Below are 72,089 nucleotides of genomic sequence, written 5' to 3'. Positions count from 1 at the left end.
CGATTCTACTCGCGCGGCGGCGGCGAGCGCTGCGCACGACACGCTTTTTCTCCTTGGCGCCCGCCGGCCGGCGGCAGCAGTGAGTGCAGCGCGAGCTTTTGGGCCAGGTCTGCGCTCCAGGAGCACTCAACATTTTTGAAAAATTGCCAGAAAAGCATTGAGAATGCCGAAAGTAACGTTCATGAATTGATTGGTTTCTTCTTAGAACTGTTTGAATGGGGAATACTGACAAGCAAAGTTTTCAGGCGAGTTCTGTGCTGCAGACACTTTTTAAGTCACATGATGAAGTGTTTTACTTTGTGCAACAAATCTAGTCGACGTCTGCGGCTGCCTTTGTGCGCATGTTTTCCATAACACTGCTGGCTGAGACTGGGCAACAAGCGATGTTCTTTCAGCCGTCGTTGCTTATGTCCAAAACAGTTTTTTTGTGTGTGGTGGCTTCACGGCACATCGTTGCAGAAACCTCAGTAATAACATCTTGTGTCATAAATATGCTTTCTGGTTTCTGCAATCGATTCTAAATATTTTTAGCATCATTTGGCTGATTCTGAAACACATTTGCCGAAATTTATGAACTGCCAGCAGCTTTAATATGTTCAACATATAAGCGCCACACTGTATGAAGTCAGTGTCGAACAGTCCAATATGCTATCTTCCGTGCGCTACAATTAGCCATGTATATACAAAAAAAATCATACTTATATTCACAACACACAACTGCATGTCAGTGCCAACTGTAACAGATTTGTTATTTCACTCTGAATAGCACGATAAAAAGAAATGTAATCAATAACACACAAGCCACGCAAAAATGAGTCTCCTATAATCAGTTTTCAACGCATGCTGTAGTTCGCTCTATTTTATATGCAGAAATAAATGCACATATGAGGGAACCAAGAATGAATAGGAGTCTTTCACTTTCAACAGCTGTACGAATTGTGTAATGAGCTCTAGAAAAACAACACATTGCATGCCACGCAAGAATCAAGTGTCTTGTGTAGTTCATTTCATCGTTGCAGTCCCACGCTCCTGCATAATAGGTGTGCAATTCTCTTAATACTACGATGCATTGCAACTGCAACGTACAACAATGCATTGTACACTTTATTGGAGACCAAAAAACACTGAAAAATATAATTCACCCTTCCAAAGCCACAATCATAGCTTTCCTAAACGCCCATGCTCACTTACTGAAAACGCACTTCCCTTAACAAACTCTCCCTCTCCTTTTATGCACCCCATCGCCTCAGCAGTGCTAACGCGGAAACTGTCAACCACGACCCAGCATAGCCAGTCTGTAATCCATGAGCAGCGTAGCATCAATGGGGTCGTTGGGCGTTGTGGTTATGATAATGGTACCACATCGCTGCGGCTGGTTCTGTCGAGCATCTGTGGGCTTATCAAAACTGGAGTGTCCCTGGACACTTCGTTTCAAAATGTCAGTTACCCTTGTCCATTTTCGATCGCGGCTTTCAAGGGACGGGCCCGTGGGCCCTTCAAGCACGCTGGCTGGTGTTTCTGGAGCTTGACTGCGGTCCACGTGGTCATGCAAATCCCTGTGCTTCCCGTTCTAGACGCTCCACCGTGCTTGTCTTGTCCCAAGCAAAGATCGCAAAGGACATGTACACGAGCGCAGCGGGTGTTCTGGTTGTGGTGGTGCTATTTGAAAGCGGTTCGATCACACGAATATATACAGGAAGTGATTCCTTCCTTTTGGCTTCCGTCGCTCACTCACAAGAACGTTGGTCTCGTCGCTCGCATGAGGCTGGCAACTAGCTTTCTTGGGGTAATGAGTTGCTGCATTTTTCGTGTCCCTTGCCTGTGCTTGGATTGGCCGAGCAGCCATGCTCTGGCGGTTAGTGGGGGATTCTACGGTGCTGGGTTGTTTTGATTATGACTTATCGATGGGGACCTGAGAAGAGTCGCCGTCAAGAGCATCACGTTTGGTTGTGAAAGTGCCAAGAGGCTTTCGACGTTCGGGACTGGTTCCAATATGTTCATTGAAGACGTCGGATTGCACAAAATTGCTCGTCGAATGCAAACGCGTCAGTTTTTTCGGATGGCTCCGTCGGCACTTTCACAAGTAGATCGTGAGTCCGGTATGTTTTACTCTTTGGGGAGAATTCAGGGGACAGATCACTATTTCATCCTCCACAGGACTGCCTGTATCTTTCCATCGATTTTGATTGTCCTCAATGTTGAGATGACACATAGAGTGGAATTATCGCGATGACTGCCAACGCCGGCTGGAAGTTGGGTTTTCCGTATTGTTGTCGTGGTTTTCGGGTTTTCGCTCTCACGGATTTGATGTGTGCGGGACCAGCATCAAAATATGTCTCAATTTTTCAGAGGCTTAGATATAAACAGATTTGGTGTCAGGATGAGATATTATTTCTTGCAGGGATACCTGACTGGTAAAACATGCTTTAAATAAGTTATAAGCATTATAATTCTACTTTTTGGGCATTGAATTAAAGAAGTAAGTGAGAGGTCCTGATCTCTTTCGACTCAGGGCAGGCGTTTGTCAATGCCACAGGGGAAATGAAAAAGAGTAATACATCATAACACTGCAGTAGAAAGAATCGATAGATGGCGCCACATGAAAATGTGAACTAGAGTGAGGACGAACATCCTGCTCCACACTGTGACTGTGCGGTCACCTTTTTTATATATGTGTTTCTTAAACTGATATGCAGACTAGGACACATTCAATGTGACCACCCGATACAAAGAGAAGATCATGATCATCAGCGATCGCCAAGTCAAGTGCAACTTTAATGCATAAACAAAAGGTGTAGGTAGGGTAAGAGTTGGTGATGGTGTGAAACATTTATTGTTATATGTACAGAAAAGGATAGACACTAGGTGGCATGCCCAGTCAGGCACTCCTAAAGTCACTTGATCATTTGAAAGTAGCGACACTCTCCTCCGCGCCGCGCTTTCCTCCTCGATTCTCCTCGCGCGGCGGCGGCGAGCGCTGCGCACGACACGCTTTTTCTCCTTGACGCCCGCCGGCCGGCGGCAGCAGTGAGTGAAGCGCGAGCTTTTGGGCCAGGTCTGCGCTCCAGGAGCGCACAAAATTTTTGAAAAATTGCGAGAAAAGCATTGAGAATGCCGAAAGTAACGTTCATGAATTTATTGGTTTCTTCTTAGAACTGTTTGAAGGGGAGTACTGATAAGCAAAGCTTTCGGGCGAGTTCTGTGCGGCAGACCCCTTTAAATCGAATGATAAAGTGTTTTACTTTGTGCACCTAATTTAGTTGACGTCTGCGGCTGCGTTTGTGTGCATGTCTTCCATAACACTGCTGGCTGAGAATGGACAACAAGAGATGTTCTGTCAGCCGTCGTTGCTTATGCCCAAAACAGTTTTTTTGTGTGTGGTGGCTTCACGGCACATCGTTTCAGAAACTGCAGTAATAGCATCTTGTGTCATAAATATGCTTTCTGGTTTCTGGAATCGATTCTAAATATTTTTAGCATCATGTGGCTGATTCTGAAACACATTTGCCGAAATTTACGAACTGCAAGCAGCTTTAATATGTTCAACATATAAGCGCCACACTGTATGAAGCCAGTGTCGAAGAGTCCAATATGCTATCTTCCGTGCGCTACAATTAGCCATGTGTATACAAAAAAATTCATACTTACATTCACAACACACAGCTGCATGTCAGTGCCAATTGTAACAGACTTGTTATTTCACTGAATAGCACGATAAAAAGAAATGTAATCAATAACACACAAGCCACGCAAAAATGAGTCTCCTTTCATCAGTTTTCAACGCATGCTGTAGTTCGCTCTATTGTATATGCAGAAATAAATGCACATATGAGGGAGCCAAGAATGAATAGGAGTCTCACTTTCAAGAGCTGTTCGAATTGTGTAATGAGCTCTAGAAAAACAACACATTGCATGCCACGCAAGAATCAAGTGTATTGTGTAGTTCATTTCATTGTTGCAGTCCCACGCTCCTGCATAATAGGTGTGCAATTCTCTTAACACTACGATGCATTGCAACTACAACGTACAACAATGCATTGTACACTTTATTGGAGATCAAACACTGAAAAATATAATTCACCCTTCCAAAGCCACAATCATAGCTTTCCTAAACGCCCATGCTCACTTACTGAAAAGGCACTTCCCTTGACAAACTTTCCCTCTCCTTTTATGCACCCCGTCGCCTCAGCAGTGCTAACGCGGAAACTGTCAACCACGACCCAGCATAGCCAGTCTGTAATCCATGAGCAGCGTAGCATCAATGGGGTCGTTGGGCGTTGTGGTTATGATAATGGTACCACATCGCTGCGGCTGGTTCTGTCGAGCATCTGTGGGCTTATCAAAACTGGAGTGTCCCTGGACACTTCGTTTCAAAATGTCAGTTACCCTTGTCCATTTTCGATCGCGGCTTTCAAGGGACGGGCCCGTGGGCCCTTCAAGCACGCTGGCTGGTGTTTCTGGAGCTTGACTGCGGTCCACGTGGTCATGCAAATCCCTGTGCTTCCCGTTCTAGACGCTCCACCGTGCTTGTCTTGTCCCAAGCAAATATCGCAAAGGACATGTACACGAGCGCAGCGGGTGTTCTGGTTGTGGTGGTGCTATTTGAAAGCGGTTCGATCACACGAATATATACAGGAAGTGATTCCTTCCTTTTGGCTTCCGTCGCTCACTCACAAGAACGTTGGTCTCGTCGCTCGCATGAGGCTGGCAACTAGCTTTCTTGGGGTAATGAGTTGCTGCATTTTTCGTGTCCCTTGGCTGTGCTTGGATTGGCCGAGCAGCCATGCTCTGGCGGTCAGTGGGGGATTCTACGGTGCTGGGTTGTTTTGATTATGACTTATCGATGGGGACCTGAGAAGAGTCGCCGTCAAGAGCATCACGTTTGGTTGTGAAAGTGCCAAGAGGCTTTCGACGTTCGGGACTGGTTCCAATATGTTCATTGAAGACGTCGGATTGCACAAAATTGCTCGTCGAATGCAAACGCGTCAGTTTTTTCGGATGGCTCCGTCGGCACTTTCACAAGTAGATCGTGAGTCCGGTATGTTTTACTCTTTGGGGAGAATTCAGGGGACAGATCACTATTTCATCCTCCACAGAACTGCCTGTATCTTTCCATCGATTTTCATTGTCCTCAATGTTGAGATGACACATACAGTGGAATTATCGCGATGACTGCCAACGCCGGCTGGAAGTTGTGTTTTCCGTATCGTTGTCGTGGTTTTCGGGTTTTCGCTCTCACGGATTTGATGTGTGCGGGACCAACATCAAAATATGTCTCAATTTTTCAGAGGCTTAGATATAAACAGATTTGGTGTCAGGATGAGATATTATTTCTTGCAGGGATACCTGACTGGTAAAACATGCTTTAAATAAGTTATAAGCATTATAATTCTACTTTTTGGGCATTGAATTAAAGAAGTAAGTGAGAGGTCCTGATCTCTTTCGACTCAGGGCAGGCGTTTGTCAATGCCACAGGGGAAATGAAAAAGAGTAATACATCATAACACTGCAGTAGAAAGAATCGATAGATGGCGCCACATGAAAATGTGAACTAGAGTGAGGACGAACATCCTGCTCCACACTGTGACTGTGCGGTCACCTTTTTTATATATGTGTTTCTTAAACTGATATGCAGACTAGGACACATTCAATGTGACCACCCGATACAAAGAGAAGATCATGATCATCAGCGATCGCCAAGTCAAGTGCAACTTTAATGCATAAACAAAAGGTGTAGGTAGGGTAAGAGTTGGTGATGGTGTGAAACATTTATTGTTATATGTACAGAAAAGGATAGACACGAGGTGGCATGCCCAGTCAGGCACTCCTAAAGTCACTTGATCATTTGAAAGTAGCGACACTCTCCTCCGCGCCGCGCTTTCCTCCTCGATTCTCCTCGCGCGGCGGCGGCGAGCGCTGCGCACGACACGCTTTTTCTCCTTGACGCCCGCCGGCCGGCGGCAGCAGTGAGTGAAGCGCGAGCTTTTGGGCCAGGTCTGCGCTCCAGGAGCGCACAAAATTTTTGAAAAATTGTGAGAAAAGCATTGAGAATGCCGAAAGTAACGTTCATGAATTTATTGGTTTCTTCTTAGAACTGTTTGAAGGGGAGTACTGATAAGCAAAGCTTTCGGGCGAGTTCTGTGCGGCAGACCCCTTTAAATCGAATGATAAAGTGTTTTACTTTGTGCACCTAATTTAGTTGACGTCTGCGGCTGCGTTTGTGTGCACGTCTTCCATAACACTGCTGGCTGAGAATGGACAACAAGAGATGTTCTGTCAGCCGTCGTTGCTTATGCCCAAAACAGTTTTTTTGTGTGTGGTGGCTTCACGGCACATCGTTTCAGAAACTGCAGTAATAGCATCTTGTGTCATAAATATGCTTTCTGGTTTCTGGAATCGATTCTAAATATTTTTAGCATCATGTGGCTGATTCTGAAACACATTTGCCGAAATTTACGAACTGCAAGCAGCTTTAATATGTTCAACATATAAGCGCCACACTGTATGAAGCCAGTGTCGAAGATTCCAATATGCTATCTTCCGTGCGCTACAATTAGCCATGTGTATACAAAAAAATTCATACTTACATTCACAACACACAGCTGCATGTCAGTGCCAATTGTAACAGACTTGTTATTTCACTGAATAGCACGATAAAAAGAAATGTAATCAATAACACACAAGCCACGCAAAAATGAGTCTCCTTTCATCAGTTTTCAACGCATGCTGTAGTTCGCTCTATTTTATATGCAGAAATAAATGCGCATATGAGGGAACCTAGAATGAATAGGAGTCTTTTACCTTCAACAACTGTACGAATTGTGTAATGAGCTCTAGAAAAAGAAGACACTGCATGCCACGCAAGAATCAAGTGTCTTGTGTAGTTCATTTCATTGTTGTAGTCCCACGCTCCTGCATAATAGGTGTGCAATTCTCTTAATACTACGATGCATTGCAACTACAACGTACAACAATGCATTGTACACTTTAATGGAGATCAAACACTGAAAATATATTTCACCCTTCCAAAGCCACAATCATAGCTTTCCTAAACGCCCATGCTCACTCACTGAAAAGGCACTTCCCTTAACAAACTCTCACTTTCCTTTTTTGCACCCCATCGCCTCAGCAGTGCTAACGCGGCAACTGTCAACCACGACCCAGCATAGCCAGTCTGTAATCCATGCGCAGCCTATCATCAATGAGCTCGTTGGGCGTTGTGGTTATGATAACGGTACCACATCGCTGCGGCTGGTTCTGTCGAGCATCTGTGGGCTTATCAAAACTGGAGGGTCCCTGGACCCTTCGTTTCAAAATGTCAGTTACCCTTGACCATTTTCGATCGCGGCTTTCAAGGGACGGGCCCGTGGGCCCTTCAAGGGCGCTGGCTGGTGTCACTGGAGCTTGCCTGCGGTCCGCGTGGTCATGCAAATCCCTGTGCTTCCCGTTCTAGACGCTCCGCCGTGCTTGTCTTGTCCCAACCAATGATAGCAAAGGACGTGTACACGAGCGCAGCGGGTGTTCTGGTTGTGGCGGTGCTATTTGAAAGCGGTTCGATCACACGAATATATACAGGAAGTGAGTCCTCCCTTTTGGCTTTCGTCGCTCACTCTCAAGAACGTTGGTCTTGTCGCTCGCATGAGGCTGGTAGCCAGCTTTCTTGGGGTAAAGGGTTGCTGCATTTTTCGTGTCCCCTGGCTGTGCTTGGATTGGCCGAGCAGCCCTGCTCTGGCGGTTAGTGGGGGATTGTACGGTGCTTGGTTGTTTTGATTATGACTTATCGATGGGGACCTGAGAAGAGTCGCCGTCAAGAGCATCACGTTTGGTTGTGAAAGTGCCAAGAGGCTTTCGACGTTCGGGACTGGTTCCAGTATGTTCATTGAAGACGTCGGACTGCACAAAATTGCTCGCCGAATACAAACGCGGCAGCTTTTTCGGGTGGCTCCGTCGGCACTTTGAAAAGTAGATCGTGAGTCTGGTATGTTTTACTCTTTGGCGAGAATTCAGGGGACAGATCACTATTTCATCCTCCGCAGGAGTGCTTGCATGTTTCCATCGATTTTGATTGTCCTCAATGTTGAGATGACACATACTCACAGTGTATTATCGCGATGACTGCACACGCCGGCTGGAAGTTGGGTATTCCGTATCGTTGTCGTGGTTTTCGGGTTTTCGCTGTCACGGATTTGATGTGTGAGACCAGCATCAAAATATGTCTGAATTTTTCAGAGGCTCAGAAATAAACAGATTTGGTGTCAGGATGAGATATTAATGTCTTGCAGGCATACCTGACTGGTAAAACATGCTTCAAATAAGTTATAACCATTATAGTTCTACTTTTTTGGCATTGAAGTAAAGATGTAAGTGAGAGGTCCTGATCTCTTTTGACTCAGGGCAGGCGTTTGTCAATGCCACAGGGGAAATGAAAAAGAGTAATACATCACAACACTGCAGTAGAAAGAACCGACAGATGGCGCCACATGAAAATGTGAACTAGTGTGAGGACGAACATCCTGCTCCACACTGTGACTGTGCGGTCACCTTTTCATATATATGTTTCTTAAACTGATGTGTAGACTAGGACACATGCAATGGGACCACCCGATACAAAGAGAAGATCCCCATCATCATCATCATCATCATCATCATCATCATCATCATCATCATCATCATCATCATCATCAGCGATCGCCAAGTCAATCAAGTACAACTTTAATGCAGAAACAAAATTTGTACGTAGGGGAAGAGTTGGTGATGGTGTGAAACATTTATTGTTATATGTACAGAAAAGAATAGACGCTAGGTGGCATGTCTAGTCAGGCACTCCTAAAGTCCCTTGATAATTTGAAAGTAGCGACATTCTCCTCCGCGCCGCGCTTTCCTCCTCGATTCTACTCGCGTGGCGGCGGCGAGCGCTGCGCACGACACGCTTTTTCTCCTTGGCGCCCGCCGGCCGGCGGCAGCAGTGAGTGCAGCGCGAGCTTTTGGGCCGGGTCTGCGCTCGAGGAGCACTCAACATTTTTGAAAAATTGCCAGAAAAGCATTGAGAATGCCGAAAGTAACGTTCATGAATTGATTGGTTTCTTCTTAGAACTGTTTGAATGGGGAATACTGACAAGCAAAGTTTTCAGGCGAGTTCTGTGCTGCAGACACTTTTTAAGTCACATGATGAAGTGTTTTACTTTGTGCAACTAATCTAGTCGACGTCTGCGGCTGCCTTTGTGCGCATGTTTTCCATAACACTGCTGGCTGAGACTGGGCAACAAGCGATGTTCTTTCAGCCGTCGTTGCTTATGTCCAAAACAGTTTTTTTTGTGTGTGGTGGCTTCACGGCACATCGTTGCAGAAACCTCAGTAATAACATCTTGTGTCATAAATATGCTTTCTGGTTTCTGCAATCGATTCTAAATATTTTTAGCATCATTTGGCTGATTCTGAAACACATTTGCCGAAATTTATGAACTGCAAGCAGCTTTAATATGTTCAACATATAAGCGCCACACTGTATGAAGTCAGTGTCGAACAGTCCAATATGCTATCTTCCGTGCGCTACAATTAGCCATGTATATACAAAAAAATTCATACTTATATTCACAACACACAACTGCATGTCAGTGCCAACTGTAACAGATTTGTTATTTCACTCTGAATAGCACGATAAAAAGAAATGTAATCAATAACACGCAAGCCACGCAAAAATGAGTCTCCTATAATCAGTTTTCAACGCATGCTGTAGTTCGCTCTATTTTATATGCAGAAATAAATGCACATATGAGGGAACCAAGAATGAATAGGAGTCTTTCACTTTCAACAGCTGTACGAATTGTGTAATGAGCTCTAGAAAAACAACACATTGCATGCCACGCAAGAATCAAGTGTCTTGTGTAGTTCATTTCATTGTTGCAGTCCCACGCTCCTGCATAATAGGTGTGCAATTCTCTTAATACTACGATGCATTGCAACTGCAACGTACAACAATGCATTGTACACTTTATTGGAGACCAAAAACACTGAAAAATATAATTCACTCTTCCAGAGCCACAATCATAGCTTTCCTAAACGCCCATGCTCACTTACTGAAAACGCACTTCCCTTAACAAACTCTCCCTCTCCTTTTATGCACCCCATCGCCTCAGCAGTGCTAACGCGGCAACTGTCAACCACGACCCAGCATAGCCAGTCTGTAATCCATGAGCAGCGTAGCATCAATGGGGTCGTTGGGCGTTGTGGTTATGATAATGGTACCACATCGCTGCGGCTGGTTCTGTCGAGCATCTGTGGGCTTATCAAAACTGGAGTGTCCCTGGACACTTCGTTTCAAAATGTCAGTTACCCTTGTCCATTTTCGATCGCGGCTTTCAAGGGACGGGCCCGTGGGCCCTTCAAGCACGCTGGCTGGTGTTTCTGGAGCTTGACTGCGGTCCACGTGGTCATGCAAATCCCTGTGCTTCCCATTCTAGACGCTCCACCGTGCTTGTCTTGTCCCAAGCAAAGATCGCAAAGGACATGTACACGAGCGCAGCGGGTGTTCTGGTTGTGGTGGTGCTATTTGAAAGCGGTTCGATCACACGAATATATACAGGAAGTGATTCCTTCCTTTTGGCTTCCGTCGCTCACTCTCAAGAACGTTGGTCTCGTCGCTCGCATGAAGCTGGCAACTAGCTTTCTTGGGGTAATGAGTTGCTGCATTTTTCGTGTCCCTTGGCTGTGCTTGGATTGGCCGAGCAGCCATGCTCTGGCGGTTAGTGGGGGATTCTACGGTGCTGGGTTGTTTTGATTATGACTTATCGATGGGGACCTGAGAAGAGTCGCCGTCAAGAGCATCACGTTTGGTTGTGAAAGTGCCAAGAGGCTTTCGACGTTCGGGACTGGTTCCAATATGTTCATTGAAGACGTCGGATTGCACAAAATTGCTCGTCGAATGCAAACGCGTCAGTTTTTTCGGATGGCTCCGTCGGCACTTTCACAAGTAGATCGTGAGTCCGGTATGTTTTACTCTTTGGGGAGAATTCAGGGGACAGATCACTATTTCATCCTCCACAGGACTGCCTGTATCTTTTCATCGATTTTGATTGTCCTCAATGTTGAGATGACACATACAGTGGAATTATCGCGATGACTGCCAACGCCGGCTGGAAGTTGTGTTTTCCGTATCGTTGTCGTGGTTTTCGGGTTTTCGCTCTCACGGATTTGATGTGTGCGAGACCAGCATCAAAATATGTCTGAATTTTTCAGAGGCTCAGAAATAGACAGATTTGGTGTCAATTTGAGATATTAATTTCTTGCAGGCATACCTGACTGGTAAAACATGCTTTAAATAAGTTATAAGCATTATAATTCTACATTTTTGGCATTGAAGTAAAGAAGTAAGTGAGAGGTCCTGATCTCTTTCGACTCAGGGCAGGCGTTTGTCAATGCCACAGCGGAAATGAAAAAGAGTAATACATCACAACACTACAGTAGAAAGAATCGATAGATGGCGCCACATGAAAATGTGAACTAGAGTGAGGACGAACATGCTGCTCCACACTGTGACTGTGCGGTCACCTTTTTTATATATGTGTTTCTTAAACTGATATGCAGACTAGGACACATTCAATGTGACCACCCGATACAAAGAGAAGATCATGATCATCAGCAATCGCCAAGTCAAGTACAACTTTAATGCAGACACAAAAGGTGTAGGTAGGGTAAGAGTTGGTGATGGTGTGAAACATTTATTGTTATATGTACAGAAAAGGATAGATACTAGGTGGCATGCCCAGTCAGGCACTCCTAAAGTCCCTTGATAATTTGAAAGTAGCGACACTCTCCTCCGCGCCGCGCTTTCCTCCTCGATTCTCCTCGCGCGGCGGCGGCGAGCGCTGCGCACGACACGCTTTTTCTCCTTGGCGCTCGCCGGCCGGCGGCAGCAGTGAGTGAAGCGCGAGATTTTGGGCCAGGTCTGCGCTCCAGGAGCGCACAAAATTTTTGAAAAATTGCGAGAAAAGCATTGAGAATGCCTAAAGTAACGTTCATGAATTTATTGGTTTCTTCTTAGAATTGTTTGAAGGGGACTACTGATAAGCAAAGTTTTCGGGCGAGTTCTGTGCTGCAGACACTTTTTAAGTCGCATGATAAAGTGTTTTACTTTGTGCACCTAATCTAGTTGACGTCTGCGGCTGCCTTTGTGTGCATGTCTTCCATAACACTGCTGGCTGAGACTGGGCAACAAGCGATGTTCTTTCAGCCGTCATTGCTTATGTCCAAAACAGTTTTTTTTTGTGTGTGGTGGCTTCACGGCACATCGTTGCAGAAACCTCAGTAATAACATCTTGTGTCATAAATATGCTTTCTGGATTCTGGAATCGATTCTAAATATTTTTAGCATCACGTGGCTGATTCTGAAACACATTTGCCGAATTTTACGAACTGCAAGCAGCTTTAATATGTTCAACATATAAGCGCCACACTGTATGAAGTCAGTGTCGAACAGTCCAATATGCTATCTTCCGTGCGCTACAATTAGCCATGTGTATACAAAAAAATTCATACTTATATTCACAACACACAACTTCATGTCAGTGCCAATTTAACAGATTTGTTATTTCACTCTGAATAGCACGATTAAAAGGAGTGTAAACAATAACACACAAGCCACGCAAAAATGAGTCTCCTATCATCAGTTTTCAACGCATGCTGTAGTTCGCTCTATTTTATATGCAGAAATAAATGCACATATGAGGGAGCCAAGAATGAATAGGAGTTTCATTTTCAAGAGCTGTTCGAATTGTGTAATGAGCTCTAGAAAAACAACACATATCATGCCACGCAAGAATCAAGTGTCTTGTGTAGTTCATTTCATTGTTGCAGTCCCACGCTCCTGCATAATAGGTGTGCAATTCTCTTAACACTACGATGCATTGCAACTACAACGTACAAAAATGCATTGTACACTTTATTGGAGATCAAACACTGAAAAATATAATTCACCCTTCCAAAGCCACAATCATAGCTTTCCTAAACGCCCATGCTCACTTACTGAAAAGGCACTTCCCTTAACAAACTCTCCCTCTCCTTTTATGCACCCCGTCGCCTCAGCAGTGCTAACGCGGCAACTGTCAACCACGACCCAGCATAGCCAGTCTGTAATACATGCGCAGCCTAGCATCAATGGGGTCGTTGGGCGTTGTGGTTATGATAACGGTACCACATCGCTGCGGCTGGTTCTGTCGAGCATCTGTGGGCTTATCAAAACTGGAGTGTCCCTGGACCCTTCGTTTCAAAATGTCAGTTACCCTTGTCCATTTTCGATCGCGGCTTTCAAGGGACGGGCCCGTGGGCCCTTCAAGCACACTGGCTGGTGTTTCTGGAGCTTGACTGCGGTCCACGTGGTCATGCAAATCCCTGTGCTTCCCGTTCTAGACGCTCCACCGTGCTTGTCTTGTCCCAAGCAAAGATCGCAAAGGACATGTACACGAGCGCAGCGGGTGTTCTGGTTGTGGTGGTGCTATTTGAAAGCGGTTCGATCACACGAATATATACAGGAAGTGATTCCTTCCTTTTGGCTTCCGTCGCTCACTCTCAAGAACGTTGGTCTCGTCGCTCGCATGAGGCTGGCAACTAGCTTTCTTGGGGTAATGAGTTGCTGCATTTTTCGTGTCCCTTGGCTGTGCTTGGATTGGCCGAGCAGCCATGCTCTGGCGGTTAGTGGGGGATTCTACGGTGCTGGGTTGTTTTGATTATGACTTATCGATGGGAACCTGAGAAGAGTCGCCGTCAAGAGCATCACGTTTGGTTGTGAAAGTGCCAAGAGGCTTTCGACGTTCGGGACTGGTTCCAATATGTTCATTGAAGACGTCGGATTGCACAAAATTGCTCGCCGAATACAAACGCGTCAGTTTTTTCGGGTGGCTCCGTCGGCACTTTGACAAGTAGATCGTGAGTCTGGTATGTTTTACTCTTTGGCGAGAATTCAGGGGACAGATCACTATTTCATCCTCCACAGGACTGCCTGTATGCTTCCATCGATTTTGATTGTCCTCAATGTTGAGATGACACATACAGTGGAATTATCGCGATGACTGCACACGCCGGCTGGAAGTTGGGTTTTCCGTATCGTTTTCGTGGTTTTCGGGTTTTCGCTCTCACGGATTTGATGTGTGCGGGACCAGCATCAAAATATGTCTCAATTTTTTCAGAGGCTTAGATATAAACAGATTTGGTGTCAGGATGAGATATTATTTCTTGCAGGGATACCTGACTGGTAAAACATGCTTTAAATAAGTTATAAGCATTATAATTCTACTTTTTTGGCATTGAATTAAAGAAGTAAGTGAGAGGTCCTTATCTCTTTCGACTCAGGGCAGGCGTTTGTCAATGCCACAGGGGAAATGAAAAAGAGTAATACATCACAACACTGCAGTAGAAAGAATCGATAGATGGCGCCACATGAAAATGTGAACTAGAGTGAGGACGAACATCCTGCTCCACACTGTGACTGTGCGGTCACCTTTTTTATATATGTGTTTCTTAAACTGATATGCAGACTAGGACACATTCAATGTGACCACCCGATACAAAGAGAAGATCATGATCATCAGCGATCGCCAAGTCAAGTACAACTTTAATGCATAAACAAAAGGTGTAGGTAGGGTAAGAGTTGATGATGGTGTGAAACATTTATTGTTATATGTACAGAAAAGGATAGACACTAGGTGGCATGCCCAGTCAGGCACTCCTAAAGTCCCTTGATCATTTGAAAGTAGCGACACTCTCCTCCGCGCCGCGCTTTCCTCCTCGATTCTCCTCGCGCGGCGGCGGCGAGCGCTGCGCACGACACGCTTTTTCTCCTTGACGCCCGCCGGCCGGCGGCAGCAGTGAGTGAAGCGCGAGCTTTTGGGCCAGGTCTGCGCTCCAGGAGCGCACAAAATTTTTGAAAAATATCGAGAAAAGCATTGAGAATGCCGAAAGTAACGTTCATGAATTTATTGGTTTCTTCTTAGAACTGTTTGAAGGGGAGTACTGATAAGCAAAGCTTTCGGGCGAGTTCTGTGCGGCAGACCCCTTTAAATCGAATGATAAAGTGCTTTACTTTGTGCACCTAATTTAGTTGACGTGTGCGGCTGCGTTTGTGTGCATGTCTTCCATAACACTGCTGGCTGAGACTGGACAACAAGATATGTTCTGTCAGCCGTCGTTGCTTATGCCCAAAACAGTTTTTTGTGTGTGGTGGCTTCACGGCACATCGTTTCAGAAACTGCAGTAATAGCATCTTGTGTCATAAATATGCTTTCTGGTTTCTGGAATCGATTCTAAATATTTTTAGCATCATGTGGCTGATTCTGAAACACATTTGCCGAAATTTACGAACTGCAAGCAGCTTTAATATGTTCAACATATAAGCGCCACACTGTATGAAGTCAGTGTCGAACAGTCCAATATGCTATCTTCCGTGCGCTACAATTAGCCATGTGTATACAAAAAAATTCATACTTATATTCACAACACACAACTGCATGTCAGTGCCAATTTAACAGATTTGTTATTTCACTCTGAATAGCACGATTAAAAGGAATGTAAACAATAACACACAAGCCACGCAAAAATGAGTCTCCTATCATCAGTTTTCAACGCATGCTGTAGTTCGCTCTATTTTATATGCAGAAATAAATGCACATATGAGGGAGCCAAGAATGAATAGGAGTCTCACTTTCAAGTGCAGTTCGAATTGTGTAATGAGCTCTAGAAAAACAACACATTGCATGCCACGCAAGAATCAAGTGTATTGTGTAGTTCATTTCATTGTTGCAGTCCCACGCTCCTGCATAATAGGTGTGCAATTCTCTTAACACTACGATGCATTGCAACTACAACGTACAACAATGCATTGTACACTTTATTGGAGATCAAACACTGAAAAATATAATTCACCCTTCCAAAGCCACAATCATAGCTTTCCTAAACGCCCATGCTCACTTACTGAAAAGGCACTTCCCTTGACAAACTCTCCCTCTCCTTTTATGCACCCCGTCGCCTCAGCAGTGCTAACGCGGCAACTGTCAACCACGACCCAGCATAGCCAGTCTGTAATCCATGCGCAGCCTAGCATCAATGGGGTCGTTGGGCGTTGTGGTTATGATAACGGTACCACATCGCTGCGGCTGGTTCTGTCGAGCATCTGTGGGCTTATCAAAACTGGAGTGTCCCTGGACCCTTCGTTTCAAAATGTCAGTTACCCTTGTCCATTTTCGATCGCGGCTTTCAAGGGACGGGCCCGTGGGCCCTTCAAGCACGCAGGCTGGTGTTTCTGGAGCCTGCCTGCGGTCCGCGTGGTCATGCAAATCCCTGTGCTTCCCGTTCTAGACGCTCCGCCGTGCTTGTCTTGTCCCAACCAAAGATAGCAAAGGACGTGTACACGAGCGCAGCGGGTGTTCTGGTTGTGGTGGTGCTATTTGAAAGCGGTTCGATCACACGAATATATACAGGAAGTGAGTCCTCCCTTTTGGCTTTCGTCGCTCACTCTCAAGAACGTTGGTCTTGTCGCTCGCATGAGGCTGGCAGCCAGCTTTCTTGGGGTAAAGAGTTGCTGCATTTTTCGTGTCCCCTGGCTGTGCTTAGATTGGCCGAGCAGCCATGCTCTGGCGGTTAGTGGGGGATTGTACGGTGCTTGGTTGTTTTGATTATGACTTATCGATGCGGACCTGAGAAGAGTCGCCGTCAAGAGCATCACGTTTGGTTGTGAAAGTGCCAAGAGGCTTTCGACGTTCGGGACTGGTTCCAGTATGTTCATTGAAGACGTCGGACTGCACAAAATTGCTCGCCGAATACAAACGCGGCAGCTTTTTCGGGTGGCTCCGTCGGCACTTTGAAAAGTAGATCGTGAGTCTGGTATGTTTTACTCTTTGGCGAGAATTCAGGGGACAGATCACTATTTCATCCTCCGCAGGAGTGCTTGCATGTTTCCATCGATTTTGATTGTCCTCAATGTTGAGATGACACATACTCACAGTGTAATTATCGCGATGACTGCACACGCCGGCTGGAAGTTGGGTATTCCGTATCGTTGTCGTGGTTTTCGGGTTTTCGCTGTCACGGATTTGATGTGTGTGAGACCAGCATCAAAATATGTCTGAATTTTTCTGAGGCTCAGAAATAAACAGATTTGGTGTCAGGATGAGATATTAATGTCTTGCAGGCATACCTGACTGGTAAAACATGCTTTAAATAAGTTATAACCATTATAGTTCTACTTTTTTGGCATTGAAGTAAAGAAGTAAGTGAGAGGTCCTGATCTCTTTTGACTCAGGGCAGGCGTTTGTCAATGCCACAGGGGAAATGAAAAAGAGTAATACATCACAACACTGCAGTAGAAAGAACCGACAGATGGCGCCACGTGAAAATGTGAACTAGTGTGAGGACGAACATCCTGCTCCACACTGTGACTGTGCGGTCACCTTTTTATATATATGTTTCTTAAACTGATGTGTAGACTAGGACACATGCAATGGGACCACCCGATACAAAGAGAAGATCCCCATCATCATCATCATCATCATAATCATCATCATCATCAGCGATCGCCAAGTCAATCAAGTACAACTTTAATGCAGAAACAAAATTTGTACGTAGGGGAAGAGTTGGTGATGGTGTGAAACATTTATTGTTATATGTACAGAAAAGGATAGACACTAGGTGGCATGTCTAGTCAGGCACTCCTAAAGTCTTTTGATAATTTGAAAGTAGCGACATTCTCCTCCGCGCCGCGCTTTCCTCCTCGATTCTACTCGCGCGGCGGCGGCGAGCGCTGCGCACGACACGCTTTTTCTCCTTGGCGCCCGCCGGCCGGCGGCAGCAGTGAGTGCAGCGCGAGTTTTTGGGCCAGGTCTGCGCTCCAGGAGCACTCAACATTTTTGAAAAATTGCCAGAAAAGCATTGAGAATGCCGAAAGTAACGTTCATGAATTGATTGGTTTCTTCTTAGAACTGTTTGAATGGGGAATACTGACAAGCAAAGTTTTCAGGCGAGTTCTGTGCTGCAGACACTTTTTAAGTCACATGATGAAGTGTTTTACTTTGTGCAACTAATCTAGTCGACGTCTGCGGCTGCCTTTGTGCGCATGTTTTCCATAACACTGCTGGCTGAGACTGGGCAACAAGCGATGTTCTTTCAGCCGTCGTTGCTTATGTCCAAAACAGTTTTTTTTTGTGTGTGGTGGCTTCACGGCACATCGTTGCAGAAACTGCAGTAATACATCTTGTGTCATAAATATGCTTTCTGGTTACTGGAATCGATTCTAAATATTTTTAGCATCATGTGGCTGATTCTGAAACACATTTGCCGAAATTTACGAACTGCAAGCAGCTTTAATATGTTCAACATATAAGCGCCACACTGTATGAAGTCAATGTCGAAGTGTCCAATATGCTATCTTCCGTGCGCTACAATTAGCCATGTGTATACAAAAAAATTCATACTTACATTCACAACACACGACTGCATGTCAGTGCCAATTGTAACAGATTTGTTATTTCACTCTGAATAGCACGATAAAAAGAAATGTAATCAATAACACACAAGCCACGCAAAAATGAGTCTCCTATCATCAGTTTTAAACGCATGCTGTAGTTCGCTCTATTTTATATGCAGAAATAAATGCACATCTGAGGGAACCAAGAACGAATGGGAGTCTTTGACTTTCAATAGCTGTACGATTTGTGTAATGAGCTCTAGAAAAACAACACATTGCATGCCACACAAGAATCAAGTGTCTTGTGTAGTTCATTTCATTGTTGCAGTCCCACGCTCCTGCATAATAGGTGTGCAATTCTCTTAATACTACGATGCATTGCAACTACAACGTACAACAATGCATTGTACACTTTATTGGAGATCAAACACTGAAAAATATAATTCACCCTTCCAAAGCCACAATCATAGCTTTCCTAAACGCTCATGCTCACTCACTGAAAAGGCACCTCCCTTAACAAACTCTCCCTCTCTTTTTATGCACCCCATTGCCTCAGCAGTGCTAACGTGGCAACTGTCAACCACGACCCAGCATAGCCAGTCTGTAATCCATGCGCAGCCTAGCATCAATGGGGTCGTTAGGCGTTGTGGTTATGATAACGGTACCACATCGCTGCGGCTGGTTCTGTCGAGCATCTGTGGGCTTATCAAAACTGGAGGGTCAATAGACCCTTTGTTTCAAAATGTCAGTTACCCTTGTCCATTTTCGATCGCGGTTTTCAAGGGACGGGCCCGTGGGCCCTTCAAGCACGCTGGCTGGTTTCACTGGAGCTTGACTGCAGTCCGCGTGGTCATGGAAATACCTGTGCTTCCCGTTCTAGACGCTCCGCCGCGCTTGTCTTGTCCCAACCAAAGATCGCAAAGGACGTGTACACGAGCGCAGCGGGTGTTCTGGTTGTGGTGGTGCTATTTGAAAGCGGTTCGATCACACGAATATATACAGGAAGTGAGTCCTCCCTTTTGGCTTCCGTCGCTCACTCTCAAGAACGTTGGTCTCGTCGCTCGCATGAGGCTGACAACCAGCTTTCTTGGGGTAATGAGTTGCTGCATTTTTCGTTTCCCTTGGCTGTGCTTGGATTTGCCGAGGAGCCATGCTCTGGCGGTTAGTGGGGGATTTACGGTGCTGTGTTTTTTTTATTATGACTTATCGATGGGGACCTGAGAAGAGTCGCCGTCAAGAGCATCACGTTTGGTTGTGAAAGTGCCAAGAGGCTTTCGACGTTCGGGACTGGTTCCAATATGTTCATTGAAGACGTCGGATTGCAAAAAATTGCTCGCCGAATACAAACGCGTCAGCTTTTTTTTGGTGGCTCCGTCGGCACTTTGACAGTAGATCGTGAGTCTGGTATGTTTTACTCTTTGGCGAGAATTCAGGGGACAGATCACTATTTCATCCTCCTCAGGACTGCCTGTATGTTTCCATAGATTTTGATTGTCCTCAATGTTGAGATGACACATACAGTGGAATTATCGCGATGACTGCACACGCCGGCTGGAAGTTGGGTTTTCCGTATCGTTGCCGTGGTTTTCGTGTTTTCGCTCTCACGGATTTGATGTGTGCGAGACCAGCATCAAAATATGTCTGAATTTTTCAGAGGCTTAGATATAAACATATTTGGTGTCAGGATGAGATATTAATTTCTTGCAGGCATACCTGACTGGTAAAACATGCGTTAAATAAGTTATAACCATTATAATTCTACTTTTTTGGCATTGAAGTAAAGAAGTAAGTGAGAGGTCCTGATCTCTTTTGACTCATGGCAGGCGTTTGTCAATGCCACAGGGGAAATGAAAAAGAGTAATACATCACAACACTGCTGTAGAAAGAACCGATAGATGGCGCCACATGAAAATATGAACTAGTGTGAGGACGAACATCCTCTCCACACTGTGACTGTGCGGTCACCTTTTTTATATATGTGTTTCTTAAACTGATGTGTAGTCTAGGACACATTCAGTGTGACCACCCGATACAAAGAGAAGATCATGATCATCAGCGATCGCCAAGTCAAGTACAACTTTAATGCAGAAACAAAATTTGTACGTAGGGGAAGAGTTGGTGATGGTGTGAAACATTTATTGTTATATGTACAGAAAAGGATAGACACTAGGTGGCATGTCTAGTCAGGCACTCCTAAAGTCCCTGGATAATTTGAAAGTAGCGACATTCTTCTCCGCGCCGCGCTTTCCTCCTCGATTCTACTCGCGCGGCGGCGGCGAGCGCTGCGCACGACACGCTTTTTCTCCTTGGCGCCCGCCGGCCGGCGGCAGCAGTGAGTGCAGCGCGAGCTTTTGGGCCAGGTCTGCGCTCCAGGAGCACACAAAATTTTTGAAAAATTGCGAGAAAAGTAATGAGAATTCCGAAAGTAACGTTCAGAATTGATTGGTTTCTGCTTAGAACTGTTTGAATGGGGAATACTGACAAGCAAAGTTTTCAGGCGAGTTCTGTGCTGCAGACACTTTTTAAGTCACATGATAAAGTGTTTTACTTTGTGCAACAAATCTGGTCGATATCTGCGGCTGCCTTTGTGTGCATGTTTTCCATAACACTGCTGGCTGAGACTGGGCAACAAGCGATGTTCTTTCACTCGTCGTTGCTTATGTCCAAAACAGTTTTTTTGTGTGTGGTGGCTTCACGGCACATCGTTGCAGAAACTGCAGTAATAGCATCTTGTGTCATAAATATGTTTTCTGGTCTCTGGAACCGATTCTAAATATTTTTAGCATCACGTGGCTGATTCTGAAACACATTTGGCGAATTTTACGAACTGCAAGCAGCTTTAATATGTTCAACATATAAGCGCCACACTGTATGAAGTCAGTGTCGAACAGTCCAATATGCTATCTTCCGTGCGCTACAATTAGCCATGTGTATACAAAAAAATTCATACTTATATTCACAACACACAACTGCATGTCAGTGCCAATCGTAACAGATTTGTTATTTCACTCTGAATAGCACGATAAAAAGAAATGTAATTAATAACACAAAAGCCACGCAAAAATGTGTCTCCTATCATCAGTTTTCAACGCATGCTGTAGTTCGCTCTATTTTATATGCAGAAATAAATGCACATATGAGGGAACCAAGAATGAATAGGAGTCTTTCACTTTCAACAGCTGTACGAATTGTGTAATGAGCTCTAGAAAAACAACACATTGCATGCCACGCAAGAATCAAGTGTCTTGTGTAGTTCATTTCATTGTTGCAGTCCCACGCTCCTGCATTATAGGTGTGCAATTCTCTTAATACTACGATGCATTGCAACTACAACGTACAACAATGCATTGTACACTTTATTGGAGATCAAACACTGGAAAATATAATTCACCCTTCCAAAGCCACAATCATAGCTTTCCTAAACGCCCATGCTCACTCACTGAAAAGGCACTTGCCTTAACAAACTCTCCCTCTCCTTTTATGCACCCCATCGCCTCAGCAGTGCTAACGCGGCAACTGTCAACTACGGCCCAGCATAGCCAGTCTAATCCAAGCGCAGCCTAGCATCAATGGGGTCGTTGGGCGTTGTGGTTATGATAACGGGACGACATCGCTGCGGCTGGTTCTGTCGAGCATCTGTGGGCTTATCAAAACTGGAGGGTCCCTGGACGCTTCGTTTCAAAATGTCAGTTACCCTTGTCCATTTTCGATTGCGGCTTTCAAGGGACGGGCCCGTGGGCCCTTCAAGCACGCTGGCTGGTGTCACTGGAGCTTGACTGCGGTCCGCGTGGTCATGCAAATCCCTGTGCTTCCCGTTCTAGACACTTCACCGTACTTGTCTTGTCCCAAGCAAAGATCGCAAAGGACATGTACACGAGCGCAGCGGGTGTTCTGGTTGTGGTGGTGCTATTTGAAAGCGGTTCGATCACACGAATATATACAGAAAGTCAGTCCTCCCTTTTGGCTTCCGTCGCTCACTCTCAAGAACGTTGGTCTCGTCGCTCGCATGAGGCTGGCAACCAGCTTTCTTGGAGTAATGAGTTGCTGCATTTTTCGTGTCCCTTGGCTGTGCTTTGATTGGCCGAGCAGCCATGCTCTGGCGGTTAGTGGGGGATTCTACGGTGCTGGGTTGTTTTGATTATGACTTATCGAATGGAACCTGAGAAGAGTCGTCGTCAAGAGCATCACGTTTGGTTGTGAAAGTGCAATGAGGCTTTCGACGTTCGGGACTGGTTCCAATATGTTCATTGAAGACGTCGGATTGCACAAAATTGCTCGCCGAATACAAACGCGTCAGTTTTTTCGGGTGGCTCCGGCGGCACTTTGACAAGTAGACCGTGAGTCTGGTACGTTTTACTCTTTGGCGAGAAATCAGGGGACAGATCAATTTTTCATTCTCCACAGGACTGCCTGTATGTTTCCATCGATTTTGATTGTCCTCAATGTTGAGATGACACATACAGTGGATATATCGCGATGACTGCACACGCCGGCTGGAAGTTGGATTTTCCGTATCGTTGTCGTGGTTTTCGGGTTTTCGCTCTCACGGATTTGATGTGTGCGAGACCAGCATCAAAATATGTCTGAATTTTTCAGAGGCTTAGATATAAACAGATTTGGTGTCAGGATCAGATATTAATTTCTTGCAGGCATACCTGACCGGTAAAACATGCTTTAAATAAGTTATAAGCATTATAATTCTACTTTTTTGGCATTGAAGTAAAGAAGTAAGTGAGAGGTCCTGATCTCTTTTGACTCAGGGCAGGCGTTTGTCAATGCCAACGGGGAAATGAAAAAGAGTAATACATCACAACACTGCAGTAGAAAGAATCGATTGATGGCGCCACTAAAATGTGAACTAGAGTGAGGAAGAACATCCTGCTGCACACTGTGACTGTGCGGTCACCTTTTTTATATATGTGTTTCTTAAACTGATGTGTAGACTAGGACACATTCAATGTTACCACCCGATACAAAGAGAAGATCCCCATCATCATCATCATCATCATCATCATTATCATCATCATCATCATCATCATCATCATCATCATCGATCGCCAAGTCAATCAAGTACAACTTTAATGCAGAAACAAAATTTGTACGTAGGGGAAGAGTTGGTGATGGTGTGAAACATTTATTGTTATATGTACAGAAAAGGATAGACACTAGGTGGCATGCCTAGTCAGGCACTCCTAAAGTCCCTGGATAATTTGAAAGTAGCGACACTCTCCTCCGCGCCGCGCTTTCCTCCTCGATTCTCCTCGCGCGGCGGCGGCGAGCGCTGCGCACGACACGCTTTTTCTCCTTGGCGCCCGCCGGGCGGCGGCAGCTGTGAGTGCAGCGCGAGCTTTTGGGCCAGGTCTGCGCTCCAGGAGCACACAAAATTTTTGAAAAATTGCGAGAAAAGCATTGAGAATGCCGAATGTAACGTTCATGAATTGATTGGTTTCTGCTTAGAACTGTTTGAATGGGGAATACTGACAAGCAAAGTTTTCAGGCGAGTTCTGTGCTGATGTGATAAAGTGTTTTACTTTGTGCACATAATCTAGTTGACGTCTGCGGCTGCCTTTGTGTGCATGTTTTCCATAACACTGCTGGCTGAGATTGTACAACAATCGATGTTCTGTCAGCCGTCGTTGCTTATGTCCAAAACCGTTTTTTTGTGTGTGGTGGCTTCACGGCAAATTGTTGCAGAAACTGCAGTAATAGCATCTTGTGTCATAAATATGCTTTCTGGTTTCTGGAATCGATTCTAAATATTTTTAGCATCATTTGGCTGATTCTGAAACACATTTGCCGAAATTTACGAACTGCAAGCAGCTTTAATATGTTCAACATATAAGCGCCATACTGTATGAAGTCAGTGTCGATCAGTCCAATATGCTATCTTCCGTGCGCTACAATTAGCCATGTGTATACAAAAAAATTCATACTTATATTCACAACACACAACTGCATATCAGTGGCAATTGTAACAGATTTGTTATTTCACTCTGAATAGCACGATAAAAAGAAATGTAAACAATAACACACAAGCCACGCAAAAATGAGTCTCCTATCATGAGTTTTCAACGCATGCTGTAGTTCGCTCTATTTTATATGCAGAAATAAATGCACATATGAGGGAACCAAGAATGAATAGGAGTCTCACTTCCAACAGCTGTACGAATTGTGTAATGAGCTCTAGAAAAACAACACATTGCATGTCACGCAAGAATCAAGTGTCTTGTGTAGTTTATTTCATTGTTGCAGTCCCACGCTCCTGCATAATATGTGTGCAATTCTCTTAATGATACGATGCATTGCAACTACAACGTACAACAATGCATCGTACACTTTATTGGAGATCGAACACTGAAAAATATAATTCACCCTTCCAAACCCACAATCATAGCTTTCCTAAACGCCCATGCTCACTCACTGAAAAGGCACTTCCCTTAACAAACTCTCCCTTTCCTTTTATGCACCCCATCGCCTCAGCAGTGCTAACGCGGCAACTGTCAACCACGACCCAGCATAGCCAGTCTGTAATCCATGCGCAACCTATCATCAATGGGCTCGTTGGGCGTTGTGGTTATGATAACGGTACCACATCGCTGCGGCTGGTTCTGTCGAGCATCTGTGGGCTTATCAAAACTGGAGGGTCCCTGGACCCTTCGTTTCAAAATGTCAGTTACCCTTGTCCATTTTCGATCGCGGCTTTCAAGGGACGGGCCCGTGGGCCCTTCAAGCACGCTGGCTGGTGTCACTGGAGCTTGACTGCGGTCCGCGTGGTCATGCAAATCCCTGTGCTTCCCGTTCTAGACGCTCCGCCGCGCTTGTCTGTCCCAAACAAAGATCGCAAAGGACGTGTACACAAGCGCAGCGGGTGTTCTGGTAGTGGTGGTGCTATTTGAAAGCGGTTCGATCACACGAATATATACAAAAAGTGAGTCTTCCCTTTTGGCTTCGTCGCTCACTCTCAAGAACGTTGGTCTCGTCGCTCGCATGAGGCTGGCAACCAGCTTTCTTGGGGTAATGAGTTGCTGCATTTTTCGTGTCCCTTGGCTGTGCTTGGATTGGCCGAGCAGCCATGCTCTGGCGGTTAGTGGGGGATTCTACGGTGCTGGGTTGTTTTGATTATGACTTATCGATGGGGACCTGAGAAGAGTCGCCGTCAAGAGCATCACGTTTGGTTGTGAAAGTACCAAGAGGCTTTCGACGTTCGGGACTGGTTCCAGTATGTTCATTGAAGACGGCGGATTGCCCAAAATTGCTCGCCGAATACAAACGCGTCAGTTTTTTCGGGTGGCTCCGTCGGCACTTTGACAAGTAGATCGTGAGTCTGGTATGTTTTACTCTTGCGAGAATTCAGGGGACAGATCACTATTTCATCCTCCGCAGGACTGCTTGTATGTTTCCATCGATTTTGATTGTCCTGAATGTTGAGATGACACATACTCACAGTGGAATTATCGCGATGACTGCACACGCCGGCTGGAAGTTGGGTATTCCGTATCGTTGTCGTGGTTTTCGGGTTTTCGCTTTCACGGATTTGATGTGTGCGAGACCAGCATCAAAATATGTCTGAATTTTTCAGAGGCTCAGAAATAATTAGATTTGGTGTCAGGATGAGATATTAATTTCTTTTAGGCATACCTGACTGGTAAAACATGCTTTAAATAAGTTATAACCATTATAATTTTACTTTTTTGGCATTGAAGTAAAGAAGTAAGTGAGAGGCCCTGATCTCTTTTGACTCAGGGCAGGCGTTTGTCAATGCCATAGGGGGAATGAAAAAGAGTAATACATCACAACACTGCAGTAGAAAGAAACGATAGATGGCGCCACATGAAAATGTGAACTAGTGTGAGGACGAACATCCTGCTCCACACTTTGACTGTGCGGTCACCTTTTTTATATATGTTTCTTAAACTGATGTGTAGACTAGGACACATTCAATGTGACCACCCGATATAAAGAGAAGATCCCCATCATCATCATCATCAGCGATCGGCAAGTCAAGTGCAACTTTAATGCAGAAACAAAAGGTGTAGGTAGGGGAAGAGTTGGTGATGGTGTGAAACATTTATTGTTATATGTACAGAGAAGGATAGACACTAGGTTGCATGCCTAGTCAGGCACTCCTAAAGTCCCTTGATAATTTGAAAGTAGCGACACTCTCCTCCGCGCCGCGCTTTCCTCCGCGATTCTCCTCGCGTGGCGGCGGCCAGCGCTGCGCACGACACGGTTTTTTCCCTTGGCGCCCGCCGGCCGGCGGCAGCAGTGAGTGAAGCGCGAGCTTTTGGGCCAGGTCTGCGCTCCAGGAGCGCACAAAATTTTTGAAAAATTGCGAGAAAAGCATTGAGAATGCCGAAAGTAAAGTTCATGAATTGATTGGTTTCTTCTTAGAACTGTTTGAATGGGGAATACTGATAAGCAAAGCTTTCAGGCGAGTTCTGAGCTGCAGACACTTTTTAAGTCACATGATAAAGTGTTTTACTTTGTGCACCTAATCTAGTACTGCCTCTGACTTTGTGTTTTTTTTTTAGAGCGTGAAATCTGTCACCGCGGTAAAACTTCGGTAAACGATCCAGGCTGGTGCTTTGAACTTGAAGATCAGAGAAGGTCAAAGCAGGACTTAGTCTATTTCGCTACTGTCAAGCTATCTGTCTAAGCATAGTATATGTCACGTGATCAACCATGAGATTGGATTATTGGTTAAATGTACATGTATTTTGATCAATTACTGGGCCAAATTAATTGATATTTAGTAAATTACAATTAAAACCTAAATTTTAGCTGCAACATCGAACCGTATACGGTTGGAAAGCTTAGGCCAAGTGTAATGGCACTGTGCTAGTTAGCGATCCGCAATAATCTGCGTTAATTAGTTAATTTTGTATAAAACCAAACTTCGAGCTGTCCCTTGCCGCTTCGAGGCAAGGAACAGGTTTGCCACGGCTGTCTTGATATGATGCTGATGGAGGAATTAAATAATTTTGTGAGTATGCGGCCACTCACTGACGTCGCGTGTGATTAAAAGACAGCAGGGTACACTGGGAGAAGTGGTGGGCCCTATTGCCGACACACTGCAGTTCTGGGGCTAGCATGCTGTGGCCTCATGCGCTATGTAAAAGAGCGTAATTTCATTGAACGCAACAATCAAATAAAAAAACAGGGGGCGCATAAGTCTTCAACGTGTGGAAATGAGAAAGAATATAACTGCCAATTAATTAACTATCGCTATCCTATCTCTCACTATATCTACTAATGCCGTCAAGTGACCTTTCATAACTGTCACTATTCGTAACGAACACTATCACCTCACTATCCGGGCCTATTACTATCATTTACTATTAATATCCGTAACAGTCACCATCATTAGCTATCACTATTCATAACCATCACTATTTAATCTGATGACGTCCCATGACCCATTGATATACTTCAATTTTCATTGACTTACGTTGTCAGTCATGTCTCTATTACCTCACAATATCTGACGAGACAACTATACATTGACTTTTAATTTTTATACTTTCTTATTTTCTCATAAATGGAGGTGGGAAAAGAGCAAGCCACAGAAATAACTGATTACTATCAGCTCGAGGTTCATGTCTCTGTCGAGGAGGCTTCCTTTGCTTCAGGACAGGTCGGTTAGAGAAAATTGATGGAACTGCGTTGAGCCTCAGTTTTTTTTCGAGTCGTGTAATATTGGCGGCTCAAACCGGTCTTCAGTGAAATGTAGCTAGAACATTGAGCGATGAGTTAATCACTCAGGCTAGGTGAAAAAAAAATCTTGCATACAATTGAAATGAGTAATATGTTACAGTGCTAAGAATTGTTGCTCGCAAAATGTTCCCATATTGTTACATCATAACTATAATCATTATTGATTGTTTAAGTTTTGTAAATACAGAAAATTGATGCAATGATTCCGGCTGATTTGACATCGATGGGAATACGTTTCTCTCAGTAAATGAATACGCGGAATCGCGGTTTTAGAGCTCCAGCTTTCAAAGCGAAGGTAACCTGCCAACGCCTAGTAGTCATGGTCAAAGTGAAGCGTGTGTGATCATATGAACACCTCCTGCACATTGGCCGTATCCCTGATAAAACGTACGCATACTTTTTAACCCACGCGTGCGTCGAAGCATGGCAAGACACATTCAAGGATTGAAAAAAAAAAATGCCGTACGACCTAACTAGTGCAGATTACCCGCAATACCTCGGGTATACTTACCAAAGAGTTTTTCAGGGCCAGCATTCATTGATCCTGAGTAACCGACGCACACTACAAGTACAAGCTAGAAAGACTAGCTCCTCTACAAGCCTCAATTTTGATTTTTAGTGAAGGAGGCCAGGGATCCTAGCATAATCGCGACAAATGCAATCGAGAGGCTGTACTTTTCCAGTTATCACTGACAGCAAAAAGCAGATTATAGTGCCGTATTTCTGACTACAGAAGTCGACAGCGTGTGAAATGATGGAGCCTTGGAGCCTCGCAGAATATTCAGCATGCTGCAGAGGACAACCTTATTTTTATACAATGAACATGTTGCCGCCGCAAAAATATTGAGGAGCAAGCAAGAATAGAAAACGCAGCATCAGGTGACGCGTTATTATTACGGGGAGTGAGAAAGGCGCATTACGTCGCAAACAACCCTGTTCTTTCTAGGAATAAACTTCTTTCGAGTAATCTTGTGAGTCCACTGACTCTTGCGCAAGCCGTCACGCTTTCCTTGAGGTATCATGAATACCGCATAACCATCTTCAGGCCGCTTGCTGCAGTTGTACGCGCAACAGCACGGCATAGAGCTTGCACGCTGCAATAAAAGCACAGCGTGCAATATTCGCTCGCCGAGAATAGGAGAAAAATGGCGCGAAGGAAAAAGAAAACACAAGGAAAACGCCGGACGCGCGTCGGTTTCCAATGGCAACGGCAGGGAGACCAATCGTCGCTCAGGAAATCGGGCGGAGAGCCGGCCTTCAGCGAAGGGGCGCGCAAGGGGCGAGGAGGAGGCGAGGAGGTAGCGTGGCGGCGGCAAAGTTCAATCATTGGCATAATTTCAAAGTATCAAGGGGTTTTAGGCACTCCATTGGCGTTTGCCGCAGCCCGGGCGCGCTGCGTGAAGGCCTTTTGGGCTTCTACGGTGCAGCAGCCAGGCAGGGTCGCCTCCCAGTTCTCTCAGGTGGGGTTGGGGATAGGGGGCAAAGATGGGATTTCTGGCAAGCCCACATCATGTGGTAGGTGTCAGACACCTCCCGTCAGTGGGAGTACTGCCTATCAAATTGTGGATCAAAATGTTTAAGAGTAGCCGGGCACAACATTACATTGGTTAGCAAGCGCAGGAGCACCCGCTCGTTAGCCTTCTTCAGCGCTTTGCACGGGGTGGGAAGAGTTCGGTGCGTGCATCTGTTATATTCACATATTTTTGAAATTTTGTAAGCTGGGCTAAAATCACCATCCTGGTCTGTGTCCGGTCCCGCGGGAAATGCCCGGAGAGAGAGCACGCGGTCAGCGGTGTCGGCTGTCTCATTTCCTTGGAGACCTTGGTGACCTGGAGCCCAACCGAGAGATCGGTACGCAGGATCCGAATCCCGACTACAATTTTGGTAGATGCGGTAAGCTAGGGGAGCAGTCCACGCTTGCTGAGAGAGTACCTGCCTTCGAGACCGTGAACATTCCGGGGGGACAGAGGCTCACACGACGACTCGAAAAGGCGAAGCCACTATGCAGGGCTGATGTTTTTTCTGATGTCATAATTATTTTATATCTTTTAACTTAAATTGGAGTGTCTTTGCCTAGATGATAATCCAACACCCTCAGATTAGAAGGTGTAGTGAGACTGCGTGCCTTCAAAACTATCGATTGTTATATTTTGCAGCCTTCCGGGGAGCATTTCTTTAGCGCCGAGAAGATGTTGTCACGCCCTTAAGCTGAGGGAAGGAAGATGACGAAATCTTGTGGTGATGTTTTATCAACGAAGAGACAGTGATTCGAACACCGGGCCCTCACTGTTTAGCTCCTTGGCTGTCTCTCCCTGTGTATATCTTTAACCCTTATTTGTAACTGTATTTGTTCTGCCCGTTGCATCATATTGGATCCGAGCATTCGTGATTTCCAAACATTTTCTTTCACTTTCTCGTGACGACGTCGAGCGGAAAGAAAAAAGCTTCTGGAGGCGTTCTCAGCTTTTTTTTTTTACTGAAAAAAAAAAAATTCCCGAGGTTTAGCACATCTTTAATGGGAATCCCTCTGCCTCCTCTTCCCCTGCAGCTTGCGGAAAGAGAATGAATGATCCAGATTTTTCAACCAATGCTTTTTAGATGAGCAACACTGTGACAAGTGTCTAATCTATACACTCACTTGGGGCAATCTTATAGAGCCAACAAAAATGTAGATATATTGAATCTCTTTTTTTCTTTGAAAGCTATCTTTTACGCCGGAGTCTTGCCATCATATACCTGACGATGGCAATATATTGTAGCGTGTGCAACAGCAGCCGCTAGGCGGCAGCTCATCGAGAGTCTCGTGCGCGGACTGGAAGAAGTGGTCTCGTGGCGTTTTGAGAAGAAGCTGAAGTCGGCTGCTGTCTCTCAGTGCTCTCTGGACCTACTCTTCTGTGCCTTCTAGGTCAACCCCCCTATTAAAACCAACCTTCTGGTTACGGGCATAAACGGCTACGTGACACCGGTGGAGGTGAGGCCTTGAATTACATGTCTCGGGCCTCTCGCAGCCGCTCATCGAGTCCCAACCGGCTTCCGCTCGTGTCGACACCCGTTCATCGCTGCAGCCGTCGCCTCCGAGGTCTGGCGCCGGAGTTCGCTCCTCTACCTGAACCGACGCCAGCTGATCAGCAGTTCGAGACTTCTGTAATGGCACAGGCAAGTCAGCACCACTTGCTGCTTCAGCAGCCTCGTACGCCCCCCAGTTTCCATGGCGCTACTGGGGAAGATGTCGACGACTGGATCGACCAGTTCGAGCGAGTGGCGCAATTCAATCAGTGGAGCCCTGCTCAGAAGCTGCACAATGTGTATTTCGCCCTTGAGGACTGCGCAAAAACATGGTATGAGAATAGGGAAGCCAGTCTTCAAAGCTGGGATTCCTGTCGCCAGCAGCTGCGGGACACTTTTTCCAGCCATGACCGCCGTGATCGCGCACGCCGCCTCCTAGAAGCTCGTGTGCAACTACCAAACGAGAGCGTGGCCATGTTCGCTGAGGACGTGACGCGTCTTTGCCGACGGGCTGATCCCGACATGACGGAATCAGCGAAGTTGCGCCACCTGATGCAGGGCGTAAAAGAACCCCTCTTCGCTGGTCTGGTTCGGAGTCCACCTCAAACCGTCGCGGACTTCATCAATGAAGCTACCCTCATTGAGCGAGCCCTGCAGCAAAGATACCGGCGCACGGAGTCTGCCTGTGGTCAGCCCTTCAGCAGTGTGGCCACATTCAACGGATCCACTGACGATCACTCTCTGCGTGAGCTGATCCGCGAGGTAGTTCGCGAGGAGCTCCTCAAGTTCAACCTTGGATCACCTAACCCGACTGCCGTGGCTGTCACCGAAGCCGTGCGGGAAGAAATACGTCAGACATTGTCCCCGCCTGAGCCACCGTCGGAGCCACGTTCTATGAACTACGCAGCGGCTCTTCGTCGGCCTGCAGGGCCTCCTGCGCAACAGCTTCGATTCGAAGCACAGCCGCCACCCACTTTGCAGCCACCGTTCTACCAACCGTCCTTCCAGCCGCCATACCAGCAGAGCCTCGTCATACAGCCGTCCGCTCCTCAGCCACTATACTACCAGCCTTCCTACCAGCCACCGCCCCAGCAGAGCCCCGTCATGCAGCCACCGGTTCGGAAGGCAGACGTCTGGCGCACTCCTCGCCAACGGCCGCTGTGCTACCACTGTGGAGAACCCGGCCACTTGTACCGTCGTTGTCCATACCGTGAGCTCGGTCTTCGGGGTTTTTCTCGGGATTCCCCGCGTCCCCGGGTCGGCGAACGCCCTCCAGAAATCGAGGAATACCTCGCAACCCATGCAACCTCTTCAAGCAGCCGTACACAGTCTTCTCCCGCGCGCTACTCGTCACCTAGCCGCCGTGATTTTAATGATGCGCCGAGGCGCCGGTCGCCAAGCCCACACCGGGGAAACTGAAGGCGGCGACCTCAGGGGGGCAGGTTGCTGACGAACGGAACCGATATCCCGAAGACCCCCCCGTGACGACTCAGTCCGATGCTGTGACCAGGATGCCGCCGCCGCCACATGAATCCGAAACTCCCAATCAACCACAAGCCGATCAAGTTGTTAGCGCCGACCTTTCCGTTCTCGTCGACGGACACCCAGTAACAGCTTTGGTAGACACCGGAGCAGACTTCTCAATAATAAGCAAAAATTTCGCAGATCGGCTCTCTAAGGTGAAAACTGAATGGCTGGGGCCGCAAATTCGTACTGCTGGCGGTCACCTTATGACGCCGATCGGACGATGCACTGCCCGAGTAACCATCGCCGATTCAGCCTTTGTAGCCGTTTTTGTTATCCTGCCACACTGCTGCAAGGATCTCATACTCGGCATGGACTTTTTACGTGAGCATGGGGCGATTATTAATGTTCCTCGCCGTACTGTAACGTTTTCGACGCCTGAAACGATGACCGCTGACTCAGAAAGACGCCACGCACCTTTACGCATCGTTGACGCGGACGTATTCATGCCGCCGCGTTCGTCTGCTCTCGTCGCAGTCAGATGCGACGATCAGTCCTGTGCTGCCGGTGTTGCCGAACAGAACATAGAGCTTCTGTTACATCATGGAGTCTGTGTTGCACGCGGTATAGTTCATCTGACTAATGGTCTAGGTCACGTACTGATTACGAACTTCGGGAACGAACGGCAACGCATCGCTAAAGGCACCACGGTAGCTTACTTTGAAGGTGTCGCAGAAGCAGCCCACGGCTGCTTTGTTCTTGAGACCAACACGTCTGCCAGCCAAACGCCCAACTTCAACCCTGATGTGAATCCCGCTCTATCACCGGCAGAGAAGGACAGACTCGTTGGGCTACTCTTTCAGTTTCAAGACTGCTTCTCATTCGCCTCCGCGGTTAAACAGACGCCCTTGACCAAGCACCGCATAATAACCGACGACCGCACCCGACCAGTCAGACAGAACCCCTACCGAGTGTCACCGCGGGAACGCGAAGTCATTGCTCAACAGGTCGACGAGATGTTAAATGACGGTGTCATCCAGCCATCGAGGAGTCCCTGGGCTTCGCCTGTTGTCCTCGTTAAGAAGAAAGACGGAAGTTTAAGGTTCTGTGTGGACTACCGTAAGCTCAATCAGGTCACAAAAAAAGACGTCTACCCGCTGCCACGCATTGATGACTCATTAGACCGGTTGCGCCACGCGCGCTACTTTTCATCGCTTGATCTCAAGAGCGGTTACTGGCAGATCGAAGTCGATGAACGTGATCGCGAGAAGACAGCGTTTGTCACGCCCGATGGACTTTATGAATTCAAAGTCCTACCTTTCGGATTGTGCTCCGCTCCAGCGACATTTCAGCGAATGATGGACGCAGTTCTATCTGGTCTTAAATGGCAGATGTGTCTAGTCTACCTGGACGACGTTGTTGTGTTTTCACCAACGTTCGAGGAACACCTCCAACGTCTCTCCGCTGTGCTACGGGCTATCAGATCTGCCGGCCTCACGTTAAAACCACAAAAGTGTCACTTTGGCTATGAAGAGCTCATGTTCTTGGGCCACGTCGTCAGCCATCGAGGAGTTCGTCCCGATCCCGCTAAAACAGCTGCCGTCACCAAATTCCCTACTCCATGTAACAAGAAGACAGTTCGCCGTTTCTTGGGCCTCTGCGCCTATTACCGCAGATTTATTGAAAACTTTTCACGCATTGCCGCTCCGTTGACACGTCTCACCCGGGATGATGTCACCTTCACCTGGACGGACGAACAGCAAAAGGCATTCGACGAGTTACGGCACCGCTTGCAGACAACACCTGTACTTGCCCATTTCGATGCGAATGCCGAGACTCTGGTCCACACAGATGCCAGCAACGTGGGTCTAGGCGCTGTACTCGTCCAGTGGCAAGACGGTGCCGAGCGAGTTATCGCATACGCAAGCCGGACTTTGTCCCGTGCCGAATCAAACTATTCAACCACCGAAAAAGAATGTCTGGCCGTTGTATGGGCGGTGATGAAATTTCGACCCTATCTTTATGGCCGGCACTTTCGGGTTGTGAGTGACCACCACTCTCTGTGCTGGTTAACGAACTTGCGAGACCCCTCCGGACGCCTTGCACGATGGAGCTTACGGCTACAGGAGTTCGACATGACCATCGTGTATAAGTCTGGACGTCAGCACAACGACGCTGACTGCTTGTCCCGTTCACCTGTCGAGGCTGCGCGGGAAGACGAAGAACCAGACTTTCCCCTTATCGCAGCCGTCGACGCGCTCACTGTTTCGCAGCAGCAACGTAATGATCCGGCTCTCGCACCACTTATTGATTTTCTAGAAGAGCGCACTACAGAAATTCCCCGTCTCTTCGCCAGAACGCATTCGTCGTTTTGCATGCGAAACAATGTTTTATACAAGATCAACTTCGCTCCGACGGGAAGAGATTATCTCCTCGTCGTACCAGAGTCTCTTCGCGAAGAAATCTTACAGGCATGTCATGACGAGCCCACCGCGGGTCACCTGGGGTATGCTCGAACTCTGGCCCGAATTAAGAAGAGTTATTATTGGCCAAACCTTGCGGCCGCAGTACGCCATTACGTGAGAACATGCCATGATTGCCAGCGACGAAAAACACCGCCTGTGAAACCGGCCGGTTTACTACATCCTGTTCAAGTGCCAAGATACCCATTCGAACAAGTTGGCATGGATTTGTTGGGTCCTTTTCCAATTTCTGATTCCGGCAACAGGTGGATAATTGTCGCTACAGATTACCTTACGCGTTACGCTGAAACGAAGGCCCTCCAGCGTGGTACGGCAATCGAGGCAGCGAAATTTTTCATCGAACGCATAGTCCTCAGGCACGGCGCCCCGAGAGTTATAATAACGGACCGAGGCACTGCTTTCACTGCCAAGCTACTGGAATCTGTCATGCAGCTAAGCGGCACTACCCATCGCAGGTCAACAGCCTACCATCCACAAACTAATGGCTTGACAGAACGTCTGAACAAAACTCTCGCCGACATGATGTCCATGTACGTGGATGTTGAACATCGGTCTTGGGATGACGTCCTCCCGTACGTCACGTTCGCGTACAACACGGCGCAGCAGGAAACAACGCAAATGACGCCTTTCTCCTTATTGTATGGCCGTGAAGTTTCGACAATGCTCGAAGCCATGTTGCCCCACGACGGCCGTGACCTCGAAGTTGGCGCCGAGGAGTTCACTCAACGCGCAGAACAAGCGCGACAGCTGGCGAGGGCACGCATCCGGAACCAGCAAGGTCGAGACGCCCAGCGGTACGATCACCGCCACCGTGTAGTGACTTTCGAACCGGGCGACAGGGTGTGGCTCTGGACTCCGATTCGACGTCGGGGACTATCCGAAAAACTTCTGAAACAGTACTTTGGCCCATACAAAGTGCTCCGTCAGCTGAGCGACGTGACTTACGAAGTGCTTCCGGACGGCTTTTCTTCTACTCGTCGTCAGCAGAAATCCGAGGTTGCTCATGTCGTGCGCATGAAACCGTACTTTTCGCGAGAAAATTAGCGCACCGCCTACCGCATGTTTCTTGCTTTATTTTTTTTTCTTTCTGCTTTTGAATTCATCAAACTCGCATTTATTTTTTTTAGAGAGGGGGGTAATGTAGCGTGTGCAACAGCAGCCGCTAGGCGGCAGCTCATCGAGAGTCTCGTGCGCGGACTGGAAGAAGTGGTCTCGTGGCGTTTTGAGAAGAAGCTGAAGTCGGCTGCTGTCTCTCAGTGCTCTCTGGACCTACTCTTCTGTGCCTTCTAGGTCAACCCCCCTATTAAAACCAACCTTCTGGTTACGGGCCTAAACGGCTACGTGACAATATAAATTCTGTTGAATTTATTGAGACTGAAGAAGGCTCTAGAAAATTGGCTGTACAGTACTTATACATCATATCGCTATGAAATGCGCAAGCAAAAATAGACGCAGCTTGCGTTACGTGTTAAAGAAAGAAAAAAATGTTTCTGCTGTGTTGTTCAACTCTTTAAAAAAGGTTTTCCTCTTAGTGACATTTCTTAATATCTGGTCACAGCCCGGCACTGAAATTCGGTTGAGAGCAGGAAAGTTAATGTTACAGTAGCTCAGCTACTCGCTTGATAGCTTGGCTATATAGTCAATGACCCAGCCTCCGTGACAGTTCGCCTGTTCCCGGATTCGATGCGGCTGCTCCACTATAGTGCTCTAGAATATTGGGCAGTGTGACGACCGGCGCCGGAGAGCGGGCCGCTTTTGCGATGACAGGAATCGACTTCCGCGAGAGGGCGCGACGTGCAACAGGGGTGCCACGTTCGCAGCTCGGCGCGTAGCGGCCGCGCGGATAGCGGGGGTACAGAGGAGGGTTGCGGTTCTCTTTGGAGCGATTTTCAGATGCTACGCAAATGGTGCGATATTTAATAAAGAGGCTACTTAGTACAAGTGCTTAAACCATCCCTGCCATTCCATTACGTTAATCTGGAGACGCCGTGTTCGCTTGGGCAGTCCTACGGAGCAGCGCGCGATGTTTCAATCGCTATTTCACTCTTTCAACATATATTCCTGCGGACAGCCATAAATCGTCCAGATGAGCTTGTACTTAATGTTTTCAACGAAGTGTGGTGTTTTGCATTCGTTCTTCCAGTAAGGGAATAAAGGCTACCACCGAGGAGCGCTATTAACACACGAAGAAAAACAGTATACATGCGAATCAAAGCTTGTGCTTCGTAAGGCCTCATAGGAACAGCTTATTTTTCACGAATCATATTTACAAACACCTGCTTACATTTTGCAGCTTGTGCTTATTAATACATAACAACGTTTATCTTAAATCATCAGTAATCTGTAATATATCTCTTTAATAGGTGTTCTTTATGTGCCCTACTCACCGCTTATAGGGACCGGGCGCCCGTTGTATGGCGCCACCGTCGCCTCGGTGGAACAGCGCCGCCCGCGGCGGAGTGCCGAAACAGCGGAATGGCGAGGCAGCTGAGCGGCGCAGTCGTTTCCGTTCTGCGAGGCGTTTTTGAGCCTGTCCATACCCGTCGTTTTGCGGTGTGGCTTTGAGAGCTTTGAGCTGCTTTGAGTAATCGCAAGGAGTCTTTTTTGACGGGGAAATCTTGAAAAAGAAAAGGGCCGTTCTCGGCAAGGTGTGCGTGTTTTTATTTTTGTTGTTTTTTTTAAACCGCCCGGTGCATGGTATTTCTGTTATATATACTCGAAAATGCCGCGCGCGTGATTTCGCTATGCGCTTTTTAAACCGCCCGGTGCATGGTATTTCTGTTATATATACTCGAAAATGCCGCGCGCGTGATTTCGCTATGCGCTAGGAAACCTTCGTTAGGCACTTGTTAAGGCGACTTCGAAGACGGGAATTGCGCCTGCACTGCGCGTCTATCTTATATTAGGTCTAGTCTGAATCTGCTCGAAGATCAAATACCGCCGAGCCGTGTAGCGTGGTAGTTGTAATGGTCAGCGTTCATGTAAAATGAAAAAGATTCTGCACCTGTCTTTTTTTGGTATAGCTCGGCTCAAACGATTCAGAGACATTCCAGTTTCAACCTTGCAACGAGAGCTGTAAAAGGAGAAAAATAAACAAGCAAGACAAAAGTAGGATCCTATTTATGGTTGGAATGCACAACACACATATACTTCCAGGACTTCCTGCACAATTACGCTACAATAGCTCACTGAACCCGGCCTTGAGACCATCAAACTTAATCATAATATAAGCCAAATGAGTAATACCACCTCAGCATCATTTTCACATATACGGCAATGCTCTTGTTGAACACGTCGGAGCTGCTACATATAATTGACTTAGAAAATATTATACTATGCATGCCTTTCTCCCGGCATGCTGCGGAGGTTGTGAAAAGAAAAAAAAATTAAATTTCCTGCTAGCGTTCTCTCAGCGCAGGAAGTTTAATGCGATTGACCGCACCTGCCTTGAACATCTGAAGGCAATAGTCCAATACTGTCAAACTGTTAAATACAATAGAAAAAAAAACACAGTGTGATGTGTTGTAAGATAACCCACCGACAACTAAGAAAGCGTTCTATTGTTAAATGAATCCCTCTGATGGCTCGTTCGCTAAGGTGTTCTACTTTCTCAGCGTACCACGAACTTGCGGGGCCGATATCTGACCTCGATACCTGATGAGTGTGAGGGGACACGACCATGTATGTAGTTTTCTATTTGCACGTAAAGGGATCCGGATAACTGAAAGCCATTCCTGTTACAACTTTGTCACTGCGGCTTGCCGGACTGCTGCTAAATCTGTTTACATTGGCCATACCTAGAATCAATTTCTGAGAGAGGTAAAACGGTCTTGTCATACTACGCCAGAATCAGGAAATCTCACGTTCACTAAAACGCCGATGAGAAACACATGTATTTAGGCGGGCCAGGAAATGGACACTGCTGAGAAAATACGTAAAGCCGTGTCAGATGCAACGTGAATGCGAAAAAAAAAAACAACTGCTACATGGCCTTCGAAATTAAAAAAAAAAAAAATGCTACGTTTATGCTCGTTTCCACAAATTAAATTGTATTTTTTTTCTTGTTCGACTTTTATATGAAGCCGATAGCAGATTTTGCGACCATGCGGTATTGACTGAGCTGTGAAATGAGTGATTTTATTAGGTGAAATGGACATGCCACAAACAAATTTTAACAAATTCCAAGAGTATCAACGCAGAGCTAGCTCTCAGCGCACTTTCATTGGTTGACAAACGAAAAGAGTTAAAATGACAAGATCATGGCAATAGGGATTGTTCAAGTCTCCTATCTGCTCTTTCTGTTAAGAGAAAAAAGTAAATTATCTTTGACTATGTCTGCGTAAGTATGCGCACAAACATTGTCTCTACCCATCACTGAAGGTCGTAACGCAGCCCGAACGACGATGGTGGAGCTGCCTTTTCTTTTTCCGTGCTGGGGCTTTCTTGTACACAGGCGGGGAAATGCTAGCGTTGTAACTTACGCTGTTGGGTTACTTCGATTTCCAACTGTCAATAAAGTGACTACAGATGAAGGAGTGCGGCTTCGGCTCCGAGACTTTCGTGCCGTCACTCGTGGGGAACAGAAGGCACAGAGCATCCGGTAGCAAGCGGAATTTTAAAAATTCGGAGCTTTCCATGACCACACAGTAACCAAATACGTAGATTCGTGCCTTTGCCTTTCAAAGAACCATGCTTAGGTCACCCGCCACTCATGCTTCTGTGGAAACCCGTAGAAATGAATCGACTTAAAAACGTCCGACGAGTTTGCGTAGCTGCCAGTGGAGCCAACAACGCACCGCGTTTCTCCAGCCTTGTTCGACCAGACTTCATTTCACTGGACATATTCACACAATTAACTAGCCCAACTTTCTGTTCTCTTCAGGATATATTCAGGCACAACGTCATCTAGACCTTAGGATTTCCAATTTCCACACAAACCAACGACAAACAGTATCCTCCAATGCGCTGGCAATGCGCCGGCCGGGCCGGCGCATTCCTGTGATTGAGCGATGCGCCGAGAGGCGGCGCCACCCATTCAGCTGTCCGGTCCCTATAGAAATTACAAATACAGTGTGCGAGCAAAACACATTTATTCACTACCGTTCTAATATAAAGCACTGCGGTATTTAGCGGCAAAAAGAAAAAAAGGAACATATACGCGACTCAAGCATTTATTCTCTGTTCGTGATTAACAAATACATATATCGCGGACATTTGTTTACGTGCCGCTGACCAAATGGTGAACCAGCTGTTTAGATTTAAAAAAATGTCAAGTACAGCTATAGGGCAATACTTCAGATAAAATATGAAAAATTAAACCTGTCACACACGTATACGAGGTAATACGCTCATAGTGGGCACTTGAGAGCGGACGCTTTACTGGCATCAAATGGTACAGACCAAAAAAAAAAAAACACTTATAATTGCGCGTCGTATTGGCAGATATGATGCAGTTCTTGGTGCGCACCGAGAGAAAACGAAAAATGCGAAATTGGTGACGGGCACCAAATGCACATGCAATTAATAAAAGGCCGAATTCAGATGCGGACACTAATGCGTGTTTATTCTTCGAGTGTGTGGTATGGAACTGTGAATAATCGACTGGATATATACTCGCCAACTACTGCTTGCCGGACTATAATCGGGCTACTTGCTGCGGGTACTCTTTGCAGAACTAATCAGGCTATAATTGTTAACAAGGTTGATATTACACGTGGAATACTTCCAAGGGAATTCAATTATTTTCCCGTTGAGAACTCTTGTCGTGGTTCGCTTACTTCGCAAAAAGCGAAGCCGCAAAAAACACATGACATTTATTACTTCAAGTTTGAGCTTTCTGGTGCTCTAAGTAGGTAAAATGTTTGAACCTCTACACTTTAGATGAAGGTTGCAAAATCTGAAGTGCAAAGGCGTCCAAAAGGATCGTACACGAGCCAAATCTTTGGGTAAATATCGACTATAGCTTGGAGCCTATGGCGCAGTTTTTGTTCGTGGCGAAAAACCGTGCCGGCCTCACAACCTCTCTTTCGTTGAAGGATTATGTAGCGGAAGCGAATTAGGCGTACACTATAGCCTCAGTACTCTATTTTCCGTCGTTATTTTTTTTTTCAAATATATTCTTTTTTTTTTTAATTTTATATGTGCACCAAAACAGGACTAGAGTGATCTTCTGGGGTCAATGACTTACATATTACCGGTTGCTTGAGCACGCAGAATAAAAACTACCTAGAATGAAAACATTTTCTGGAAGAATTAAGTCATTGTCAAACTATAATGCATTGAGATTAAATGCCTTAAGTACAGTGCGCATCTCTGGGTACTTGAAGCTACCCGTTACAACAATGTTCCAACTTATGGAAAGAAAATAAAAGGGTTTGTTCTTATATTAGTGTACAGTTTCACAAATTTGTTGATTTAAATTTCGACGCTTATATCTACGCGTTCGATTGCAGCCTTTTTGTGCACTGCTTTCTTCTTAATTCCCAGGCCTTCATTTGGTTCTTAAGCTCGATTGTTTCCCTTTTTTTATTGCCTGTCATATTTCGTCATTTTTCTTCGTCTTTAACCGCCTGCTTTCTTCTCCGTCGTGCGTTTGCCGCGCCGCACGACAATTCCAAACCTTTGTTCACATTCGCGGTCGCTCTTTGCACGGCGCTGCGTGCCTCCTTTCTCCCTCCCTTGTAGGCGACACGTTTCTTTTCTTTTTTCTGTGCATCCATTACTTCCCACTTCTTCCACATTTCCTGACCCACTGTGTTTAGTTATTTAGTAGCCGTTTATCTGGTGTAGTGTCGTTCGTTTTTCATGTCTCTACCTATATCCGGGGTAGTCCATATTTAATTCATTCGAACTGAATGCCGACTTTTCTTGTGGGTTCAGGTGACTTACTGTAGTCAGCATAGTTTGCGCGTGAAACAACGGAATATACAGTTTTTGACTGTTTTGATAATGGGGTTACTGTGGCCAGCTTTAGTCAGCACTCGAACGCACACGTTGCATGTTTGACTTCTTCATACATCCTGTCTCCACACTGCCCTCTTTTCAAAACGAGTGCATTTCTGGACGTCAATTAGGTGCTTCAGGAATGCTAAAGCAAGCTGTACGGCAAGTGAAGCGTGGTGTGCGAGTCAAAATTTGTACGCCCTCTCCAAGCTGTTTTCTTCGGAGCCCAGCTCCTGTCGTGTTGCTTCCGCGAGGTGTTGCCGACGGCCAAAAGGGAAAATAAATTAGGTGATTGCTAACAGTACTTAGCCCCATTAATCGGCATAGTTATAAAATCTTGTCGCGAACAGCTCGAGACGACACACAAGCAAACAAGAACGTACAGTGCGCGCGGTATCCATCCTAAAGCCCCTCTAATCCATCCTGCTGCACAGCGCGCATACGCGGGCGGCCGGACGGCTGACACGCCAGTTGCTGGTGGCGCCCTCTGCGCTGCGGCGCCTCCGTCATCGCAAAAGCGGCCCCCCGCTCCCATGCATTTCGCGGCGCGGTCGACACACTGCCCAATCTTCTAGAGCACTATAGCTTCACTATTCCTGTAAACTTCTCCAGTTCTTTCCATTTTTTCAGCTGAGCAGTCGCCGTCACGCAGGCCGGTTAAAGATATGGGCAGCTGTACATATCTTTAAGATCAGCTAGCAGTACTTGGTCTTTTACTGCACCGGCATCTAAAATCAAGGTTTTGAAATTTCAGAGAAGTATCAGGGTCTCTTTTTGTATTTGTCTGGTTACCAGTACTGATTAAGATTTCAGTGGATTGTCTGGTGAGGGTTTATTTTGCTCGACAATTGCTCAACAAGCAATGAATGCAACGTCACTGCATCATTTCTCAGTGGCCAAGAATGCCGCTACTGGCAGCAACCCGCATGTTGCTCTTGATTTGCTCTAGTAAACCAGCAGGTGACCTTCTGATAGGTTGTGATGAATGTGAATTGGGTCGTTGAATGTAAAAATAGTTGTCACAGTGAATGTGTTAACTACAGCGTGGTACTTTATTGAGCTCATATTTCTGTGTTGGCTAACTGACAATGGTGCTGTCATTTTGTTGCTGCTCTGGAAATGGGAACGTACTTTGTACAACTGATTCCATGCAGTTCTGTGTAAGCTTGGAACATGGAAAGGTTTAGTTGACAGAAGTAGTGGCTACCACACTTTTCCCTTTTACCCCGCCGGGGTGGTGCAGTGGTTACGGCGCTCGACTACTGTTCCCAAGGACGCGGTATCGAATCCCGGCCGCCGCTTTTCGATGGAGGCGGAAAGCAACGCGCACGTGTGCTGTGCGATGTCAGTGCATGTTAAAGAACCCCAGGTGGTCGAAATTGCCGGAGTCCTCCACTACGGCGTCTCTCTTAGCCTTAGTTGCTTTGGGACGTTAAACCCCACAGACCAAACCAAACACTTTCCCTTTTTTTTCGTAGAAACAACTTTATGCTTTTTTTTTTTCAGGTCATTTCTAGTGCACTTCCTCATGTCATGAGTTTAATGTATTTTACACTAATCATTTTAACTGGCTGTATTAACATGGTGCAAGCTTCACATATAAGGCTAAATTTTGGTCCAGTGGTCATATAGTGACCAGTAGCAGAATTTGTAACAGGTCAGGTACTTTAATATTTGTAGGCCACTGCTTTTGTATTTCTCCAAAAGGGCCATAAACCTGTGTAGAAATGAGTATAGGTGAAAAGATTACCTTTCATGGATGTGGCATATGCAGATTGTATCAAGGCAAAGGTTTGTTAATGTTCATTATCTTTGATGGCTCTACTTTTCTGTGGTAGAACTGGTCATGACAATGACCATGAGAACTGATCACTTTCAACCAACAAGTTGATTGACTGTGCATCGTAAGAAGTAATTTGAAGTATCATAAAACAAGATGCTTTGTTGCTTAGAGTGGTTATTTAGAGTAATGTACAAGTACATAACAAAAAGCACAACACAAACAAAAAGACTCCTTCAGTGTTGTTGGCACAACTGTGACAGCCCAATTGATGTCTACGGGGTGTCACAGGATCTTCCTATGTGGTGCAGAACACTCACCTAGCCAATTGTAGTTCCTTAGGTAAAAAACAAAACAAAACAACAACAACAACAACGACAACAACAACAACAACAACAGCAGCAACAACAACAACAACAACAACAACAACAACAACAACAACAACAACAACAACAACAACAACAACAACAACAACAACAACAACAACAACAACAACAACAATGTTTTACACATAAGAAATGAGGATGTAGTTTGAGGGTCCTAACTGGTTGACTTCTCTTAAAAATGTAAGGTTCAAGAGTTAGGTTTATGGTCCTTTAAGCAGATGGATTGCGGTGCATGCTACAAACGTCTTATAAAGCAGTATATTGGTGATAGCTGATGTGCTGTCTAAGCTGAAATCACAGCCTCCAAAGCAGTGTATGGTGTCACCTATAGTATGCAGTGTGTTCTGGCTGCTTTACAGCAGAATGTCAATTTTATGTATTAGTCCTGTATGTTAGTATATAGGGTGCAGTCGTACGTATATGCATTGGTCTTGATTTATTGTATGCAATGCAGTGCCTGACCAGTATCGATGTTACCTACTCGTTTTCTGCTTATTTTAACCATATAGGGATCGGACAGCTGAACGGGTGGCGCCGCCTCTCGGCGCATCGCTCAATTGCTGGCATGCGCCTGTACCAGCCGGCGCATTGCCAGCGCATTGGAGTTTCGGAGAGTCTCGGAGCCGAAGCTGCACTTCTTCATCGGTAGTCACTTTATTTACAGTTGAAAATCGAAGGAACCAATAGCTTAAGTTACAGCGCTAGCATTTCCCTGCCCGTGTACAAGAAAACTCCAGCACGGAAAAAGGAAATGCAGCTCCACCATCGTCGTTCGGGCTGCGTTACGATCTTCAGTGGTGGGCAGAGACAATGTTTGTGCAGCTACTTTCGCTGACATAGTTATATATAATTTACTTTTTTCTCTTAACAGAAATAGCAGATGGGAGACATGAACAATTCATATTACCATGATCTTGTCCTTTTTCCTCTTGTCAACCAATGAAAATGTGGTGAGAGCTCTGCGTTGATCTGTTAGAACTTGTTAACATTTGTTTGTAGCATGTCCGTTTCGCATAGTAAAATCATGGTCACAAAATGTGCTGTCGGCTTCATATAAAAGTCGAACAAGAAAAAAAATACTATTTAGTTTGTAGAAACGAGCATGAACCTAGCATTTTTTTTTATTTCGAAGGCCGAGTAGCAAATATTTTTTCTTTCGCATTCACGTTGCACCTAACATGGGTTTACATATTTTCTCTGCAGCGCCAATTTCCTGGCCCGCCTAAATACACGTGTTTATCATTGGCGTTTTAGTGAACGCGAGATTTCCTGATTGTGGCATAGTAAGACAAAGCCGTTTTACCTCTCAGAAATTTTTTCTATGGCCAATTTCGTAAACAGATTTAGCAGCAGTCCGGCAAGCTGCAGTGACAAAGTTGTAAAAGGAATGGCTTTCAGTTATCCGGATTCATTTACGTGCAAATAGAAAACTACCTACATGGCCATATCCCCTCACACTCATCAGGTATCGCGGTCAGATATCGGCCCCGCAAGTTCGTGGTACGCTGAGAAAGTAGAACACCTTAGCGAACGAGCCATCAGAGGGATTCATTTAACAATAGAACGCTCTCTTAGTTTTTGGTGGCTTGTCGTACAACACATCACACATTGTATGTGTGGTTTTTGTTTTCGATTGTATTTAACAGTTTGCCAGTATTGGACTATTGTCTTCAAATGTTCAAGGCAGCTGCGGTCAATCGCATTGTACTTCCTGCGCTGAGAGAACACCTAAATAAGCAAAAGCCAAATACTACCAAGATCTCTCTATCATAGCAGGTGTTCGAAAATATAAAGCCGCTGATAGCAGGAAATTTAATTTTTTTCTTTTCACAACCTCCGCAGCATGTCGAGAGAAAGGTATTTATAGTATAATATTTTCTTAGTCAGTTATATGGGAGCTCTGACGTGTTCGACAAGAGCATTGTCATATATGTAAAAATGATGCTGAGGTAGTATTACTCATTTGCCTTATATTATGATAAAGTTTGAGAGTCTCAAGGCCAGGTTCAGTGAGCTATTGCAGTGCCACCTAGAACTAGTTTCAGGCCTGCTCACTGCCGCCGTGACGTCACGCGTCTTGACCGAGCCGCGCGGAAGCGGGAGGCCGTGAAGCGCAAATCATCGCTTCTGCGGAAAGGAGTGGTCGCGGTTGAGTGCCACACGTATAATAGTTTTATTTCGCCTTTGCATTTTGATTGGCGCTAATGTTAGGAGTGCATATTGCTTTAAAATCCGTGCTCATTTATCTGGAAGGCAATTTATTATTCCACTAAATATAAGATTGTGCGCCATGGAACATGTGGCCCAACAAAGTAACGAAATAAAAAAGGTACATTTAATTAGTCTTTATTAACTCACACGCTTGCCACATACACACACATACACACTGTGTCCAGAGAACGCATATGGAAACATTTATTGCTCATTTTGCAAACTTTTGCAATTTCCTCTGTTGAGTCGGCGTTTTTATACCGTTCACAACATCAGTCTTCATAGAAACGTAGTTCTTCAGAAGTGTGTTTGCTGCTGCCACAAGTATGTTTGTCAGCACAGTGTCAGGATGGTGACCATTGTTACAGACATCAAAATCCTCTGTTTCACAGAGATGTCTCGTGACAGCCACAAGCAGCTCCCTCTGTTTAGGTGTTGCATGAAAACGTGCAGCATTCGCTTTGCTGGCAAGCTGTTCTAAGACAATGTGGGCGTGTAAAACCGCATTAATGACAGCCGCTTGCGGAAACTTCAGAGCGCCTCTCGAGAGGTTTTCGATTAGGAGATTCCTTTCAAGTTGAACTTCCCGGTCCTCAGACGTAATATTCATGGCACAATACTGACAGGGCAGCTTCTTTAACACGGCGTGGGCGCAAAAGCCTGCGATGTATGTTATCACGGGCAGAATGGACTCTTTATTTCTTATATCACGATCCGACACCTTTATACCGTACTCCTCTGTCAACTGAGCTCCGTCAAGTGTTTCAGCACATGGCTTCTGCAGTTCCTGCATATCTGGCAAAACCAAACTGTCTTGTAGCCTCAGTTTTTTCTCTGACTCAAAGACTTGCTGTACTGAAATGTGATAATTTGTTCCAGACAGCCGACGGTAGTGTCCGAACCTTCACTCTAGACTGTCGGTCTGAAATTTGCCCAGCAACACATAGTCGAAATTCAATTCTTCATGGCAGTACCGGCACAGTTCGACAAGCGAGTAACAAGTCAGCCGCAGCGCTGCGTGGGTTTCAGTGGTTAGTGCGCCTGTATCCATCCGGATGTCTCGCCATGTGTCCAACCAATCCACAAATTTATTAAGAAATTCTATCTGCTTGTCAGTCAAACTCCTTACTGGATCCCGGAGCGGATCTCTTAGGCGCCGGCCCTTGGAGGGGCTTTTCACGTTGACTATATGCCACCACTTCAGTATTAGGTCAATGAAATGCGCTGTCCCTGCGGCGTAGTTCAAATTAAGCTCGTTTCCGCGCATATTTAGAGCCTCCACCACAAATGAACTAAAAACTTTTAAAACCAGCTTCACATTCTGGCGCTCAATGTTGGATGGATGCAGTGCTTTGTAGCTCAATCCATAACCAAACTTTGCGACGCTGTGTTGCTCCGAAGCGTGCAAGTCTCGAAGAGCTTTGAAAGAGGCTCCATTAACCCGAACAAACGGAGATCCACTAGGAAATTCAGGGTAGAAGATGCACGTTCCTGGATTTTTCTGGTTCAACCAGTTGTTTCGTATGCACTTCAGAAGGTGGACTGGGTCCACTACATAAAAAAGGGGTCTTGCATCGTCCACTGGGTGAGGGTACACGATGTCAACTGTTCGTGTTTTAGAAAACAAGGACATCACTTTTCTATTTATGGAATTGTTATCTGTTATTACTGCTATGACAGTAAGCCCTGCATTCTCGAGCTCCAATATTGTCTTTCTTAGGACTGCGTGCAATTGGACTGCTTCAATGTTCGATACTGGCAGAATGTGTGCGACATCCTTGTGTGATGATAGCAAGGACTGCGTCATAAAAACATGCGCAGTTTTGGCTGCTTCGGAAGAATTAGAAGCTGCCCCGGTCACCGATCCACCTTTGTACTCGAAGTACGGCTGAATATGGATCTCGTCCATCATTATTGTGACAATCTTTTCATGCGGTTTCAGGAGGCTTGATCGCTTCTTCACATAACGTAAAAACCCTTCGTCGTCCTGCTCATTCGCTGGGTTGACGTTGTATTGCGAACAGATACGCATGAGTGTAGATGGGGCAGTGCTAACTTGCCAGCACTGCGAATGAATCGGTAGGCGTGTGGGGAAACAATGTATAGAATACTGGAGAATATTAAAAGCTCAGCAGAGTACCGTGCTGAATGGTCCTTCTTGTGCAATAGGTCAAGTTGCTCTTTTATAAAGCCGAGTGCTTCTGTTTTCTCTTGCGGCAAAAGATCATCACACCTGAGGCTGTCCGGCAAAGAGAAAAGCAAGCTGAAACTCGCTTTGACTTTTTCATCCTTGTCGCAAATGTCTGGAGCCTTGAAACGTCTCATACTGTCTAGTGCAGTCTGAAGGCAGCACAGATCGTCCAGCTTACACGGGATGAGCAGGTCCTTTACAGGCACTTGCACTTTCCTCCAGAAGGCCGTTACCTCCATGTTCTTGCTAACAATCACAGATCGTTCGACGTCTGGTGGATCTTCACCCTCTATGTGAACAAAGAGAACAGCATGCTCTACTTTTACTGACATCCAGTAGGTGGAGAGATCGAGGCTTCGTAGGCGCGATACAAAGTCTTCATATGACTGAAGCTTATTTTGGCTCTCTTGTTCTTCGTGCGATAAGATGTACTGCCGAATAGCTTCTTCTAGATGCGATGCCTCGCGGCGTTTCCTCTTTGCCTCTGCCTCCTAGCGCACTGGTGCGCATTCGCTCAAATAAGCAGGGGCATTTGGAAAAATGGTCGGCACTGCGTCCTGAGTAAGCCAAGTAGCGCCCATGGGAGCTTCTATTGCCCTGCCGGTTCTTGGATCGGTGTACGTAGTAGTCGTCCTTAAGTACTCGGCCTTGAATGGAGCTCGCACACCTGCAAACCATTCACAAAAAATAAACGGTATATTGCAGGCCTTTTTTGCTTCACATCCACCTCACTTACTAAGCTATAAAAAAGAGGCTATTTGAGGTGTCTACTTGCATAAAAATGCGGCTGAAGTAAAGCCGTACATATTTCTAAGAAATAATGAAGGGGACCGTGTAAACATGAAAAGACACTCTGTGTTTTATGGCGCTTTTTATCCTTCGACAGTCGGTTATTTTGTTTTTTTTAGCCCATGCTGGTTCTTTATCGACGAAGCGCGCTGACTAGCAAATAGATTCCAGAACAATCTACAAACTACTTCGAGCGTGTGCGTGAACTGATAATACGTCCTGGCGCCCCTGGAAAAAAACGACACCACTCAAGACTTGAGCGATTTTATAGCGATAGCGTGTCTCATCACAATAAAGCGCCGCAGTCAAAGCGAACGTTACAGAAGAGAAATAAACGCCCGTGACAAGCGCACAAGCGATCATTATATTCGCTTCAGGAAAAAACATCTCTCAAGGCATGCGCGCGGCATTATGAAGATATCGTGTCTCATTACAGCAAAGTGCCGCTGTTGAAGCGAAAATTTCTGGAAAGAAATAAACAGACGTTACAATGTGAAGGCTTATGCTGGCTGGCAAGTCAAAAGCGCACTCGTTATTATATCGTTATAGTAGAGCAAGAACCGGACATGTTGGAGGTGGTGCTTTTAATATGACTCAAAAGTAGTATAGACGTACACATACCTCCGGATCACGGAGAGAACGGATATCGACGTCATCTCGACGAACAGCACGCTCCCACTTTGCTCTTCGGTCGTCCTTTGGGAACGAGAACACTCGAACCTTCGGCCCATTGTCGTAATTGCCGCGACAGTTGGGCACGCAGCATCGCCCCATTACGACAGTTTGCAGGGGTACACTACGCGAATATTCAGCAAACGAAACGTTTCACATCACCACACACCAGTTCACAAGCGCAGAAAAACACGTCTTCTCCAGTCGCAAACAGAACCAGCTCAAAAAGACACCGGCATGCCGCGATAGGCCGCGTCAGGCTTAGCAAATCTTGCTCTCGCGAACGGCGTAGGCACGTCCGCGCGAGAGGAGGCGTCGGTCAAAACTGAGTGACGTCAGAGGCCACGACCAGAGAAGTGAGCAGGCCTGATAATATTCTAGAGGGCACTGACTATTGTAGCGTAATTGTGCAGGAAGTCCAGGAAGTATGTGTGTTTGCTTTTCCAACCATAAATAGGATCCTACCTTTGCCTTGCTTATCTATTTTTCTCATTTTCCAGCTCTCGTTGCAAGGTTGAAACTGGAATGTCATTTGCTATCATTCTATTCTGAATCGTTTGAGCCTAGCTACAGGTGAAGCATCTTTTTCATTTTACATGAACATTGACCATTACAACTGCCACTACTACGGCGCCACGGTTACACGGCTCGGCGGTATTTGATCCTTAGGCGGGTTTTCGACCAGAACTATTATAAGATGAACGCGCAGTGCAGGCGCAATTCCTGTCTTCGAGTCGTCTTTACAAGCACCTAACAAACGTGTTCCTAGCGCATGGTGAAATTGCGCTCGCGGCATTTTCGAGTATATAACAAAAATACCATGCGCCGGGCGGTTTAAAAAAAATAAACACGCACGTCCTGCCGAAGACGGTCCTGTCCTTTTTCAAGTTTTCCCGGTCGAAAAATACTCCTTGCGATTACTCAAAGCAGCTCAAAGCTACACCGTAAAACGACGGGTAGGGACATGCTCAAAAATGCCTCGCAGAACGGAACAGACTCCGCTGCCTTGGCACTCCGTCGTGGGCGGCGCTGTTCTGCCGAGGCGACGGTTGCGTCATACAACGGGCGCCCGGTCCCTATAGTGCCTGCGTTATAAAAATTTCAGAACTTGCATGAAAAGAAAGCTGCAGATATTTTTAACGAAATACATTTAAATCTCGTTACAGGAGACACTGTTACAAGATACACTCGGTTATTATAGACACTTAACAATGGTTTGGTTAGTTTTTCTATGTTTGCCATGTTAACAACATTGCATACAAGAGGCATGGTTACAAGAGACACTCGGTTACTAAGGACAACTTTTTCAGATCCCTGGAATAAATTCTTGATTGCTTAGAAGAGACATAACCCAGGTGTGCTCATACATTGCAGCTGAAGCGTACCAACCCATAAATGATGCACTTCAGATTTCCTTAGCTAAATTCTGTTCCATATCAGCATCCTTTTTGTTGTATTTGTGAGGAACTGTGGTTGTGGTTTGTGGGGTTTAACGTCCCAAAGCGACTAAGGCTATGAGAGATGTTGTCAGGAACTGAGATTGAGTGCTTCCCCATTATTGGGAAGTCAAAACGACCTCGTTGTTTCAGCCACTGGCATCGCATTACTGTCACCTTCGAAGCAAATCTAAATGCATGAATGACATCCAGCATATTTAACTCCTCGCTGTTAAAATTTTATCACAAGATGAAGGCTCAGAATCCCGATGCCTTTCTCTTTGTGGACAATGCTTCTTGCAGCATCAAAGTTCTCGTGCTCAAAGCCACCGAAGTTATTTTTTCCTTCCATACTCCACACCCTACTTTCAACCAATAGACAAAAGCATTATGCACTCTGTCAAGTTGCTGTACAAAACGAGATTAGTAGAATGCCTGTTGCTCGACGGGCAGCAAGACTGTACAGTAGTAATTGATGCGAAGTTTGTTGTTCAGGTGATTTCAGGTGTCTGGAATGGTCTGGGAAGTGAAGCTGTGGAAAACTGTTTCATACAAGCAGGCTTTAAATGTGATAACATGATGGAAGAGGGCCCATATATTGATACTGTGGAAAGCTACCTTGAAGATGAAGCTTGGGTGAGCATCCAAGAGACAGCTGAGGTACCAGAATCTATTAAGGAATTCGTATCTGCAGATGCGGATCTTGTGTGCTTCCGAAGAGCTTACAGACTGTGCAATTCTCGCGCAAGTAAATGGCATGTTGTGCCATAGAGGATGACTATGAGGACATTTCAGATGAAAAGTGTCAACATCTGAGGGTGAGAGCATGTAAGAGTGCTTCAAAGGTATTAGAGCAACAGGAAGGCTTACAAAGTGAAGTACTTTACTACCAGAATTTGGGAAGGAACACACTCTGCGCTCGCAAAAAAAAATACATACATAGTATGAATAACTTCTTTAAGCTTTCCTGGACGATTCCCTGTTAATATATGTGAATGCATTTATATGCTGATGCGCAATAAACTGATCAACACAGTGCTTTAAGAATTTTTGGTTACAAGAGACCTTGCTTACAACAGAAATCTTTTTCGAGTCCCTTGAGTGTCTCTTGTAACAAGGCTTTACTTACAATGTTCTCTGCCAGCATTGTGGTGGGATGGGATTATTAGTGGCGACAAATTTGTAAAAAGTGGATGTTTATTAGAAATATCATTTGTGTGTATCTTGTATGCCAGCATTTTTATCGTATTACTTGTTTGTGAGACAAGAGTGCCTGCCAGAATGAAACATTTTTGTCCTTGGTGACTTGCATTTAGAGGTTCTGAGAAGAGGAGCAGTTATTGTTCTCTTTCTTCTTCGTGTCTCGTTGTGAGTGGCATTGGTGACCAGTGTCCGTGGCCCAGTGACACATTGCGAAGCAGAGATGAGACCGTTCCTTGTGCACCGTAGACATTTATTTACAGCAAATTTTACAAGTTGTCAGATGCGACATCACAATATAAAAAGCTAAACTGCAACTGCGTAGATGATCAGAGGTCAGAGGCTAGCAGAGAGCTGTCAGAGAGCTGTTGACGTCTTCGGCTGCCTTTGTATGCATGTCTTCCATAACACTGCTGGCTGAGACTGGACAACAAGCGATGTTCTGTCAGCCGTCGTTGCTTATGTCCAAAACAGTTTTTTTGTGTGTGGTGGCTTCACGGCACATTGTTGCAGAAACTGCAGTAATAGCATCTTGTGTCATAAATATGCTTTCTGGTTTCTGGAATCAATTCTAAATATTTTTAGCATCATTTGGCTGATTCTGAAACACATTTGCCAAAATTTACGAACTGCAAGCAGCTTTAATATGTTCAACATATAAGCGCCACACTGTATGAAGTCAGTGTCGAACAGTCCAATATGCTATCTTCCGTGCGCTACAATTAGCCATGTGTATACAAAAAAATTCATACTTATATTCACAACACACAACTGCATGTCAGTGGCAACTGTAACAGATTTGTTATTTCACTCTGAATAGCACGATAAAAAGAAATGTAAACAATAACACACAAGCCACGCAAAAATGAGTCTCCTATCATCAGTTTTCAACGCATGCTGTAGTTCGCTCTATTTTATATGCAGAAATAAATGCACATATGAGGGAACCAATAATGAATAGGAGTCTCTCACTTTCAACAGCTGTACGTATTGTGTAATGAGCTCTAGAAAAACACATTGCATGCCACGCAAGAATCAAGTGTCTTGTGTAGTTCATTTCATTGTTGCAGTCCCACGCTCCTGCATAATGGTGTGCAATTGTCTTAATACTTCGATGCATTGCAACCACCATACAACAATGCATTGTACACTTTATTGGAGATCAAACACTGAAAAATATAATTCACCCTTCCAAAGCCACAATCATAGCTTTCCTAAACGCCCATGCTCACTCCCTGAAAAGGCACTTCCCTTAACAAACTCTCCCTCTCCTTTTATGCACCCCACCGCCTCAGCAGCGCTAACGCGGCAACTGTCAACCATAACCCAGCATAGCCAGTCCGTAATCCATGCGCAGCCTAGCATCAATGGGCTCGTTGGGCGTCGTGGTTATGATAACGGTACCACATCGCTGCGGCTGGTTCTGTCGGGCATCTGTGGGCTTATCAAAACTGGAGGGTTCCTGGACCCTCCGTTTCAAAATGCCATTTACCCTTGTCTATTCTCGATCGCGGCTTTCAAGGGACAGGCCCGTGGGCCTTTCAAGCACGCTGGCTGGTGTCACTAGAGCTTGACTGTGGTCCACGTGGTCATGCAAATCTCTGCACTCCCCTTTCTTGACGTTCCACTGCACTTGTCTGGTCCCAACCAAAGATCATGCAAGACATGTTCACGGGTGCAGCGAGTGTTCTGGTTGTGGTGGTGCCATTTTAAAGCGGTTCGATCACACGAATATATACAGGAAGTGGGTCCCCCCCTTCGGCTTCCGTCGCTCATTCTCAAGAATGTTGGTCTCATGAACTAGAGTGAGGACGAACATCCTGATCCACACTGTGACTGCACGGTCACCTTTTGTTTTGATATATGTGTTTCTTAAAGTGATGTTTAGACTAGGACACATTTACTGTTACCGCCCGATACAAAGGGAAGATCCCCATCATCATCATCATCATCATCATCATCATCATCATCATCATCATCATCATCATCATCATCATGAGTTATTGCCAAGTAAAGTACAACTTTTTTGCAGAAACAAAAGGTGTAGGTAGTGAAAGTGGTCAGCACCTGCCTCCGAGACCATGAAAATTCTGGGTGACAGAGGCTCACACCACGGCTCAGGACTGGATGTCCGAGTCTACGCTGGCCTTTGCTTCATTCCACGTGTCAAGTGAGGAATCAGACATTAGTGCAGTAAGAAGGATCAGGCAGACGTAGGCTCAAACTTCTGCTTTCAGGTGTACACAATACCATTATAGCTATTTTGCCGCAAAAAAAAAAGGAAAGGGGAAGCTACTAAGCAGGGACCATATTTTCTGATGTGATTATTTTGTTTCCTCCAACTGAAATCGGAGTAGTAGGTTTTGCCTAGATAATCCGACATCCTTAGAACAGAAGGTGTAGTGAGACTGCGTGCCTTCAAAACTATTGATTGTTATATTTTGGTGCATTCCAGGGAGCATTTCTTTAGCGCCGAGAAGAGTTCACGGCCTTAAGCTGGGAGAAGGAAGGTGACGAAATCTGGTGGTTACGTGTGATCGACGAAGAGAAAGTGATTCGAACACCAGACCCTCACTCTTTAGCTCCTTTGCTGTCTCTCCCTGTGTATATCTTTAATCCTTATTTGTAACTGATTTTTTCTGGGCGCTACATCATATTGCATCTGAGCATTCGCGACTTCTAAACATTTTTTGTTTTTACTTTCTCTCGCCGCTTGTATGGTAGCAAGGGTCTCCTCTTGTGGGATTTTCAGTACTGTGCATCTTCGCATGATGAAATAAACACTCGTCAAAAAGCAGAGAGAACAAGCATCACTTTAATTAGAAACTGTTAAGTCACTTCTGTTGAGGATATCTTTTTTTTGTGTATCGGAATGCTAACAAACGTGTCTTCAAACATGAAAACTACAGTTCAGGTGATAAAACCTTTGTATGGCCTAGGTACTGAGAGAACACTATGTCACATGAACGTGCTGAAGTAGCCTAAATCATAGCAGGTGCATTTGCTTTTGGCAATTCAGCCACTGAATAGTCTGCATGATAAAGAATCATAAATTGGCAATAAGAAAAGAAGTGTTGCATGAATATAGAAAAGCTACTGATAACACCCATGCATTGCCTCTCAGGTGCTCTGAAATACTTCAAGTACTCGGAAAGAGTACGACCTCACCTCAAGGTACCGAAGCAGCTTGGAAAGTGTCAGAGGTCTCTTGTGACACTTCCAGCACTGAGTACTCTGCATGATAAAGAAGCACACATCAAAAAAACAGAGAAAACAATTGTTACTTGAACCAGAAACATCTAGATCACTGGGAGTGAGAATGCCCGGTTTCATTCCGGTCAGACCTGACCTTGTCGAAGTGACACCATGAGATGCTCCGCCAGGTGTTACTTGCAAAAGTGAATCTACAGGCAAAACAACTGAAAGTTATTGGGCATAAGCATTAGCACAATATGCTTTGACTTACAGGAAAATATACTTGGGACTGCAGTCCCAAGTAAATAGGTGGCCTGCTTGTTTGCTTGGTGACGCTGCGTTCCCACTACAAACCTATTTAATGCGTAAATACCCAGGGAGGAAGCTTGACGAAAGAAAGTTTTCAACTATCATCTTTCTAGGGCACGCAGGTGTGTTGAAAATGCTTTCGGCATATTAGTTTCAAGATGGCGGGTGTTCCTCGGAACAGTGGAAGGCGAGTCAGAGCTCCTCACTCACATGATAGAGGCAGCTGTGTGCCTTCATAACTTCTTCATGGATGATGCTGCCTACTGCCCATATGATTACAGTGACCGGCCATGTGAGGAGGTTGTGCAGCATGGAGAGTGGAGGCGCGCAGTTGCCCAAGTTGGCTCCACTGCACCACCATCAAACCACCGACTTAGCTCAGCTGCCACGGCAATGAGGGATGACATTGCAGATTATTTCATGTCTGCAGAAGACTCATTACCATGGCAGCTGAGTGTTGTCAGGCGGAGCTAATAAGCTAACACCACATTGCTCATGATTAAACTGCATGAAAAAACACGGACAGACAGAAAATCTGCGCTCTATGTGTGTACGTGCTTTCTGTCTTTGTCCGTGTTTTTTTCACGCAGTTTAATCATGAACGACAAGCACCAACTAGCCCGCCAGAAAACCACATTGCTGTTAATGTGCCTTTTTCACATAAACTATATTACCACAATTTAAACTTACATTCTCTTTGGGTTCAACCACTACCATATATTTCATCTCCCCTAAACCACTGCCCAAAAGTGAATATTTCACGTAGTAAGCTATTCATATTCCTTTCCTCCCCAAACAAGCAAATATTGAAAGTTGGCTAATTTGTTTGCATGACAGGATCTATACCCTGAAAGAACATACTACAAAACACAGTTCAAAGCCAAAGGTGTCGTAATTTAGTTATAATTATACTGCAGCCATGTGCAGCGCAACGGCAGCACGCAAAAGCTACGTGTATGCTGGCCGCTCCATGCTTTCACGCCGCGAGTAGCAGACGAAGCGCTCGGTGAGGAGCAAGAGCGGCAAGAGTTGACTGTAGCGCCGCTAGTTCTCGCGACCGCCACTTGGGACACTCCTTCTCTGGACGGTATGGGGAGCTGTGAAAATGAGTTTGTTCTAGTAACGTTGGCTTCAACTACAGCGAGTACGGTCATGTGTCCCTCAAATGCCCGGCACCGCCACGAAGGGCGCGATGCAGAGTGTGTGGGCGAGTGGGTCATCAAGAAAACGACTGCAAAGCAAAAGCAGAGAGAGGAACGCGCGTCGCTCAGAATGTCGTGGGATTTGACATCCAAGCCGCTGAAAAGGCGAACGAAAGGTACTTCATGATGGCGAAGGCAAATGGCTGCAACATACGATCATACGTCGATCTCGGCAGCCAGTGTGTAACCCTACGGAAAGAGGATGCAGACCGCATCGGAATCGCTTACTCGAAGTTGATCAAGGCGTTCACCATAGGGGGTTATGGGGCAGGGCATGTGACACCATGTGGAGAAGCACGCGTCACTCTCACGGTCGACCAAGCTACAGCGGACGTTGCTGTACTAATTGTGCCCGACGCGTCACAGTCAATACCCCTACTTGTGGGTCAACCATTTATTGAGCAATCACACGTCACGATTATGAGGCGGAAGAACACAGTGCGGATATTTTAGGAGCACGATAACGTGAACGATAGCAATGACAAGCTTCAGTCAATTGAAGTCCCAGAGCTCCCAGAATGACCCGCATGCCTTTGGACGAAGGAAACAATGGTGACACCTCCATAATAAGTCGATTTCGTTAAGCTCCACGCCACAGGCAGCGCACCATGCTCGGATGTGTTCGTTGACGTTCAGCTCAGATGTCAAGAAGGTCGAGAGCACTGCATACCAAGTTGTGTCCTCAGCGTTGACGGGGACCAATGAAACATGCGTCCCAATCATGAACATTTCTAATCATGACCTGACCATCAAAGAGAACGAGCGGATTGCATGAGCGGAAATTTGCTACCCGGACGATGCCCCACTGCGAGAGGGTGAGTCGGACACCATTGTTGTTCAGCTTTCAATGATCCCTAGCGAGAACATCAAAACAGGCCCAGGTGCTACTCCCGAAGAGGGAAAAAAACTCGAACAGCTTGCTTGCGAATATCGAGACTGCTTCGCAAGCACAGTTTCAGAGGTCGACAGCACGAATGCCGCTGAAATGAAAATTGAACTGACATCACCGGAGCCAGTGAAATTTCGTCCCGACCGACTCTCCTACACTGAACGGGCACTCACAAAGGAAATGATCGGTGAACTAAAACAAGCTCGGAAGACTCGTAATGCGGGGATGATTCCGACCGGGGCGGTCGGTGAAACAGGATGGTCGAATGTGAACGCCAACTCTTGACTATATCTTGACAAAGGACCACCCCTTGCAAAAGGGCCGCTCTGCGAGCCAGGCGAAGGGAACGCTGCAAGCGAAGCAGCGATCTGCAACCCGAGCCGGCTGCAGGTGCGGAGAACGATGGAGAGACTGTAAGGAGGACGTGCTCCCCCGCGCGCCCGCGCCAGCACAGAAGGGAGACGGGGTGTTTGACACGAACGAGACAAGATCGCTGTGGCCATGCTGACTTAATTTTGTAATAAGTTTAATAAACCCAGTTTAATTCGTTCACTCCTAACATGTGTCTTATTGATAATGCTGTGAGCCTGCTAGTAAGTTTCATCCATGTACAAAACATAGTATGATACCCTTTTTTGAACGCTGTTCAGTTGTCTAAGCTTTATGCTTGTACTCTTGTGTTTAGGTTTACGTGTATGATTATTATGAACTCAGTTTAATGATGTGTATGTCAACCTGTATGATACCATTTTCAGAGCCCTTTTAAAATGCGTATCCGTTGCAATGCTTTGCTGAAGGGAAGAAAGCTATGCTCGCATTTTTTTGTTCATTGTAAAATAGTCGCCAGTTGATTCTCAACAGATGCTAAGGAGCTGGGTGACCTCGCTGTTGTGTGTGAAATGGAGACTTGTATGGACGGTGATGCGGTTGAACTCATCTGTGATGTGCTTTCTGGATAACCTCGCTGTTGTGTGTGAAATGCGGACTTGTATGAATGGTGATGCGGTGTAACTCATCTGTGATGTGCCTTCGTGGCAGTGCGCATACAGCTCAGGGTCAACGACGTATGGAGAGAATTGATGTGATGGTGCACAGACTTCGAAAAAAATTTTTTTTTTTCGAAACTACGGTGGTAAGCGAATGTGATGGCTAAACGGCCTGTGCCGGAACTTGCATGGAATACGGGTTGTGCGGGTATCCGGGAACCACTAACCTTTCCACAATTTTGCCTGCTCGTATCCCATTTTGTCCGAAAACCGGATACGAAGAAGGGTCGCTGAACGACACGCTGGAATGCGGTGACGACGTGCTAATGACGGCTACACGTGCGCTGTTGCGAGGATGGCGATGGTTCCGGGAACGGGAAGAAAGGACCCGATGTGACAAGGAAAGCAGCAGAAGGACGGTGGAGCAGGGAGGGACGAGAGATGCGCTAGAGCAGGTCGACTAAGCCTCGTCTCCCGAGGGACGACTGCTTGAAAATACGGAGACGGCTCGCCAGTTCTGGCGGCGCGTATATTGAGCTCGCCGTGTAAACCGTCATCATCAGCGCTGTCTGCAACTATGGCCATCATCTCCCACCTCAATCATCAGATAACCGCAGGGGCGTCCAGACGCAGCCTCAAGACCGTCGGGTGAGCGGGGCATCCAGCTCTGAATAAATCTGTTAGTGGCCCTATATCGTGTGTGATTCCTGTTCTCCACCGCGAAAAGAGCCCTATAACCGAGACATCACATAAGCACAAAAAAAAAGCTGCCGTTTATCGCGGCCTTACGCTGACCTTATCTATTCACAAATTAATGTAGCCTGTATACATGCTGAATTTAAGATGCGGGTTATCAAGCGCCTTTAGCTGCAGTGGCAACTTCCTCGATCATGGCCATATTAAACAGTAGTGGCGACAGACTTCCGAAGTGTTCTCCTGAAACACTCCCTCGGCTCTCCTTTCTCTAAAAAAATCCATGATGTAGTTGTAGGTTTTTACATCTATACCTCATTCAGTCCCTCTAGGACTGCCGAGTGTTATTGAGCATTATCGAAGGCCGGAGCCACGCCGTTCCAGGGGACTAGCGAAAGCAGCCGTTCTTCTCGTGTGCGTCGTGTGTGGAGGTGGAGCTTCTGACCTCGATTCCGGCACTGAAGAAGCCGCCCTCCTGACATGTATCATCTGCGGGGCGTCTCTACCCCGTTCTCTTACTAAATGCCTCTCGAAGGAAGCTGCTCAAGACTATAGTGAACAAGCTGAAGATTGAAAAAGTAGAAGTGGTAATAACAGCGAGGAGTGCCTCATGGAAGGCACCCGCTCCGAAAAACTGTGCATGTGAGTCGTGCGTTCGGCGCATCGTCGAGGCGGTTAATGCAATGAGGTAACAGCTGAGCGCGATGTGCGCATGATCAGAGTGATTGCCTCACACTCAGCCCTTTCATCGCACCATCGCACGCGAGTAGGCATTGTCGCACCGCAATTACCCCATTACCTTAACCTGTTGGGTCTATTCTAAAGCTCGCTAATGAGATCTTTACCTTGCCATCAGACTTCAGACTCCACTCATCTGCTATGGCTCCAGCAATGTTTTTTGCAAACATCCTCTGAGTACGGTCGATCGTCTCCGAACCATACGGCGAAAGGACGCAGGCACAGAAAGCGGAACCAGAAATTTAACAAACAGGCAGCAAATACAAGAAAATAAATAAATGCGGTACAAAATAATGAAACTGCAAGAAAACACGAGTGTTCAGTGTTGGGTAGTGTGCTTAGAAGCGCGCGTTACCTCGCTCAAGGCCTATCGGAGGTGGCTGTTCAAGAAAGCTGAGATGGTAATGGCAGCGAGTTTCTGTAGAAGGGACCCGTCCGGAGCATAGTGCATCGCGCGCACGGCGCTTTGTCGAGGTATAAGTTTTATGACATTTCCAACTCGCAGTCGTACAAGTTCCTTGCTGGAGGACGAGTTAAATGAAGGCTAAGGTGAGCCGCCCGCTGGGACCACGTGCGTGTGTCCACGCTGAGCTCGAAGGCTGTTAGGATCTGCTTGCCTTGCCAGCGGGCCTCAGATGCCTCCCTTGTGCTTTTGGCTTCTGTATTTGAATCCATAGCTATTAGATGCCTGTGTATGCTTTCTTGGTACACTTGACCTAGAAGAGAGAAGAGAGAAAACCACAGCTCGCGGCGACAGGGATAACTATACTCCATTTCATACATCAGGTGCAACGCAGCGAAAGCTACACAAAAAGTCCACAAGAAAAAAAAGGGAGGCGTATTCACTACGCGCTCGTTTTATGGCCGAGTGGTATCTGTGAAAACCGGCTCTATTCCGAGCATACATGTTTGCAATAACTTGCTTCGCGTGCCCGGACATCTTCGCAGTGCGGATCTTATAGAAAAAATACGCTCCAAAGAGGCAGTCGAGGTCGCTGCGTTGCGCAGCGCGGAGGGCACCGCTGGCAGGATTGCGGGGCAGCGAAAATATGACACGAAAGAAAACTACAAACAAAACATACAAATTCACCGAATCCGATCCTTTCTCCCCAATTGTAAGATGTATTAGGCTTGCAGGCAAAGCAGCTATTATTTTCTCTTGTCAAGAGCAGACACTATTTTTCATCGCGGATGCGGGGAACGCAAACAAGAGCTCTAGCTTTGGGAGTGTTGCACTTGCATGAAACGGAGTGTATAGACCTTTTCACAAATCGTCGTTTCAGCAGCGCCATTCCCCGATACGGGCGACGTCTAGCGTCGAAACAGGTTATCATCATCATCATCAGCCTGACTATACCCACTGCAGGGCGAAGGCCTCTCCCATATTTCTCCACTTAACCCGGTTCTGTGCTAGCTGCATCCACTTGACCCCTGCGAACTTCTTAATCTCATCCGCCCACCTAACTTTCTGCCGCCCCCTGCTACGCTTTCCTTCCCTTGGAATCCAGTTTGTTACCCTAAGCGACCATTGGTTATCCTCTCTTCGCACTACATGTCCTGCCCATGTCCATTTCTTTTTCTTAATTTCCACTAGAATGTCGGTAACTTGAGTTATTTCTCTGACCCACTCTGCACGTTTCCTATCTCTTACCCCTACCATTTTTCGTTACCCCTACCATTTTTCGTTCCATAGGCTATGCTTCCTTCCATTTCACCTCTGTTGTGCCGCATGACCTAATACGCGATTCATATGCTCTTATGAATGATGAATGTGAAGTAATTGTCAACGGAAACCCAGCCATTGGATCTGACGTTTCGTCGTCGGCATTGGGGTCAAACGCGTTGGGTTCGTAGAGGCCTGGCGTACTAGTCAGCGGTAGGTAATTTGTATTTATTAACGCGAAAGCGTTACTTCGCTATATTCACAGATTTCTGTCCGTAGCAGTTGTGAGCAATTTAGAGGCGATAGATGTTAATGAATGGTGTCAATCGATAGAGGGTGACGTATTGCGTGCGAAAAAGTAGGCCAATAGGTTAATTAGATAATTAATTAGAAGCACAAATGAAAAAGTTAAGGCGAAAATGGTCTCATTAGCGAATGACTTGGCGCCACATTTGAATGTATCAAATTATAAAATAGGTAATTAAATAGTCAATTAGGGCGACGTCCAAAATGTGACATTAACCCCACCGGGGAGGCGCAGTGGTTACGGCACTCAACTACTGTTCCCAAGGATGCGGGATCGAATCCCGGCCTCGGCGGCCGCTTTTCGATGGCGGCGAAAAGCACGTAGCCCGTGTGCTGTGCGATGTCAGTGCACGTTAAAGAACCCCAGGTGGTCTAAATTTCCGGAGTCCTCCACTACGGCGTCTCTCATAACCTGAGTTGCTTTAGGATGTTAAATCCCACAAACCAAACCAAAAATGTTACATTACGCAACCTGAAGTCGAGCCAAAAAAGGGCATAGGAAGGAATTGACGCGCAATCTGAAAGTACCGAAAACTAAAATGGGTAAACAAGAAGTGAATTAATGTGATGTCATGCAACCGGAAGTAGAGCCGAAAAAATGCATAGGAAGGAATTGGCGCACAATTTGAAAGTACCAACAACCGAAATGAATAAATAAGAAGTGAATTAATGTGACGTAGAGGATGGGATGACACGCAACAGGAAGTAGAGCCAAAAAAGGGCGGATTGGCGCGCAATTTGAAAATACCAAAGACTAAAATGAATTCAAATTGCGCGCCAATCCCTTCCTATGCCCTTTTTTGGCTGACTTCAGGTTGCGTGAGGTCACATCTTTGACGTCACCCTAACTGATTGATTTAAATAACTATTTTAGTATTTGATTCATACAAATGTGGCGCCAAGTCATTCGCTAATGAGACTATTTTCGCCTTTACTTTTTAATTTTTTGCCTCTAATTAATTACCTAATTGACCTACTGGCTTAACTATTTTTCGAACTCATTACAGCATCCTCCATCGATTGACACCACTCATTAACCTCTACGCCTTCTTAATTACTCACAACTGCTGCGGAGACAATTTTGCAAATTTCGCGCTAATCCCTTCCTCTGCCCTTTTCCTGCTCTACTTCCGGTTGCGTGACGTCACATCATCTATGCCGCATTAATTCACTTCTTCATTCATTTTAGTCTTTGGTACTTTAAAATTGCTAGTCAATCCCTTCCTACGCCTTTTTTCGGCTCTATTCCCAGTTGCGTGACGTCACATTACTTCTCTTTTTTATTCATTTCAGTCTTCGGTACTTTCAAATTGCGTGCCAGTCCCTTCCTATGCCCTTTCTCGGCTCTGCTTTCGGTTGCGTGACGCAACATCCTTGATGTCACCCTAATTGACTGCCTTAATTGACTACTTTAGTCTTTGGTAATTCCAAATTTTGTGCATAAATTGAAATGTGGCGCCAAGCTATTCGCTATGAGACCATATCCTTTACTTTTTCAGCTTTTGCCTCTAATTAATTATCTAATTAACCTAGTGGCTTAATTATTTTTTCGCACACATTACATCATCCTCTATCGATCGACACCAATCATTAACCTCTACCACTTCTCAATTACAACTGCTGTGGACAACTTTTACATTTTTTGCCTGTAAATAATTACCTAATGAACTTATTGGCCTAATTATTTTTCCGGCAGCGACATTACATCAGCCAATCGATTGAAAGCTCTCATTAACCTCTACCGCTTGTCAATTACTCGCAACTGCTGCGGAGACGGTCTGCGGACAGAAATCTGTGAACATAGCAAAGTAACACTTTCACGTTATTATGAAAGAACCAACGCAAGGTATAGGCAGGCAGATAAGGTATGAAGCAAAAAAACAAAAGGATTCGCAATCCTCATGGCCGTGGCGGTGTCGCCATGCACAATGACAGAATCTGGCGCGCCTCTTGCCTTAAAGGCGTATGTCGTCGATATTGTTGCGGATGCAGGTGCGTCACTGAGCTTTCAGACCTAGATGGGGTAGTAGTTCAGGCTGATGCTAGCGACACTGGAAACTTGGAGTTGCAGCACAGCAGTCAAGGGTCGGTTCGCCAGCAGAGGGCAAAATAATGTAGATGAGCGCGTTATCGCCAGGTGCGTCCTTCCGTGCGGTCAGCAGGCAAGCAGATAGGGTCTGAAAAAAAAAAGATTCATAATCCACATGCACGTGGTGGTGTCGCCGTGCCCAATGACAGAATCTGGCGCACCTCGCGCCTTAAAGGCGTATGTCGTCGATATTGTTGCGCATGCAGGTGCGTCACTGAGCTTTCATAGACCTAGATGGGGTATTAGTTCAGGCTGATGCTAGTGACGCTGCAAATGCGGAGTTGCGGCACAGCAGTGAAGGCTCGATTCGCCAGCGGAGGGGCAAAGTGATGTAGGTGAGCGCGTTATCGCCTGATATGCGTCGTTCCGTGCGGTCAGCTGGCAGGCAGATAGGGTCTGAAGCAAAAAAAGCAAAAGGATTTATAATCCTCATGCACGTGTCGGTGTCGCCGTGCACTGTGACAGAACCTGGCGCAGCTCTCGCCTGAAAGGCGTATGTCGTCGATATTGTTGCGGATGCAGGTGCGTCAATGAGCTTTCAGAGACCTAGATGGGGTAGTAGTTCAGGATGATGCTAGTGATGCTGCAAATTCGGAGTTGCGGCACAGCAGTCAAGGCTCGATTCGCCAGCGGAGGGGCAAAGTGATGTAGGTGAGCGCGTTATCGCCTGATATGCGTCGTTCCGTGCGGTCAGCTGGCAGGCAGATAGGGTCTGAAGCAAAAAAAGCAAAAAGATTTATAATCCTCATGCACGTGTCGGTGTCGCCGTGCACTGTGACAGAACCTGGCGCAGCTCTCGCCTGAAAGGCGTATGTCGTCGATATTGTTGCGGATGCAGGTGCGTCACTGAGCTTTCAGAGACCTAGATGGGGTAGTAGTTCAGGATGATGCTAGTGATGCTGCAAATTCGGAGTTGCGGCACAGCAGTCAAGGCTCGATTCGCCAGCGGAGGGGCAAATTGATGTAGGTGAGCGCGTTATCGCCTGATATGCGTCGTTCCGTGCGGTCAGCTGGCAGGCAGATAGGGTCTGAAGCAAAAAAAGCAAAAGGATTTATAATCCTCATGCACGTGTCGGTGTCGCCGTGCACTGTGACAGAACCTGGCGCAGCTCTCGCCTGAAAGGCGTATGTCGTCGATATTGTTGCGGATGCAGGTGCGTCACTGAGCTTTCAGAGACCTAGATGGGGTAGTAGTTCAGGATGATGCTATTGATGCTGCAAATTCGGAGTTGCGGCACAGCAGTCAAGGCTCGATTCGCCAGCGGAGGGCAAAGTGATGTAGATGAGCACGTTATCGCCAGATATGCTTCGTTACGTGCGGTCAGCAAGCAGGCAGATAGGGTCCGAAGTAAAAAAAGCAAAAGGATTTATAATTCTCAAGCGCGTGGCGTTGTCGCCGTGCACAATGACAGAATCTGGCGCGCCTCTCGATTTAAAGGCATATGTCGTCGATGTCGTTGCAGATGCAGGTGCGTCGCCGAGCTTTCCAGAACTCTGTGGGGTAGTATAGTTCAGGCTGATTCTCGAGGCGATGGAAATCCGGAGTTATGGCAAAGCAGTCAAGGCTAGATTCGACAGCGAAGGGCAAAGTGATGTAGATAAGAGCGTTATCGGGAGGTGCGTCGTTTCGTGCGGTCAGCAGGCAGGCAAATAAGGTTTGAAGCGAAAAAACAAAAGTATTCATTGTTCTCATGCTCGTAGCGTTGTTGCCGTGCACGACAGAATCTGGCGCACCTCTCGCTTTAAAGGCATATAAAGGCATATGTCGTCAATATAGTCGCGGATGCAGGTGCATCGCCGAAATTTCCAAGAACTGGATGGGGTAGTAGTTCAGTCTTATGCTCGAGGTGATAGAAATCCGAATTTGCGGCACATCAGTCAAGGCTCGATTTGCCAGCGGAGGGCAAAGTGATGTAGATGAGCGCATTATTGCCAGATATGCGTCGTTCCGTGCGGTCAGCAGACAGGCAGGGTCTGAAGCAAAAAATGCAAAAGGATTTATAATCCTCATGCACGTGTCGGTGTCGCCGTGCACTGTGACAGAACCTGGCGCAGCTCTCGCCTGAAAGGCGTATGTCGTCGATATTGTTGCGGATGCAGGTGCGTCACTGAGCTTTCAGAGACCTATATGGGGTAGTAGTTCAGGATGATGCTAGTGACGCTGCAAATTCGGAGTTGCGGCACAGCAGTCAAGGCTCGATTCGCCAGCGGAGGGGCAAAGTGATGTAGATGAGCACGTTATCGCCAGATATGCGTCGTTACATGCGGTCAGCAAGCCGGCAGATAGGGTCGGAAGCAAAAAAAGGAAAAGGATTTATAATCCTCAAGCGCGTGGCAGTGTCGCCATGCACAATGATAGAATCTGGCGCGCCTCTCGATTTAAAGGCATATGTCGTCGATGTCGTTGCAGATGCAGGTGCGTCGCCGAGCTTTCCAAGAACTCTATGGGGTAGTATAGTTCAGGCTGATTCTCGAGGCGATGGAATTCCGGAGTTATGGCACAGCAGTCAAGGCTCGATTCGACAGCGGAGGGCAAAGTGATGTAGATAAGAGCGTTATCTGGAGCTGCGTCGTTTCGTGCGGTTAGCAGGCAGGTAAATAGGGTTTGAAGCGAAAAAACAAAAGTATTCATAGTTCGCATGCTCGTAGCGTTGTTACCGTGCACGACAGAATCTGGTGCATCTCTTGCTTTAAAGGCATATGTCGTCAATATAGTCGCGGATGCAGGTACATCGCCGAAATTTCCAAGAACTGGATGGGGTAGTAGTTCAGGCTGATGCTCGAGGTGATAGAAATCCGAATTTGCGGCGCAGCAGTCAAGGCTCGATTTGCCAGCGGAGGGCAAAGTGATGTAGATGAGCGCATTTTTGCCAGATATGCGTCGTTCCGTGCGGTCAGCAGACAGGCAGGGTCTGAAGCCAAAAAAGCAGAAAGATTTATATTCCTCATGCACGTGGCGATGTCGCCTTGCACAATGACATAATTTGGTATGCCTCTCGATTTAAAGGCGCATGTTGTTGATATCGTTGCGGATGCAAGTGCGTCGCCGAGCTTTCCAAGAACTAGATGGGGTAGTAGTTCAGGCTGATGCTCGAGGTGATGGAAATCCGAAGGTGCGACACAGCAGTCAATCTCGATTTGCCAGCGGAAGGCAAAGTGATGTAGGTGAGCGCGTTATCGCCAGATATGCGAAGTTCCGTGTGGTCAGCAGGCAGGCAGATAGGGTCTGAAGCAAAAAAAAAGCATACATAAATGTTTATAATCCTCATGCACGTGATGGTGTCGGTGTGCACAATGACAGAGTCCGGCGCGCCTGTCGATTTAAAGGTGTGTGTCATTGATATCGTCGAGGTTGCAGGTGCGTCACCTAGATTTCCAAGAAATAGATGGGGTAATAGCTCAGGCTGATGCTAGTGACGCTGGAAATTCGGAGTTGCGGCACAGCAGTCAAGGCTAGATTCGCCAGCGGAGGGCAAAGGATGTAGATGAGCGCCTTATCTCCAGATATGCGTCGTTCTGTGCAGTCAGCAGGCAGGCAGATAAGGTCTGTAGCAAAAAAACTAAAGGATTCATAATCCTTATGCTCGTGGCGGTATTTCCGTGCAGAATGACAGAATCTGGCGCACCTCTCGCTTTAAAGGCGTATGTCGTCGATATCGTCGGGACTGTAGGTGCGTCGCCGAGCTTTCCAAGAGTTCGATTTGGTACTAGTCTAGGCTGATGCTCGAGGCGCTGAAAATCCGGAGTTGCGGCACGGCAGTCAAGGCTCAGTTCGCCAACGTAGGGCAAAGTGATGTCGATGAGTGCGTTATCGCCAGATGCGGCGTTTCGTGCGGTCAATAGATGTGATGGATAAATTGCCTGTGCCGGAATGTCTAATACGCGTTGCGCGAGGTTCCGGGAATCACCAACCTTTCCACAATTTAGTCTGCTCGTGTCACCGTCTGTCTGAAAACCGGATACGAAGAAAGGTCACTGAACGACACGCTGGAATGCCGGGACGACACGGTAATGACGCCTACACGTGCTGTGAGGATAGCGAGGATTCCGGGAACGGGAAGAAAGGACCCGAGGTGAGAAGGAAAGCAACAGAATGACTGTGGGGCAGAGAGGAAGGAGAGATGCTCTAGAGCCGGTCAACTCAGTCTTGTCTCTGGAGGGACGACTGCCTGAAGATACAAAGACGGCGGCGCGTATATTGAGCTCTCCGTGTAAACCGTCACCATCCGCGCTGCATGCAGATATGCATATCATCTCCCACCTCAAGTATCGGATCACTGCAGTGGCGTCCAGACGCAGCTCCAAGACCATCGGGTGAGCGGGGGCATTCAGCTCTGATTAAATCTGCACTGGCCCTATTTAGTGTGTGATCCCTGCTCCCCTCCCCAAAAAGAGCCTATAACCGGGACATCACAATGGTGGCAGCGGTATTTTCGGGTCCGGCATTGCGCTTAATTAAATCCCTCTCCTATGGGGAGTAGGAGGGATACACGGATACTGGCCAACTGGCTAGACTGGCGTTGAACTGAACGCGAAAGCTGAAGATGCGATCATAGCGCATGGGTGCAGTGTACTAGCGTTTAGCCTTTTGATTTCTATGTTTGATGGTACCGAACCTGTTCGCGAATTTCTGTATACTGTAGAGCAAGTTGTCAGCATCGCTTCCTGTGCCGATACTCATGTGCTGGGTCTCTGTAAGTGTAAGATGGCAGGCACTGCCAAATAGTTTGTGTGGCATGATGCAGTGGCTAGGGAGGCGACAACAATTTCCAAGTTCAATGAGGTTATGATCGCGAGGTTTGACACGGAGCCGTTGAGATTCCGCATGCAGCGGTTTATGGGAGCCCAACAGATGCCTAGCGAAGACGTCCTTCACAACGCGAGTACAGAAGCTAGCGAAGGCAACAATGGCCGACGAACTTGAGGCAAAGGATGAGAAAAGCAAAATCGACAAATAATTGTTGCAGGATCAAAAGAGATAGCAGTTTGTGAATGGGCTGATGGACAGTGTGCGGCGGTTTGTCATGTCACGTGATCCGTCGACGTGTGAAGATGCGGTCGCCTGCGCTGTCAACGAGGAAGCGAACGAATTCCTCAGCGGCGGGATGTCTTAGATACGAGTCGTCGTCAGGAAAGAAAGCTCATCCCGCAAACAGATAGAGGCAATGAAACAACGATTAGAGAACATTGAGAGGTTGCTCACTGCACCACAGTCATCGAGTATCCCATATGGGCGGCGTTATTCACGTAGGGCGTGCTTCGTGTGCGGCCGAACTGGTCACTTTGTTCGTAACTGCTCTGAGCGTGTACACTCCGAGAAACAGTCCATTCCAAAAAACGAGTAGGTCGCCCCTCTGACTGCGGGTTGGAAGGGACTAAAGGAAAGCAACGGGGGTTTCGGTGAGTCGATCCGCTGTAGACGGGAAGATAGAGAGTGTAGAAAAACAAGCGTACAGCGATCTCTGGAGATCCTCTTACAGTAGTACAATATTCGGAGGAAACCAGTCCGGTAGTACAGTGCCGTATAAACGGGAGTGAAGCTGAAATGTTTTTTGATGCGGGCGCTCGCATTTTGCTCAATTCTGAACGGGCTTCCAAGACGTTGCAAGAGAGATGTCCTGACAAAATTACTAGCGTGGTAAGCTCGCATGGGCGCTTTGTAGGCATCACTAGGAGTAAGTTCGACATCCACGTCAGTTTCTTTTTGCAAATTTCTGTAGGAAACAACTTTTTTTCAAGACTGTTTTGTAATTGTGGATTGGCCTGCAATCCAAATAGACGGAATAATCGGACAGGACGTCATATCGGGCCAGAAAATTAATATTTTAACAACTGAAAGGGTCTTGGATCTACAAGAGTGCCGAGTTACTATTAAAAATTGGCGAGCTGAATGATTCCATAAGAATGATCCCTCAAGCGCTAGCTGTCCTAGATGATGTGCCCGAATACATAACATATCCGTGAGGCTGGCGTGCCCTTGCACTGTACAGGCCTTGTCGCAAATTGTTTGCCAGGCAAAGGTGGCGAAACCGGTGCGCGTAGGGCAGGTTGGCGTTGTCGAGGTTGATGCTTTTATGACACATGGATTGACAGGGTCCGCGACTCTAGTGAAGCCAGATAAAAGATGCTGCATTCTCGTTCGCCTTGAAAACTTCACTAAAGAGGAAATAATTTTGCCCATATGAATATTGCTACATAACTGTGCGCCGTGGAAGAATCAAATAACGAAAACGTGCTTGCGGTCACAGATCATTGCCAGGCATTGGCAGATGAGATCACATCTATTTTTGATGTGTCTGACATACCTGAGGAGGACTTGGCTGAACTGAGGAAGGTAATAAAGGCATACACTGAAATGTTTTCTCGAGACAACTTTGACCTCGGGCAATGTGGGGCAATCAAACACCATATAGACACACGGTGCACATCTCCTGTGTATCAGAGGGCCTACCGTATTCCGTATGCGAAGCGCGAGGAGATGGCCAAGCAAGTGTAGGATATGCTGAAAGCCGGAATCATGGAACATTCCAGGTCCCCGTGGGGTTAGCCTGCACTATTGGTTGAAAAGCCAGATGAGTCATTCCGCTTTGTATTTGCCTACAGGAAGCTAAACAGTGTCACCAGAGTGGACCCGTATCCGCTGCCAGATATCCAAGAGACCTTGTCACAGTTGGGATCGGCCAAGTACTTCTCGGTTGTGGACTTGGCCTCTGGCTTCTGGCAAATCGAGATGGATCCTTCTGATAAGGAAAAAACGGCGTTTAACACGACCAGTGGACATTATCAGTGGACGAGAATGCCCATGGGATTAGTAAACAGTCCTACTGTCTGGCAGTGAACCGCCGACGTTGTGCTCGAGGGGTTGACTGGCCACATATGGCACGTGTACATGGATTACATAATCATCTATAGCTCTGCGGTATCGAGCAGCACATGATAGATATTGAGGCAGTACTAAGGAGACTGAAAGGCGCCGGGGTGAAGTTGAAGCCAAAAAAGTGCCAATTTTTGAAGGCGAAAGTAAAGTACCTCGGGCATGTGGCGTCTGCCAATGGCGTGCAACCAGATGAGGAGAAAGCTGAGGCGGTTCTTCGCTTTCCCAACCCAAGTGGTGTCAGACAGGTACGAGAGTGTCTGGGCTTAGTAGAGTATTATCTGCGTCACGTCGCAAACTTAGCGCAAATGGTTAAGCCACTGACATTGCTAACAGCAAAGCACACATATTTCGAATGGACGGTCGAGAAACAAGTTGCTTTCGAGAATCTGAAAAGTAAGCTCGTTGTAGCGCCAGTACTCA

The 72,089-nt window shown here is 46.4% G+C and overlaps 1 protein-coding gene and 1 pseudogene across 1 annotated transcript; both read right to left on the bottom strand.

Annotated features, from left to right (window-relative positions):
- Positions 1 to 46,645: 46,645 nt before the first annotated feature.
- LOC146172338 (uncharacterized) lies at positions 46,646 to 47,323 on the bottom strand. Its single transcript, XM_084585760.1, has one exon. It carries the CDS (start codon positions 47,225 to 47,227, stop codon positions 46,646 to 46,648), a length of 582 nt encoding a protein of 193 aa, XP_084441886.1. The 5' UTR covers positions 47,228 to 47,323.
- Positions 47,324 to 47,388: 65 nt separating this feature from the next.
- LOC146172337 (uncharacterized) lies at positions 47,389 to 50,392 on the bottom strand (annotated as a pseudogene).
- Between the last annotated feature and the right edge of the window lie 21,697 nt (positions 50,393 to 72,089).

This window comes from Amblyomma maculatum, unplaced genomic scaffold (genome assembly GCF_055883805.1).
Source record: "Amblyomma maculatum isolate TAMU_Amacu unplaced genomic scaffold, ASM5588380v1 scaffold_13, whole genome shotgun sequence".
Lineage (NCBI taxonomy): Eukaryota > Metazoa > Arthropoda > Arachnida > Ixodida > Ixodidae > Amblyomma > Amblyomma maculatum.
This window is presented reverse-complemented; position numbering and strand designations above follow the sequence as displayed.

What these genes read in the sequence shown, in the direction of transcription:
- LOC146172338 (XM_084585760.1), bottom strand. Translation starts at nt 47,227, where the DNA reads ATGCAGGAACTGCAGAAGCCATGTGCTGAAACACTTGACGGAGCTCAG.